This window comes from Carcharodon carcharias, chromosome 4 (genome assembly GCF_017639515.1).
Source record: "Carcharodon carcharias isolate sCarCar2 chromosome 4, sCarCar2.pri, whole genome shotgun sequence".
Classification (NCBI taxonomy): domain Eukaryota; kingdom Metazoa; phylum Chordata; class Chondrichthyes; order Lamniformes; family Lamnidae; genus Carcharodon; species Carcharodon carcharias.
The window spans coordinates 34,883,938-34,956,026 of NC_054470.1; the positions used below are offsets into that span (position 1 = coordinate 34,883,938).

At 44.5% G+C, this 72,089-nt stretch overlaps 1 long non-coding RNA gene across 2 annotated transcripts; it reads right to left on the reverse strand.

Moving 5' to 3' along the window:
* Window positions 1-24,207: 24,207 nt before the first annotated feature.
* LOC121277493 lies at window positions 24,208-59,769 on the reverse strand. Of its 2 annotated transcripts, none has more exons than XR_005942889.1 (3): window positions 59,683-59,769; window positions 54,190-54,252; window positions 24,208-24,414 (listed from the first exon to the last, which is right to left on the reverse strand). It is a non-coding gene; the product is annotated as an uncharacterized LOC121277493 (long non-coding RNA). The 2 variants fall into 2 exon arrangements; XR_005942890.1 differs by having other exon boundaries at window positions 59,698-59,751.
* Window positions 59,770-72,089: the final 12,320 nt, after the last annotated feature.

The window sequence follows — 72,089 nt, forward strand, 5'->3', positions numbered from 1 at the left end:
CAACCCTTCTTAGAGTGGCTGGATGCTGCCCTGTAATCCCAATGGCAAAACATGGCAGGCACCTTTTTTACATTGCTGTAGCATCAGGCACTCATCCTAATTATTCAAATGATTCCATCCCTAAGATTTAGGACTTTCTCTACGAACAGCGTGATGCCAATTAACAATTCCACTTCATTCCTGTGCGTTACTTATATATGATTGACTCTCTGACTAAGAAACAAACATCTGTCACACATCTGACTCTTCCCCCCCACCCCCAACCCCCAGTCCGCACAACTTACCACTCAAAAGGGGTGAAATTTTAATTTGTGTGAACATTGGGTTGGTGGTGGGTTGTCTGACTGTGTTGTCCACTCAATGTTCTTTGACAGGAGCTGTTTTGAAAATCAGGCATTAGTCTTTTATTTACCAACCGGGAAAGATGTGAATGCTATTGCGGTGCTCACTGGACTGCTTACTGGTTGAGAAGGGTACAAAATCTTGAGGGTTCTCCACTGAAACAAGCAGGAAGTAACAGGTGAAGGGCAGGGCAAGAGTCTTGGAGGGGGAGTGAGTCATTGGAAAGGCACAGGTGGACTTGCAGCTGATGGCAAGATTTTGTGAATGCTTCTCCTGATCCCATAAAAATCTGGTAAACATTGTCACTCACTTGTTCCTTTAAGGGATGATAGTCAGATAACTGAATGCTTGGTATCCATGGATGGAGCGCGCACAGTGCAGAATGGGGCAGCTAGTCTCAAACCAATATTTTTGGGGTTCATGCTGTTCTTGCTGACTGAGGCCCTCAAAGACACCCCAGTGCATGTTTAGAGAATTTTAGGATGCAGAAAACTAATGTAACCATTGAAGTATTATTTTGTAATTGTTGGTTTAAGGATTTAACGTTGACCTTTGAAGCCTCGAGAATTCCCTCCAAACATGGGGGTCAACTTACATGCCAAGTATAAAAAGTGAACTACTGGCCTAGGTGTTTGATGGTCGCCATCTTTGTTGTTCACCACTTGGGGTCTGCTCTTTTTGGGCATGTCTTAAATTCCTGTGCATCTTCGCAAAACAGCCCTTATTGCCTGCTTGATCCTTTGCACCCAGTTATAAGGTACTGGTAAGTAAAGCATCCACTGGGGTGAAAAATTGAGGCTGACTACTAATGCGTGTATTGCATGTTGTGGCTGAAAAGGGGACGCTTACTTCTGAGCATATGCAAAAACATGATTTTTGGAGCCAAAATAATGGGGCCATCTTATATGTCAATTTTGTAGCTTGCACAATTCTCACTTGCCATACTTTTCCACAACATAATATATTTTTATTGCTTTTCTTGTATTAACCTGGGTAAAAGTCAGGATCTTTTCTGCCCATACTAGTTTGCTCACAAAATCTTCCTTTTCCATAGCAGCCTTCATTAAGAAATCTAAAGTTCTTCTCCCATCATACCACAACTTAGTTTGTGTGTTTTGCAGGTCCCACTGCTGGAGGGGGAATGGATCATGGGAAAGACACAGGTGGGCTAGCAGCTGATGGCAAGGTTTTGTGAATGCCTCTCCTGATCCCAAAAAACCTGGTAAACATTGTCACTCACTTGTTCCTTTAAGGGATGATTGTCAGATAACTGACCAATGCTGCAATGTGTGGTAACAAGTTTTGGTTAAAAAGAGCAACACATAAATGTTCTGGTCATTCATCTCTAAGGATGCTCATTTTTAATAGTTATGGGTTGTGTTATTTTATTTTACAATTACAGACCCTATAAATTATTGCCATTGGATTAAATAATTAAAAACTAAACTGCACACCCGTGATTAGTATTTTCAAGAAATCTGTCAAGTAGAATTGATACAGCAAATTAGATTGGGCTTGAGACTGGTATAGGCAAGTCACTGTGGAGAACACTAAAAAAGTCCAATTACTGACCTCAGAGGGAGTCAGCATTCCAGAGATTACAGTCAGTGGGAATCTGCTTCAGAAACCCACTTCTCATAATTTAAACAAGCATTAATCTGCATTTAGTCAGTCAGCAAATAAGATATGACTAGAGGCAAAAGGGTTGTGCACAGGAATGGAGCTGAATTGTTAATTGGAATCATACAGTTGTGTCAAAAAAGAACTACCAGCAGCAGAATCTGTAAACACACAAGCTAAGCTGTGGTATGACGGGAGAGGAACTTTAGATTTCTTGATGAATACTGCCAAGGAAAAGGAAGGTTCTGTGAGCAAACCAGTATGGGCAGAAATGATCCTGGCTTTTACCCAGATTAATACAAGAAAAATGATAAAAGTTTATTAAGTTCTGGAAAAGTATGGCAAGCGAGAATTGTTACAAAATAGCATTTTAAACACACTGGTGTTTTTTAGAGAATCTTATTTGTCATTCCGATACCAACATATTGCCTGTAACAAAATATCATTGGTTTAATTTGCTATAAAAGAATCCTATAGAAGCTTGCGTATTTGGGGACAGGTAATATGGATCCTTATGAATGCAATGTCTACAGAGCTTGACTGCTCCATATCATCTGATGCAGTTTTCTGAAACAACTGTCATACTGGATTTTTTTTTTCATTTAGTAAATGTCTATCCCAAATCTGTAGTTTATAAAACTAAGAATGTGCAAAATACCAATCAGGATCATTTCTTGATTGATTGGGTAAATGTATTGCCCACTACAGTGTGAGCCATGCAGATGCTAGAACAGATCCCTGATTTTTGCTCTAACCTGAGCTCATCTAGAACTAAGGTCACTGTCAGTGGGATAATCTTTAGGTTTGTGACTGAAGCTTTTCTGGCAGCTGTGGAACTTCAGCACAAGTCAGCTCCTTCAGGAGAGGAGGAAAGAAAATTCTGCAATTTCTTTCTTATTGATTGCCAGGTATTGTTGAATGGTTGTACTTGGCAGATTGTAATAAATTAACTGCTACATCAGTGGTGAAAAGTTTTGCTGCAGAGACATTTTGCAAGTTGTGCCATTACAAATCAATCAAAATAAGCTGTTTTAACATGCCTGATCCCTTGTGTTTCTTGGCCCTGTAATTAGTCAGATTCTGCCTGTTTTCTTGCATGACAGAGAAGCGAAGGCGGCTGGCAGTAGCTTCTGCCTAGGTTTATAGTTTCACAGGAACAAAAGAGGTCTGCAAAACCTGAGCTGTCTCTGCAGGGTTTGGTGTTACATGTATTATAAATAAAATGATCTGGAAAAGAATCGATTCGATCAGACTTCTGTGGAGCATACATTATGGCTATCCAAGAAAGTAGTGTGTGTGAATCCTTTGTCATTTGCTAGACAGCAAGGTATTTGGTACTAGTCAAGCAGGACTTATGAAGAAGTCAGAAAAAAAGAGAGATTCAGGGAAGTTAAAAATGCTATGGCTGTTTTGGAGGGTTTTCCTCCATAAACAGATTTATGAAAAATATTCCCTTCCAACGTTTCAAACAAGTTTGTTCCCCTACAGTGAAGCAATGTTTAAGAGCTTCTTCGTTCAGGCTGCAGCAAACATTACTTGATGCAGTTTGTGGTTCATCAGTCCCTGATAAGGTCTGGCAATAGAATACATTTGAATTCATCTGAAAAAGATAGACATCGATGAGTTTTTGAAGTGAATAAATAAGACCCAAAGTTTCATCATATTGACATTTCCATGTAACTGCCAGTATTTTAGATACTGGTTTATTTTGAGCAGCCTTTCATTATTTCGCTCTTAAATGCTCTCAGATGTAGGCAGGGTGGTGTTAGCTATAGACTTTAGCAGGCTGAGCAACAACTGTGGGCTTAGTAATGTCTAAAGGTTAACATGTACATTACAGTTGTTATCTCAGGGCAACTTGAAACAAATTTAACTATGCTGTATGACCTATCTGACATTGCAGTTTCTGCTGTCTACAATAATCCTGAGGTAAGGTAATTCTGAGAGTGAAGTAAATATTAAGCAGGAGTGCAAATGGCTCATTATGTAGTGCTTTTCCATTTAATTCACCCTCCTATATTATTAGTAATACATTACCTAAGTTATCCTAATATCATTACATTGACTTTCTGGTGATAGACCGGCCAAGATGAAATCACGAAGAATGAAGTGAAAGCGTTTATCAACAACAAACCTCTCATAGTGAAGCCCCTATGGTAATTAGAACATCTGTGCTGAATCTAACATCATGGGCTGGATTTTCAAAGGGGGTCTGGAACCAGACACCAGGATGAATTCCAAGTATTGATCTTGTGCCTCAGCCACTTTGCTCTCGTGGTGCTATGTTCAAATGCTAATGCCCTAATTCGGCCGTGGGTGAGCTTGTCGTCCAGTTGGAGGCACTGAGCATCTCCACGAGGCAGGAGCTGCCTGTCTGGCACCAGCTGCAAAGGTAGGTGGCATCCATGTTTGGGGCTGCTGCCTTGCTGATTAGAGCAGACAGCTCAGCAGACGGGCATGGAGCTCATTACTGATGATTGAGAATGACCAGGCCAAACAGAGGTACAGCACATGTTCCAGTGCAGATTACCAGATTATCAATAACTCTGCTTTACAACAACAAGTTTCCTCTTGCCCCTTGGTGAACCTGGCTGCAACGCACAACAGATGTTCAAATTCACTGAAATAAAATTTGAAAATTCAATTCTACACAAGACAGGGCATTTAACAAGCATCTTAGTGAGCTTAAGGGGCCATTAATTGCTGGTAAGCGGGTTTCCCAATCCTTCCTTACCCCCGTCCCCCTTTCTGCTGGCCTTTTGAAAATTGCAAATTGTCTTGGAGCTGTTGGGATCCTGGGGTGGCCTCCAGGACTGTGATTTTCAAACCGCACTGGGGCCCGACTCCACTGCCTTTTAAACTCCAGCCCCAGCGATCTGTATGACAAACTCAGATCCAGACACTCCATTTCCAAGTTGCATAGTAAGCCAGAATCACTTCAGCAGAAATAAAATTGTTCCTGGTTAAAGCTTTCTGTCCAAAATGGAGTGAATGGCCTTTGATGTCTACCAAGCAATATTAATTCCATTGAGTGGTGTCAGTGACATCTCATGCCACATGATTAATAATAGTCTTTTATTGTGTAATGGACATGGATAGGTTTGTTGTGAGGCTGTGGTGCAAACATTATTAACTGTACCAACAGCTGGACGGAGCTATGGAACTATACGAGTTCTTACCATGAACAGCCACAAAAAGTAAATGCTCATCCCCATCTTCTGTTAAAGAAGGTCTAGAAGCTTAGAAACCTTTCTTATCCTTGATCTTTGATATTTGTTTTGACAATGACTGAGCTTATTTTAGTTCAAACACAGACAACTGGAGGAAATACCGATGATCATGTAGGCACTATATTATAATTAAATCTTACTGTCAACTGCAGAGCATCAACAAGACTGCTAGATTCATTAAAGGAGGGTATTCAAGAGAGGGTTTTGAATGCTGTATCTTGGATTCTAGTGGCTGTTGAACTGAAACTGCTCATAATATTAGCAATAAGAAGTAACACAGCTTTAACTAAAACGATCCATTTGCTAAAGAGAATCTTATTTGTTCACCTTGTGTTCAAACGAGATCAGGCATATTGTAACACAAGGAGCCAACTGAGCAGAGAAACTCATTACCACAGCAGAATCACCCAAAAAGTTCTGAAATCTCTATTTTCAGGCAATATTAAACTGCCAATATATATTTCTGACATATGTGCCATTATGCAGATTTTGTTGTATTCATTCTGGCTGGTCCCCTCGCTTGGAACCCACCCCACTCCCCAATCCTGAAAGGGATCCACACTTCCATCTAGAGGTGTATCTCTGTTATAATGGGCTTTGTAAGGGATGGGCAGAGGTTACCAGGTGATCCTGGAGTACAGTGGTGTAACCAGATCCCAGTTTTCCACGGGTGGGTTACACAAGGTAGAGGTATTATGGAGATCTCGTACAGCCCTGAAGTAAATTTGGAGCCAAAATCCTTTTTCTTTCATGAAATATGATCCTGTGTACTTTTCACATGTACCATCAAGAATTACAGCATACTACACTAATATGCTAAGGAAGTACTTTTAACTTGTACCCTTTTTAGTCGACTGAGTCAAGCCAGTGTGAGGAGTTGCTGAGGGTTATGCTAAGCCTTAATGTGATAATTTTAACTTTTGATGATAGTATACAATGGGCAATATCGCATCAACCCTATATGAGATGCCACGACTAATCCCACTTTTCATTGACATCAACTGTCAAAAGTGAAGATTACCCCCGCTTTGTATGTATTCGTTCTATTAGAAATGTTCAGCAGAAATGAACCACTCTGGTGCTATTTGTGCACAGTACCATTTTTTTCTATCAAATATTCAACACATGGAGTAATTGTGATTTCAATTTTATTTGCATCCAAAATTCAATATGCTGTAGATTTTCTGAGGCTCCGCCCTATCTGCCTTCATATGTAGCCACTATATACAGGCAAATTATGGCTGCACTGCTCTCAATTTGCATCCATTGATTTCCATAAATAGATAATCATGGGTTATGCATCTGTGATTTTTTTGATGCAAGCCTTTCTGTGTGCAAGGCCCCACCAGTGGCACAAGCAAGACTTCCCGATTAAAGTGCTACTATAAAATTCATGGAAGCATTCCAAATGTGGTGTTATTTTGTGAAGTAATATGTTTCAAACTTAGTTACTGGTTAAGTAATTGCTGACAGTTATTGAGTAAAATATAGTCCTAAAGTGCTACGTGTTGTCCCTTTCTCTGAGTTGGCTAAATGCAATCAGGGAGGGACTGATCTGGAGCAGCATGACGTAAGGGATCGTATGGTCTCTTTGCTAAGCAATTTTTAAGTGTGGTTTTCCTCTGCACAGATGATTCCCCATGGAAACAAATATTCCTGCCCGAATGAAGAACTCATATTAATTTTAGTATGAGTCATTGCCTTCAGAAGGATGAAGAAAACAAAAAAAACATTGATACACAACATGATATATTGGAAAAATTTTAAAATTCTTGGCAGGTCTTTACAGCAGTAATTGGACCTTCAGGGTGAGGTGAGGCTCTGGGAACATTCAAAACTACTCTCACAGTTTATGATGTCATGAGAAGCTCTTCAATTCAATTACTGCCTTGTATCTCGCTGCTAGTCATTTATCATCCTCTAGGAGCTGTCGGCTAAACACATCATGACTTTATTTGAGTTCTTTGTTTCCAGTGAGAGAGTGAATTTGCCATAGAATCAATTGTTGACTAAAGGTAATGTAAATGACATTTAAAGTAATAACTTCAGACCCAAACCAGCTTGGAAGGCCACCTTAGCAGTCAGTCATGGGTTTCAAGCTGGTTCCATTGGAGTAGAGCCAGTGTAAATGTCTCCTGAAGACTCTCCAGTCTGCTGACTGCCAGGATTTTCTGTTGCCTAGTGAGGCTAATACAAGCAGGCTGATATCAGCGATGCATGACATCAGACTCTTGGCACCAGGTTATTTTATAATTCGGTACAGGTGTGTAGTTCGATGTTGCTCTAATGCGAGTATAGCAACAGGACAGCTATGTTATATCTATAGAGCATTGTGTCAACTTTGGTGGAAATTAGTCCCTGTTACTTAAGGGAGAAACATATCTGGCTGTAGCTTTCATTTTTAAGAAATCACAATTGCTTCCACATAGCACAGATACATCAGTGTTCCAGAGTGCATATGGCAATGTGTTTGAAAGAAGCAGAAGAACAAAAGGCTAGGTTTTCAATAAGTGCAGATGAGTCATACATATTTGTGGAAGATCTCCCCAGTGTTATTATTTTTGACTAATTTGCATTGTCTTTGACTTGCCTGTGTTCTTGTGCAATAACTGTTCAATACTGTAAATTCAATGTGAATGAGCAGGCTTTCTTCTGAACATCCATATTCTTTTCTGGCAACTAATGCCAGCTGGCAAACCCGCATAGACATTTACACGGCCAGTTCGATCTCCTTGTATTGGTATCAGTGCGGGGAGTTGGCGGCTCAGAGTAATCATGGTGGAACTGTTTTAGGAAGACAACTCCAAGTAAATATAAATATGCACAAGCAATAAAGCACATTCCTGAGAGGGAATAAAATAACTATTAGCCACTTGGTACCAGTTTTATAGGTGATATATTATGTGTCTTTGGCGTTATAGGTAATGATCTGTAAGCATTAGCAGAAAATGCTGGAAATACTCAGCAGGCATGGCAGCCTGTGAAGAGAGAAACAGAGTCAATGGCTAGAACTTTCCAGCCCATTTGGCAATGGGCGTCATGGTGGGCAGGATGGGGGACAATATGGTGAGAAGGCCAAAAATCGGTTTTACGCCGTCCTGAAACCAGTTTGCAATTGTCCGCTCCACCCGTCAATGGTGGGCCATGTTTCCCGCTGCTGCACATTGAGAACATCATTTTAATACATTTGCAGCTAATTATAAGTCCTGCTCACCGGAATCATCCCCCACATCAAATTTACAGCTCACGGCAAGGCAGCACAGACAGACTGAAGGAAATACTCAAGCACATGCTGGGGGTTGGGGAGAGGGGGGTGGTGAGGGAAGTGGCCACGGGACTTGGAAAACCTTGTCAAAAATGAGCATTCTTCCGCAGCTGAGGCCTTCCAGCTGCAGCTCCATTGACATGCTTGGAGTTGGGCCTCTGAAGTTTTTCTGCCAACTCAAGCAATGCAAAAGCATGAAAGTGCCACCAAATTCTCCAGAACCTTTCACCCCTTAATGTGCATTTCAGAGGACAGAAGAGCAATTGGCTGACTGGGAAAGCAGTACAATATCCTTGCAAAAGTTGGTCATGGTGCAGTCAGTGGTGGAGGCACTCACAGCCCCTTGCAATGTATTTATTAAAGTGTGGAGCGGTGTCCATTATGGTTCAAGCTAACAGTGCAGCCTTGCAGTGTGGGTTAGGAGAATGCCTGCGCCTGAGCTGAGAGCACAGCATGCAGTCCAGTGGCTGAAGCTGCCATCAATTGGTCAAGTGGAGTGGGGCAGAGGTGAGTGAGGTTTTGGACAGCCAATGTGCACACTACACACTGGCAATCCAAGTGGTGGCCAGCACTCTCCTGCACGAGTGAAGGGGCCTTCAAACTTAACCAAGAGAGATTCTCAGTACACGATACTAGCTCACGCATCTCTCTCTTTGATCCTGCAGGAGAACATCAGGATCATGGAGCTTGGTGATTTAGCGGTATGCCTCATGGCTTACAGACACCAGAGAAGAAGAAGGAGGTGCCTGGCTCAGCAAAGGGAGAAGCACCTCCCTCAAGATGAAGGGGAGGCAGGGCCTGCTGCGCATGCAGCTGAGGATCCACAGAGAGCCATTGCTCGTAGGCACCTCGCTAGGCCCAGGGTCGTATTCCCTGTATTCCTGCAAATGACCGAGAACTAGTGCCACTGAAGACTGCGCATGTCTAGGGAACTGGTTGGTCACATATGCCACCTGCTGCAGGATTTGATACCATGGGGACATAGAGGGCATCCACTACTGTGAAAGTGATGTGGCGCTCAATTTCTATGCCAGTGGTTCCTTCCAGGGCTCCACAGGTAACCTGTGCAGGATCTTGCAACCTCCATGCACAAGGGTATCCAGGAGGTCACGGATGCCATCTTCAGAAAGGCACAAAACTTTGTGTATTTTGCCTGGGATCAGGAAAGCCAGGAAGCAAGAGCACTGGGATTTGTCCAGATCTCTGGTTTTCCACAGGTGTAGGGTGCAATCGACTGCACTGACCTGGCGTTTAGCATGGCGCTTACTATGGCAACAAGCAGTCAACTACGTCAACTTCAAGAGCTCCCACTCACTGAATGTTCAGCTGGTGTGCGACCACCACAAACACATCCTACAGGTCTGTGCACAATTCCCTGGGAGCATCCATGACTCCTACTTCCTTAGCAGATCCCAGATGTCTGACATCTTCCAGGGTCCACAAGGCTGCAGGGTTCGCTCCTCATGCACAAGAGCTACCCACAGAGGATGTGGCAGATGACGTTCATGCAGAGGCCTCAGACTGCAGCAGAGCGACGATACAATGAGGCTCATGCCGCGACCTGAACGTTGATGGAGCAAACGATAGGCATTTTGAAAATGAGGTTCTGGTGCTTTGACAGGTCTGATGGAGCATTGCAATACATTCCCCAGAGGGTGTCGCGTATCATCTTCGCTTGCTGTGTGCTCCACAGCTTGGCGCTGTTAAGTGAGGAGGACCTGGCTGAAGAGGAGATGGAGGAGCTGCACGTCTCCTCCAGTGAGGAGGACATTGAAGGGGATGATGACGATGAGGTCCTTGAAGGCGAGGATGAGGCCATTGCACTGGTCAGATGAGGCAGACATGTTCGGGAGGCCCTCATAGCTGCAAGGCTCGTGAAGGATGATGACGAATTACAGTAAGGACGATCCTGACATCCTCACCTTGCAGCTGTGAACGTTTGAGTCCTGTGTGGCTGATGGCAGCGTACAGACCCTCAGTGCTCAGGCTCTTGTCAGACGCGGTGAAGGCCCTAATAGCCACTAGATTCCAGGAGGATGATGATGATATGCTGTGAGGACACTCCATAGACCTTCATATTGTCTCTGTGAATGTCTGCCTCCTGTCTGGCCAAGGGCAGCTCGCTTGCGCTCTGTGATCTGTGTCATATCATGGAGATGCAGCCGTGAAACTTTAAATGCACTTGATCATTTGTCAGCCTTCAGCACCTGACTCCTTCAGGAGCACAGCATCACTGGTCACAAATGCTGAAGAGGTAGGGGGCCAGCCCCACCTCAAAGGTGCTGAGAGTACACAGAGAGAATGATGGAACTCTGTGTTGCTCGCCCATGACATTCTGGCAGCAACGATAAGAACCATTGAGGTGCAGGCATCGCTAACGTGTCCAGAGAGTCTGGAGCTGGACCACTACTTAGCTCTGAAGGTTACACACAGTACAGGGAAGAGACCTCTGGTAATCTGATGTGTAATATACCTTTAAGAAGAATGTTATAATGGAAGATCACATGATCTTAGTATCCAATAGCAGAGAAGCACAGGCTACCTTAGTAGTCAGTAGGAGTAGTCTAGCGTTAGAGTCAGTAATGTAGAGACAGAGTTTGAGTTTTAAACACACAAGTGTAACTGCTGAGTTCCTTTGTAAATAAATAGAATGTGCTCTACATAAGAACCGTCTGCTAATCTACTCTGTCTATGGTACCAACTCAGGCATCCCGAAACAAGCGTGCAACTTGGATCCATTAGTCCAACTAAATTAAGGACTGGCAATGAGATAAAAAGCAAGAAAATGCAAGGAAGGATGAGAAAAAAGCAAGAAAAAGCGAGGAAGGAAATCAAGTGAACCGAAATTGAGGCATACCTCGCACAATAGTTGTAAATTGAATTACTGTTCTAATCGCTGAAGCAGTCCCCTCAAAGCATGCTGCAGTTTGGAAGAGTTGATTCTTTCAACCCAGCTGCGGATGATTGGTCTCATTATTTGAATGCCTTGTGTTCTTTTTCCAAGCTAATGACATTGCGGGGGAGGAGAAGAGGCAAGCGATCCTCTTAGCCATATGTGGGAGTAAGACCTATGGATTGATTTGAAGTTTGACAGCACCCAGTGCCCTAGGTTTGAAAAGTTTTGCTGACTTAGTAAACCTTGTGAAGGAGCATTACCAGCCTTAGCCCTCAGTAATGATGCAACAGTTCAAATTTAATTCAAGAAATAGAGTCCCAGGGAGACAGATGCTTGTTCCGTGGCAAGTCCAAAACAGTTAACAGAATATTGCAAGTTTGGTACACCTATAAAAGATATGCTTAGAGATCGTTTGGTGTGTGGTATAAATTGTTAAGGGGAGGTCATGTCTGACCAATTTGATTGAATTTTTCGAAGAGGTGACCAGGTGTGTAGATGAGGGCAATGCATTTGACGTGGTCTACTTGGACATTCAGCAAGGCTTTTGATAAGGACCTGCATGGGAGACCGATAATGAAGGTAAGAGCCCAGGGATCTAAGGCAATTTGGCAAATTGGATCCAGAATTGGCTGGGTGGCAGGATGCAGAGGGTGATGGTTGAGAGGTGTTTTTGTGACTGGATGCCTGTGTCCAGTGGGATTCCACAGGAATCGGTGTTGGGTCCCTTGCTGTTTGTGGTATATATAAACGATTTAGACTTGAATGTAGGAGGGTTGATCAGTAAGCTCGCAGATGACATGAAAATTGGTGGGGTGGTATAGTGAGGAGATGGCCTTAGATTATAGGGGGATATAGACAGGCTGGTCAGATGGGCTGATCAGTGGCAAATGGAATTTAATCCGGATAAGTGTGAGGTGATGGGTAGGACAAACAAGGCACGGGAATACATGATGAATGGTAGGACCCTGGGAAGTACCGAGGATCAGAGGGACCTTGGTGTATATGTCCACTGGTCCCTTTAGGTAGCAGGACAGGTAGATAAGGTGTATGGCATAAATTGTTAAAGGGAGGTCATGTCTGACCAATTTGATTGAATTTTTTGAAGAGGTGACCAAGTGTGTAGATGAGAGCAATGCATTTGACGTAGTCTACTTGGACTTCTGCAAGGCTTTTGATAAGGTCCCGCATGGGAGACTGATAACGAAGGTAAGAGCCCATGGGATCCAAAGCAATTTGGCTAATTGGATCCAGAATTGGTTGGGTGGCATATGCAAGAAGGCATATGGGGTACTTGTCTTTATTAGCTGAGGCATAGAATACAAGAGCAGGGAGGTTATGCTGGAACTGTATAAAATGCTGATTAGGCCACAGCTAGAGTATTGCATGCAGTTCTGGAATTCGCATTATAGGAAGGATGTGATTGCACTAGAGAGAGTGCAGAGGAGATGTACCAGGATGTTGCCTGGGCTGGAGAGTTTAGTTACGAGGAGAGATTGGATAGACTGGGGTTATTTTCCCTGGAGCAGAGGAAATTGAGGGGGCACATGATTGAGGTGTATAAAATTATGAGGGGCATAGATAGGGTAGATAAAAAGGAACTTTTCCTCTTGGTGGAGGGATCAATAAACAGGGGGCTTAGATTTAAGGTAAGGGGCAGGAGGTTTAGAGGGGATGTGAGGAAGAATTTTTTCACCCAGAGGGTGATGGGAATCTGGAATTCACTGCCTGAAAGAGTGGTAGAGGCAGAAGCCCTCATAACATTTAAGAAGTATTTGGATGTGCACTTGCAATGCCATGGTATACAAGGCTATGAGCCTAGTGCTGGAAATTGGGATTAGAACAGTTAGATACTTGTTTGACCGGTGCAGATTTGATGGACCGAAGGGCCTTTTTCTGTGCTGTAGACCTCTGTAACTCTATGATTCTAAATGAAGATGCGATTCAGAAGAGATTACTGCCTGAAACAAATTTGGATTTTCAGAAGATGCTAGAAATAGCACTGGCCATGGAAAGTGCAGTGAGGAACTTGAAAGCCATACCGGGAGTGCAAAATGACGGCATCCTCCATTTTGGGAGGGGAGCCCCAGCCAAAAAGGACACAAAAATGCTGATGAGAAGTGGGAAGCAGCCACCGCTTTCAGACAAATAAAAAGAAATGACGTAGCAGCAACAACAAGGAATAATGGTGACAGAGGTGGAAGCAGACAACCTTGTAATGAATGGAAGTTTAAAAAATGAATGATTTTACTGTCATTGAAACGGACACCTCCTGAGACATTGCAAAGGTAGAATTGAGCAGATTTTGAATCAAAAGCAAAAAAACCCATGAGATCCATAACATAGAAGAGCCTGAAGTAACAGATTCTAATATTTATTATCCTTGATGGTTGTAGCAGGTGAGGGGCCAAGCCTCCTTGGAAATTAAATTGGATTGGACTGAGATCTTACAGCTGTAAGCCAGTGGCTTTCTGAGCTACTACAAAAACACGCCTCAGTTTTCCAAGATGAACTTGAGAAGATCCAGGGACTACCCCCCCACCGCCACCACCCACCACCCCGCACCACCAACTCCCCCCCCCCCACCCCCCCCCCCCCCCGCCGGTTTTCAAAGGCAAGACCAGTACCTTATGCAATGTGCGAAAAGGTAGATGCTGAATTGGATAGATTAGAGAAACTGGGAGTTATAAAACCTGTGCAGTTCTCAGAATGAGTAGCACCAATAGTCCCCATACCGAAACCTGACCAAAGTGCTCGAATTTGTGGAGACTACAAATTGACTGTTAATAAAGTGGCTAAGTTGGACAGACACCCTATACCAAAATTTGAAAACCTGTAAGCTAAGCTAGCAGGCGGAACCGCCTGCATGAAGCTTGATATGAGTCATGTTTATCAACAATTGGAGTTAGAGAAGGCCTCCCAGAAATTTGTAACAATTAATGCACACAAAGATTTGTACCAACTTACCTGTTTGCCTTTTGGTGTATCCTCAGCATACGCCATTTTCCAAAGAACAACGGAAAGCTTACTGCAAGGATTGCCTCACACTAGTTTATTTAGATGATGTTCTGGTAACAGGACTCACTGAAAAGGAGCACTTGGTAAACTTGGAAGAAGTTTTGAAACATTTTTCACAGATGGGAGTGTGTTTAAAAAAAGAAAAGTGCACGTTCCAAGCGAAAACAATAATTTATTTAGGTTGCAGGGTAGATTCACAGGGACTCCACCTGGTTGAGGAAAAAGTGAGGGCCATTAGAGAGGCAACAGCACCAAAGAACACCACCAAGCTCAAACCATTCTTGGTGATGATCATTTACTATGGGCTCTTCTTGCCTAATTTGTCGACAACTACCACATTTGTATTACCTGCTCAAGAAAAAACAGTGTTTGTCTTGGCAAACACCACAGAAAGAAGCTTTCACAAAGGTGAAATAACTGTTATACTCTTCCACCCTGTTGGTACATTTTGACCAAATTTTTGATATGTGATGCATCACCCTATGGAGTAGGAGCAGAGCTCTCCCATCAAATGGACGATGGTTCAGAATGGCCTATTGGATATGTATCAAGAACGCGCAACATAGCGGAAAGGGGATACTCACAGATAGAAAAAGAAAGCTTGTCGATCATCTTTGGTGTCAAGAAGTTTCACCGGTATGTACACCATTGTCATTTTACTATCATTTTGGACTACAAGCCTTTGCTAGGATTGTTCAGCGAGGACAAGACTAAATCACCCATAGCATCAGCAAAAATACAGAGATGGGCATTGATCCTGGCAGCATATGAGCATACTTTCATCCACAGGCCTGGAAATCAGATTGCAAATGCTGATGCACTTAATCGTTTGCCTTTGAAAGTAAATGATGAGGATGTTCCAGTTCCTCAAGAACTCATTTTATTATTGAACTTCTTAGATTCATCATCAGTATGTGCTAGACAGATTAGAGATTGGACAAGTCGAGACCCAGTCTTATCCAAAGTATGAGAACAAGTTCTTCACGGTTGGTCACAAGAACAGGAATCTGACAAATTGAAACCATATTTTCACAGAAGATATGAGATAACCAGCCAGGATGGTTTCTTATTGAGGGGAGCTTGAGTGATTGTTCCTCCAAAAGAACGAAAGCCATTGTTAATTGAACTATGTAGTGCACATCCAGGTATGCCTGTGGTACCAACTCAGTCACCCCAAAACAAGCGTGCAACCTGGATCCATTAGTTCAACTAAACTAAGGACCAGGATCCAACAAGGCCCTGGACTGAGGCACCTGCCTTTATCATTTGCAGGAACCAAAATTTCTCAACTGAGTGACACAAACACTACTCATTAGAACAAGTAGCCATAGGTAGGGAGGCACTCTTGGGAGTCTATTTACAATAGTGAACATTAAATACAAGCAATTAACACCCGTGCCCAGGCAGTGCAACTATATTTTCTTAACCTTCCTAACTCTGCTGCTACGTTTTGGTGTTCCCCCAATATCCACAGCTGAGGTGGAGGCAGCCTGCTGACTGCTACGCCCTGTTTGTGAAGACCTTGATGGCATCTTCTGGAGGGCCCCGGCCTGCATTCGGGGTTCTACTGCATGGCAATGGCATCCGACTTGGCCTGTGGAGCTGGAGCTGCTGGGGTCACAGGAAGAGGGGATACAGATGGGCCGGACACTCCTGGAATCACTTGGATGGATGGCCCTGGGGAGTGCACCTGCTGATCCTCATCCATAAGCGTGCATGAGGATCCCTGGCTGACTCCTTGAGGAGAAGGGGAAGGTTCAGTGAGATCGAGCTGTCCCACACCCCTCTCGCGTTGATACTGTTGGAGGCCAACTATGCTGTCAGCGATGGAGTTCAGCCCACCCATCAGTGCAGGATCGATGTCTTGGACCAAGGTCACCATGGTGACTGCCATCCTACCAGTGTTGACCTCAATGCATTGGCTTGCTGGCGCTATCATCTCCATTGTACCTTGTAATCTGAGGAGTGCAGCGGACATCCCTTCCTGATGTTTCCGAGCTTGCCTTTCCAGCTCCAGCAACTGAGGTATGACCGAGTCCAGAAGCTCGTCGTCCGACTCGGACTCAGCAGGTTTCTGGCCTCCAGCAGCTCTCTGAGTGCTGGAAACCTGGGAAGCCCCTGCATTCGCCTGCTGTGGATCAGACATTTCTCAACAGATTGTGACCCCCACCCCCCCCCCCCCCCCCCACCACCCCCACCCCTCCCACCCCCCTCCACCCCAAAGCCTACTCTAGAACTAGGTCCCACCGAGGTGTGTGTCTCCGTGCTGGTGGAGGGTCATCAGATTCGTCTTCTGAGGTATCTTCAGGGCTTGAGTCGAGGACCTGGCATGTGGACCCCCTCGGCTGCTTCCCAGATGTGCCTGTGAAAGCATGGAGAGATAATTAGTGCATGACAGGGGATCGTGGAACTGGAGAACTGACTCACAGCTTGGTTGCCTGACAGACGTTGCACTGCTGGATCCTCACTTGGTCGAGCACCACCGACCTCACCGTCAGCACACGAACGATCCGGATCCTGGCTATCTTCAAAACCTGTGAGGACCTTGATGTTGGGTATTCCTCCACCAGCCTGTGACCTTTCTCTTTTGTTGTATGCCAGCTTGTCCTGCATGAAAACAGATGGAGAGAGTGTAAGCATGACACCTGCCAGGCTAGATGTGCAGGATGCCTGGTACATTTCGGTGGTGAGTGGTGCCATGGACAGAATGAGGACATGATTCACAAGGCAGATGAAAGTGTGTGTGAGAGAGTGAATGGTGATGTCCCTTGAACTGACAGTGGATGTGGTTTGTGAGTGTGTGAGTTGAGAATGATGAGAAGAGTGACTTATCCTGGTGGAATGGAGGAGATCATTGATCCTCTTTCAGAATTGGGTGGCTGCCCTCTTTTTCAGGGCGCTGGCACTGACCACCACTGCCACCGCCTCCCATGCAGGATTGGTAACCTTGCTTGCTGGCCTTCGCCCAGATTGGGCATTGAGGACTTCACGGCAGGCCTGCACTGCGTCCAGTAGGCGCCTGAGAGAGGCGTCACTAAATTGGGGGGCAGCATGTTTCCTCACTTTGGCAGCCATGACTTTGCAGCAGCTTCCAATCCCTTAGAGAGTGCTAGCTCTGTGCAGGGGCACCCTTTAAATATAGCTCCAAGATTACAGAAGGCCTGAGGTGAAGGCGGGGTGGGCAGATCAACAGCTACCCTGTCAGCGAGCTGGTGTGTTTCTCAGGAATGCATTATGAATGAGGCACCAGGAATGGGATGATATGGTGCGAAAGCCCGCCATTGCGGCCAGCAGGCAAAACATCCTTTTTCCCGCACTTTGTGCAAATCTGGGACAATTTTTTCCAATGTTTCAAGTGGATAACCTTTTATAAGAACTAGAAAAAGCTTGAGATATAACAGGTTTTAACTAAATACAGAAGCAGAGAAATTTTGCGGGGCAAGGGTGGGTGAAGGAGAAAGAACAAAAGGTAAAGCCGATGATAGGTAAAAGCCTGGAGCAATAAAAAGACAAAACTAATGATGGTGCAAGGCAAAAAGAGATGGTAATATAAGCACTGTACTTTTCTAATGGGTCTTAATTTCTCTGTTTGCAGATCAACCTGGACGAGCAGATTTTAACGGAAGTAATTGCAATTTCTCAGCTCCAAGCACCAGCATAGCCAGCATAGCATCCACCATGACTTGCTTTTATGATATTCAGGAATCCAGCTTTGCAGGAATGAGCATATGGGGCATGACCTGCAATACATTCAGTTGTGATTGAACTAAGTAGTAGCTGTGTGTTGTTCTATGTGTTAAGTGAGCATACATGAGATCGTTCTTTAAATTGGTCTTGGACTGGTAGGTGGCTGCTTTAATGCTGTTCACGTCACTAAACAGCAACATTTTGCATTTATATGGTACCTTTAGTGTAGTATAATGTCCCAGGCATATCACAGGAGTGTTATCAAACAAAGCTTTGACACAGAGCCATGTAAAGATATATTAGAATAATTGGCCAAAAAGGTAGGTTTTAAGGAGTATCTTAAAGAGGAGGAGGGGCAGAAAGACGGTGGGGTGCATGGATGGAATTTTGGAAATTAGGGCCTTGGCAGCTGAAAGCATGGCCGCTAATGGTAGGATGACAGAAATCGGGCAAGTGGCCAGAACTAACTTGGTTAGACGAACTTGGAGGGCACAAGGGCTGGAGGAGATTATACAGAGATAGTGAGGGACAAGCTTGTGGAGAGATTTGAACTCAAGGATGAACATTTTTACTTAGAGGCATTAACTGACTGATACAAACCACCTGCGTATTTGTGGAGTTGAATGTTTAATTGTGTATGTAATTAAAGGCATTTTGATTTTGACGACTGTGTCTTGACGACTGATTACTATCAAGTGTAATTGATAGCACAAAGTACACTATCAGGGTTGCAGTCAGCAAATGTATAATCACTACTTTCAGATGTGTACCTCCTCCATGCCTACGGTGCTTTTTTAGGTAGCACAAGCTCCTATAAAATATTATTACAGTAAAAATGATACATTCTTGTAAATACTTTTTCACTCACTATATCTAAAATCTAAAAAACATAAAAGCAACATTTGTGATTATCTACATTTAGAAAACTAACCAGACTAACAAGTCCCAAAAGCTGCATACACAGTTACTTTACTCTTGCATATATAAAACTTCCACCTTCACAGAGGCCTTCTTTTCCTCTAATTCCCTCCTCCTAGTTCACATTGACACTTGCCCTTTAACATCCCTCACATTCGCAGAAACACACTTTGTCACCAAACTACTAACGCCTCAACTATCTTTCCCTGCAATCTACTCTCCTCTTCCAACCAATCCAAGTTCCCAGAGACATGGGTGAGGACACTGCCACGTTTCTGCCTCCACCCTGATTAGTCCGCAGCAGCACCCCACAGCTAATTGAGGCCCTTGACAATTAAAGCCCACTTAAGGACCTCAAGCTACTGCTGCTGGTGTTAATCCAATGTCAGGTGGGGGTGGGGGGTTCTCACCATGCGGGAAGCACGACCAGCAAACTCTGGTGTGTTTGTGTGTTCGCCCGATTGGACTGCTTGTTCAAAGGGACTCAGTGCCTGATCAAAGGACTTAGCATTGAGAAGGAGGGGCCCTGAGAGCCAACCCCTGGCCTTGCTGCCAACCCACCTCCACCTTCGCCTGATCCCTACCCCATGACCCCTTCCCACCATCACTTACCTATGCCTGGGTCCCTCCTCCATCCGAGGCCTTGGGTGGGTGTCACACAGGCAGCAGCCACCACCTCCTCAGCGGTGCTACTGAGTACAGAAGATCTGCTGGTCTCTGATTGGCCGGCTGCTCTTTGCATGTGAGACTTCTGCATCTGGGGAATGTCCGTCACTGGCCTTTAAGTGCTTGACTGGCACAAGATGCAGCGGGCATTCCTGAAAAGAGGCAATACAGAGTTTTTGTTGGCTCTCTAGCTAGCAGCTGAAACCCTTGTTGCCTCCATTGGGTGGAATCTCGCCACCTTAGCTTATATTTGGACATCAGGATCATTTACGGATCAGCAACCCACATGGGCAATTGGCAGAACTTCCAGTATAGTCTTCTGGGAGGTATCCAATTAACATCCTGTCTCCGGGATTGCTGTCCAATTAGTGATGGTGGGTGGGGCACTGAGTTGGCAGCAAGTCTGAGGGCACAAGGTTTAAAAGGCTGCGGGCAGCCTACATGGTGCTGCATTGAGAGAACTGAGGTGATGTTTTTCAGCAGAGACCTGTGCAGAATATGGATGGCAGGGAAGAACTGAAGCCTCCTTCATCAATGCTGCTCTGGGAGGTCAAGTTGCAGATGGTAAAGGTACACAGGCAGGTGGTATTTCTATAGAATTACATAGGAAGCAGCTGTGCCATTTGGCCCAACCAGTCCATGCCAGTGTTTATGCTCCACCTGAGTTTTCTCCCGTCTTTCCTCATCTAAATCTATCATTGTAACCATTTATTCCCTTCTCCCTCATATGCTTGTCTGGTTTTCCCTTAAATGCATCCATAATATTGACTTCAACCACTCCCTGTGGTTGCGAGTTTCACATTCTCACCACTCATTGGGTAAGGAAGGTTCTTTTGAAATCACTATTGAATTTCTTGGTGACTATCTCATATTGATGGCCTCCAGTTATGTTCGTCCCCACAAGAGAAAACATTATTTCTGTATCCACTCTGTCAAAATCTTTCATAATTAGAAACCTCTATTACACCACTCCTCATCACTGCCCACCCCCACCCCCGCCTCCTTTTTTCAAGAGAAAAGAAACCCAGCTTGTCAGTCCTTTCCTGGTATAAATACCTATGCAATCATCTCTGCTCCCTCTCCTCTGCCTCTGCATCACTTTTATAGGAGGGTTGATCAGTTAGTTTGCAAATGACACGAAAATTGGTAGGCTAGTAAATAGTGAGGAGGATAGCCTTAGATTACAGGAGGATATAGATGAGCTGGTCAGATGGGCTGATCAGTGGCAAATGGAATTTAATCCGGATAAGTGTGAGGTGATGCATTTGGGCAGGACAAACAAGGCATGGGAATACACGATGAATGGTAGGACCCTGGGAAGTACCAAGGATCAGGGAGACCTTGGTGTACATGTCCACTGGTCCCTTAAAGTAGTGGGGCAGGGGAATAAGGTGGTTAAGAAGGCATATAGGATATTTGCCTTTATTAGCTGAGGTATAGAATATAAGAGCAGGGAGATGATGCTGGAACTGTATAAAACGTCGATTAGGCCACAGCTAGAGTATTGCATGCAGTTCTGGAATCCGCATCATAGGAAGGATGTGATTGCACTACAGAGAGTGCAGAGGAGATTTACCAGGATGTTGCCTGTGCTGGAGAGTTTTAATTATGAGGAGAGATTGGATAGACTGGGGTTATTTTTCCTGGAGCAGAGGAGATTGAGGGGGGACATTATTGAGATGTATAAAATTATGAGGGGCATAGATAGAGTAAACAGGAAGGAACTTTTCCCCTTGGTGGAGGGATCAATAACCAGGGGGCATAGATTTAAGATAAGGGGCAGGAAGTTTAGAGGGGATGTGAGGAAGAATTTTTTCACCCAGAGGGTAGTGGGAATCTGGAACTCACTGCCTGAAAGAGTGGTAGAGGCAGATACCCTCATAATATTTAAGAAGTATTTGGATGTGCACTTGCAATGCCATAGCATACAAGGCTATGGGCCTAGTATGGACCCATCGGCTGGAAAATGGGGTTAGAATAGTTAGGTACTTGTTTGACCGGCGCAGACTCGATGGGCCGAAGGGCCTTTTTCTGTGCTGTAGACCTCTATGATCTATAATATGTTGACCAGAACTGTTTGCAGTAGTTTAAATATAGTTTAACCAAGATTCGATACAGGTTTAGCATAATTTCTCTACTTATCAATTCTATCCTCCTAGAAATGAAGCCTAGCTCTTAATTTGTTATGTTTAAGACCTAGCTAACCTTGGTGCAACTTTTAATAGTTGGTGTATTTGTACTCTAAGATACCAATGTTTTCTACATCACTCAGACTTGTTCCTTCCAAGTAATAAGTTGCTACGTATTCTTCAGACAAAAATGCACGGCCTCACATTATGTTGAACTTTAATTTGCCAGTTATTTGTCCATTCTGCAGGTTTATTAATCTGTAAAATGTTGCAGTCCCCCTCAGTATTGACTATTTTCCCCTCAATTTGGTGTCAAAATTGTTTTCTGTCATGAAGCCAGATAGCAATTCACCAGTTCCCTGGCTGCAGATTATTTTTTTCATTCTTTCACAGGATGTGGCCATCGCTGGCTAGACCAGCGTTTGTTGCCCATCCATTTTTGTTCTTGAGAAGATGGTGGTGAGCCACCTTCTTGAACTGCTGCAGTACATGTGGTGTAGGTGCACCCACAGTGCTGTTAGGGAGGGAGTTCCAGGATTTTGACCCAGCGACAGCGATATATTTCCAAGTCAGGATGCTGTGTGGCTTGGAGGGGACGTTGCAGGTGGTGGTGTTCCCATGTGTCTGCTGCCCTTGTCCTTCTAATTGGTAAAGGTTGTGGATTTGGTAGGTGCTGTTGAAGGACCCTTGGTAAGTTGCTGCAATGCATCTTGTAGATTATACACACTGATGTCACTGTGCATTGATGGTGGACGGAGTGAATGTTTAAGGTGGCGGATTGGCTATTAATCAAACAAGCTTCTTTGTCCTGGGTAGTGTCAAGTCTCTTGAGTGTTCTTAGAGTGACATTCATCCAAACAAGTGGAGAGTGTTCCATCACACTCCTGACGTGTGGCTTGTAGATGGTGGTCTGGCTTTGGGGACTCAGGAGGTGAGTTACTCTCTGCATAATTCCCAGCCTCTGACCTGCTCTTGTAGCCACAGTGTTTATCTGGCTAGTTCAGTTCAGTTTCTGGTCAATGGTAACCCTGAGGATGTTGCTAGTGGGGGATCAGTAACGGTAATCCCATTCTATGTCTCCTAATGCTGCTGACCCAATCAGAAGGCCTTTGTAGCCTCAGCAGCACAACCAGGAAATGTGGGTGCTGCTGAGGCAGATTGGTAAAATTGGAGGCACCCTCGTAGAAGTAAGTACAAATTAAAATTCAGGATGACTGAGGGGGAATGCCCCGTCAACTGCGGGGCAAGACTTTCTGGGGATGGTTAGGGCCTTGATGGGAAAGGGTTTTGTGCGTATGGCACCCCTCTTTGGGGCATGGAGCCCCTAGCTCTGATGACCCCCTGGAGTGCAGTGGGGGGGTCACCTTCATGAAGCTGCTGACTTCCCCGTGTGAGGGGGATGGGGATGGGCCCTGCCATCACCAAAATGCTGACACAACTTGGTAAGATGATCCTTAATAGGGTTTTTAATTTTGCAAACCGACTGTCCACTTCGGAGTGGCCAGCTATTCTGTCTTATTACAACCCCAGCACTGCTACTGTCAGGCAGCCATCTCAATGTGGCTCCCTGCTATTTTAATGCACCCCCCCCAATCTCTGTTCCCACCACTTTGAAGTCAATAAAATTCTGTTCTCCATCCCATTCCCTGGCCTATACTGTCGATCCCCCCTACCCCCCAGTTCACAGAAATGTGTTCCCCGCCACCCCTCCTCCAGTTCACACAGTGCAGCTTTGATTCTTGGTGGTCGTATAAAATGGACAACATTGGATCAGCCACCCATTGTGCACCTCTCCTAATTTCTGTTAACGTCAGTGGAAATTAAAATCAGGCAAACTGAGGCCAATCTGATATCATCCATTTTATACTGGGCTAAAATTATTCCCACTTTCTCCTTCTAAGCTATTCCACCCAAATTACAGATACAATGTTTTGTTTCTGCCCATTCTTCTAATTCATGAAGCCATCATCTCTGTCCAAACCCCCGTTCCTCCAACCCCCGGTTTAACCTTCTTTCCACAGGGTTTGCAGAAGCTTGTATCTGGGGTGCTGCTTCATTGTATGATTGGACCTTGGGCTGCAGGTAGGAATTCCTGATTCTTTCTGAGACCGGTATAGTTCCCGGTTGCATCACCAAGTCCAGTCTTGGAACAAAGCAGCAGCAGCAGGACCGGCAGCCAGAGGAACCTCATCACATGGAGTGGCAATACTTTGGACATATCCCATGGATCAGGCTATCAAACTCTCACCCCAGGAGATAGTTTGCTGCTCCAGAGGATTAAAAAAAGTGCATGTATTTGCCTATTTTTTTATGTCTTGCCACATTACTATACAACATATACCATTTTTGAGTGTTTACATGATGCTTTCTTAACCCTATGGAAATGAATGTACTGGGAAGCCTTCATTAGCAGTGCTTTAGTGTCTATAATGAGTGCAATGTAACAGTAAGAGCCCTGTACAACCAAACAGTGGCAGAGGTTGCAAGTACAGCAAATGAATTAGACATGCATGGTGGCAGTGTTGCTCATCATTGCTTTCACACAGAGTGGTAAATGTTCTTGTAGATGATGGAGGTTAAAACATCAAGGCTTGCCTGTCCTTCTTTAGATGTTTGGTGCTGCCTCATGTGATGTACCACGTGTTCCTGCAAGAGAGAAGCAGGTTTGTTAGTAAGCATTCTGAAATATATTTGGGTTATGTGGCTGTCATGGTTGAATAGCTGCCAATCTGTGTGAGCTATGTATAATGTCTGTGAGGCTTGCAACAGTGCTCAGTATATAAGGGTGAGGTAAAGCTTATAAACTGAGAGGGTTGAATACTGTTTGGTAGAGATTCTTGGTAGGTGGATGGTGAGGGTGGGGTGAAATCATCAGTGGATGAAATTAGTCTTGCAGCTGGTAGGATGGGACATTTGAAGACAAACTCACTTACCTTCACAATGCATGTGAGATTATTAAATCTCTTCCTGAAACCCATCCTTGTTCTTGCAGTTGCACAACTGGCACTGACTTGCACTGCTACTTCTTCCCATTGCCTCTTCAGCATCTATCTGGAGAGCTTCCTCACACCTTTCCACTTTTTCTACCAAGTGGAGTGAAAGCTTTGGTGCACACACTCTCACATGTTCAGTCATTGCTCAAAGTATCAGAGCAGAGGCTCCGTTTTCCAATGGCTAGCATCCACTTCTTGCAGCCGCAATGCAGCTCCCCTTTAAGTAGAACTGTCCACTTGCAAAATTAAGCCCCACACTGATAAGTGCAACCAGTGAACAGCGGCTGCAGCCAGCAATCATTTAAAGCAGCATGAATTTAATGTGCTGCGTACAATGCCATGAACAGGCACGGGTTAATTACAAACAAAAACAGAAAATGCTGGAAAAACTCAGCAGGTCTAACAGTATCTGTGGAGAGAGAAACAGTTAATGTTTCGAGTCCGTATGACTCTTCTTCAGAGCTGAAGAAGAAGAGTCATACGGACTTGAAACATTAAATCTTTTTTTCTCCACAGATACTGTCAGACCTGCTGAGTTCTTTCCAGCATTTTCTGTTTTTGTTTCAGATTCTCAGCATCCGCAGTATTTTGCTTTTAAACAGGTTAATTACATACTGGGATGCCTGTGCCTGTTTCAGGGTTTAGCCAATCCCTCCATCCTCTCCACCCCCCCCACCCCCCCACCGCCTCATATCTCTTTTGGGAATGAACACAGCACAGAAACTGTTGTTCTTTTCACATCGAATATTTGTTTTTAATTGTCAGTAAATTATTTTGTAAGGATAATGCTTCATCCTCCATATTCCTCTGCTCCTTCTTCTGTTCTCCCTCTGCTGCTGTGAGGTAGATACTACCAAGCATGCATTTCGCTAACTATGAAATGGCCAAAAGATTCACAGAATCACAGAAGGAGGACACGTGGCCTGTCGAGTCAGCATCAGCTCTCTGAATAAGTAATTCACCCAATGCCATTCCCCCACCATCTCCCCATAACCCTACACATTCTTCTTTTTCAGATAACAATCCAATTCCCTTGTGAATGCCTCGATTGAACCTGCCTCCACTAAACTCCCAGACAGCACATTCCAGATCTTAACCAGTTGCTGTGTGAAAATGTTTCTCCCCATGTCTCCATTGCTTCTTTTGCCAATTACTTTAAATCTGTGCTCTCCCATTCTCATCCATCCACCACTGGGAACCGTTATTCCCTATCTACTCTGTCCGAGCCCCTAATGATTTTGAATTCCTTTAGCAAATATTCACTTAACCTTCTCTTTTCTGAGGAAAACAGTCCCAATTTCTCCAAACTATCTACATAACTGAAGTTCCTCATCCCGGGAACCATTCTTCTGAATCTTTTCTGCACTCTCTCTAATGCCTTCACATTTTTCCTAAAGTGTGGCGCCCAGAACTGCATGGACACAATACAACAGTTGAGCTCAAACTACTATTTTATGCAAGTTTAATGTAATTTCCTAGCTCTTCTGCTCTATGCTCCTATTAATAAAGACTCTGAATGCTGTATGCTTTATTAACTGCCCTGTCAACCTGTCCTTCCACCCTCAATTATCCATGCCTAAATACAACTAAATTGCACTTTACCTTTATCTATGATTGTATATTTCATTAACTGGGCACTTGGCTTGTCATACTCAGGTCTATCTGTCCCCTAGTAATTGATTTATTAGTGTTTTTTTTGTGCAGCAGTGCTTTGAACTTATGATTGCCTAACTGAGGAAAATGCAAGTCAACAGCAATTGATGCCAGAAGTTGGGTTAAACTAAGGTAACAATTCCAGTACAAATGATGAATTGGTAGTGTTACAGCTCCAAATTATGATTTTTAATCAACTATTTGTCCATTCCCCTCCCCTGCCCTCAAAACAAAGGTGGACTAAGTATTTTCACAAAGATTTAATCAAAAGAATCCCTCAAAGCACAATTTTAAATGGCCTCTAGCAAATGCTTAGAGTTCAATGAACCTTCAGTTCTGTCGAGCACTGCCTGCAAATCACACATTAGAGTGCAGATGTTAGCCTACAATACTTGGGTGCTGGAAATACTGTATATGTGACTTATTGACATCATTGGCAGTACTTCTGAAAGTTTCAGACCTCAAGCATTCAACCCACATACTTCCTGAAATTAAACTAGTGCTCTGAAAAGTCTTACATGAGTAACCAGTTGTAGTTTGCATTTGTGATAGTCCGATACAAATTCCAGAACAACACTGGGGTCACGCAGGGCAATTCTAAAAAAAAGCTATCAGTCAGTGGCTGAGGTCAAAAACAAGGAGGGCAAAATGTCTATAAATGTCATCTTGAGAAAACAAATATTCCAAAAGTGATGGATACACACTACAGTTCTGCCTTCTTCCAATTCTCACTCTATTGGAATCTTTCTGGAATAGCTCTTAATTCATGTACTAACATTTAGCTTTTAGTACACAGTACAGAGTCTCAAGCAGAGACTCACATTTGACTTAAATGTGATTGTAGACCATATGTAGCTAGGCATTTGACCCTATCATAAATACATATGGACCATTCAGCATGTGAAACATGTTAATAAGAACAAAACTGATTGCTGGAAAAATGAAGAAGGAACACAAAGGAGCCTAACAAAGGGTATTAATGCAATAGAGCTGCAGGGCAGATGTGGTGTTGCACTGCGATAATTTATTTTGCCTTTTAGTGTTCAGTCTTTTGAATACCACCAGCCACTTTAACCTTACATACATGAACGGGAGTTTGCCTCCCAAATTTAGACAAGTATCTTAGCTGTGCATAACACAGTATTATACATGAGTATATATAGCAGCTTGCATTTCCAATAAACCAGGTCAGTAGTTTCCGATGGTGTCCAACTTTTAATGGACCCAATTATTTCTTATGCTTACAATATTCAAATTCTACGTTTGGATATTGCAAACTGTTCTTTTGTTTCAATGCTTCAGTTTTAGAAAAAATAGATTACTTCCTGACTGTTACCTAATCATCTACAATTACAACCATTTCATGCATCCCCAATTCATTCAATCTTGTCTGAAAGATGTGGACCATCCATTAAGCCACATGTACACTGCTGCTGTTTTAGTTCTTGGTGGGGCGGGGAGGGCTTAGTCCCAGTGCAGAACAGAGAGCATGGGGAATGGGCAATGTAATGTCAAGTGAGGCAGACAGCATTCCCACAATGCAGTCCATCTGATTTTCTGTCCATTAAGTTTAGTGAGCAAACATGCCTCATAATATATGTGCTGAAGACAGAAAATGTTAGAAATATACAGCAAACCAGTTGGCATTTGCAATGGGAAAATACAGTTTCAGCCTTTATCAAGCCATGATGGGTGACACACTGGAAACTTCATAACCTGTCTTTTCTTTGATGCTGATTAACCTGCTGGACATTTCCAAATTTTTTGGCAGCGTTTGCAGGTCTTTCTTTTTATCTTGTGATTTGTGTTTCTGGTATGTGCTGCTCTACCCTGTTACTCAGCGTGCAAAGGTGAAAAAAGAATTCCTATTTTACTGAATCCAGCTCCCTTATTCTGGCAGCGGATTCATAGACCCATTTTATTTAACTGGAAGGTGAACTTAAACAATCACAGCATAAATGTGACTTTATACTCATCAGCTTTGCTTTTATTTTGTGTAGATTAAAGCTGCCTTCTCTCTTGCCAGCCGTTGACTCAATTTGTCAAATCAACCCAGATGGCAGGCCACACATTGAAATGAATGAAGTTACAGCTGACAAGCCAACTTAGTTCCTTTCTGTGTGTGTCATTTATAAATTCATGTCATTCATATATTTCTGTAACTAATACTCATATACCAAACTTACAGCTATCCATCTTAAGTATGAATGACCTGTTCATGAACTGACAGCTGAGGAGTCAGTTATTCTTATGTGGACTGAATAATAGTAAATGAGGGCAAATGTTAACTTTAACAATATGTGGATGTCAGATTCCTACAAATGACTCCTAGAAAAGTATTGGATTACAGTTAACTTGAGATTTCATTCGTTTCCTCCAACCTGTTGAGGGTAATTGTGACTTTGTGCAATAGTGTAAGATTGACGGTAGTGAAATGGCAGCTTGTTTTCATTAATCGAATTAAAAATCATGAGATGTTAAATGGCCTTCAATTTGCCATCACCCATTTTACATTGATGCACAAAGTCATGATCTATTTCATTGCCTAAATGACAACAATAACTTGCATTTGTATGGAGCCATAGAGCCTTTAAACATAGTAAAACTTTCCAAGCTACTTATAAAGGTTAATGATGCTAGACCTGCCTGAGTGCTGAGATGTTAATAGGCTTGCATGTCCTGAGTCATTTGCATCACCATTACAGATCCAGTTGCTAAGCCAGCGGAAGATCAGTCCAGCATAATGATGAGCCTGGCCTTCGCATGTACCTACCTTGGTATTTAGAGGTTGTTACAAAAAGAAAATACTGCAGATGCTGGAAATCTGAAATAACAAAAAAGGCCGGAAAAGCTCAGCAGGTCAGGCAGTGTCTGTGAAGAGACCTGAAACCCTCTGTTTCTCTCCACACATGCTGCCTGACCTGCTGAGTTTTTCAAGCTTCTTTTTTTGTTCTAATTAGCATTTAGAGGTTCTACCTGCTGCAAACATCTGTTAAAGTGAGTCATGCCATTTTCTGCAGTTATGGGCATAATCATGACCAGTGGTCGCAGAGCACTTCTTGTGTATCTTAAAACTTTCTTTTCTTTGAACCAATGCTGATTAACCTGCTGGAATTTCCAACTTTTTTGCCAGTGTTTGCAGGTCTTTCTTGTTATGTCATGATTTGTGTTTCTGGCACACGCTGCTCTATTCTTTTGCTGTGAGTGCAAAGATGAGAAAATAATTCTTTTTTTACTGAATCTAACTCCATTATTCTAGCAGCAGATTCATAAACCCATTTATTCTTTTGGAATATTCCTCTTCTTTACTGTACCTCTTACCTGTGCCTGTTTTTACTATAGTTCCTTCAAATCTAGTGCAGTGAAATAAAGAAAATTGGCCTCGAAACGTCCTGAGGAAAGCAGCACAGCTTGTTCAGAATTTCTTTTGAACAAGACCATATGGTCTAGAAATTGGTCTGAATACTGCCTTTCTGGGGGACACTGGTTAAAAGGCCCCAATATGCTGGGCATGATGTGCGCACACATTTGCTTTTGGAAATGTGCCACCTACCAAAGTGAATAAGAACAAAAAAGAGAGACAGGCCCTTTATCTTGAGCCCCACAATCCCCAAAACTGACCACTTGATCCCCGACCCAACCCCAACTCAGTCCCCAATGCCCAACACTTGAGCCAGGCCCAGCCCTCAACCCCAAACCCTGGTCATGACCCTCAACCTCCTGAACGAGGCTCTGACCCCCAACACTTCACCCAGTCTCTGATCCCTGCCCCCTGATCCAGGCCATGACCCCCAAACCAGCACCCAACCTCCAATACTTGACCCAGGCTCTGACCTCTGACATCTGAATCAGGCCCCAACTCCCAACCCAGGCCCTGCCTCCCAGCCCAGGCCCCGACACAGGCCCTGACCCAGGTCCAACTCCCAACAACCTTGATCCGTGTCCCAGGACCCAATCTCAGATAGTGCCTACGTGAAGACTTGCTGTGATGCTAGCAATGGCCCAAACCTGGACCCCTCTTCGTGGACGGGCTCATCAAGCTCTGCTGGCAACATTGAAATGAGACCCAAATTACAGGTCCTCCCCTCATCATTCATCCAAAACTGACTTTAACAAAATTTCTAAGCCAATTTTTACTTCCTTCCTTTTATTTGTGTTGAAGGAATCCTAGGAATAAAGCTGGCAACATATCTTCTACTTTACTGTCACAAACGTTTTTTTCTCCATAGCTGTTGACATGTATAAGTCCCTCCAATCAGGTTTCCATTCCTGTCAAAGCACTAAAATGCCTCTTATCAAAGTCACAAATGACATCCAGCATGACTGTGACAAACGTAACTTTCCTTCCTCATCCTTCTTGGCTTGTCTGCAGCATTTGGAATGGCTGACCATACAATCCACCTCCAACACCTCTCCACTGTTGCCCAGCTGGGTGGGACTGCACTAGCCTGATACCATTCCTATCTATCTAATCGTAGCCAGAGAATCACCTGAAAAGACTTCTCTTTACACACCTGCACTATTATCCCTGGCATCTCCCAAGGATCAATCCTTCCATTTTTCATCTACTTGCGGCCCCTGACGACATCATTGGAAAACACAGCATTAGTTTTACATGTACATTGATGACAATCAGCTTTACTTACAATTACCTCTCTCGATCTCTCCACCGTCTCTAAATTGTCTGACTTCTTGTATTAGATAAGTAGAAATTTCCTCGAGTTAAGTATTAGGAAGACTGAAGCAATTTCATTGGTCTTTGCTACAAATTCCATTACTCAGCCCCCAACGCTGTCCCTCTCCCTAGCAACTGTCTTAAGCTGAATGAGAGTCTTGGCAACCTTGGTGTCATATTTGACCCCGTGATGAGCTTCTGACCATATATCTATGCCATTGCTAAAACCTATCTCCACTCCTGTAACATCGCCCAAGTTGTCGCTTGCCTCAGCTCATCTGTTGCTGAAAACCTCATGTTTGTTACCTCTAGACTTGGCTTTCCGACACACTTTGGCTGGCCTACCTCATTCTACCTTCCTTAAACTTGAGGTCATCCAAAACTCTGCTATCCTTACTTGCCCCCTTTACCAATCACTCCTGTGCTCATGACCTACATTGCTGCTAGCTAAGCAATGCCTAAATCTCAAAATTCTCATCCCTGTTCCCAAATATCTCCATGGCCTCGGCCTTCTCTATTTCTGTCATCTCTTTCAGCCCTACAACCCCTCAAGATACCTGTGGTTGTATAATCTTGTTCTCCTGAACATCTGCAATTTTAATTGCTCCATGGTGGCCGTGCCTTCCCTAAACCCTGGATTTCCCTCCCTACATCTCTGTCTCTCTAGATGTTAGATCTAGAGATCTAACATCTCTAGATGTTTCTCTTCCCTTGTAGAGAAACATCTTCAATGAAAAAAGTGAAAATTCTCTTTATTTATTCCTGTTATTGTCTATGTATCCGCTTCATTTACTTTTCACTCTTTAATTTTTTTACCATATTATTTGCTTCTCTTTTTTCACTTTGTTTCTTTACTCATTATTTTCTTTTCCTATTTTTAAAAACTCTCTCTCCTTTCCTCGTAATGTTGCATTATTATGACGCTCCTTCAAACCTACCTCTCTAGCCAAGCTAATATCACCTTGTGTTGCTCGGTGTCAAATATTGCTTTATGATGCTGTATGAATTAGCACCTTGAGACATTAAAGGTGCTATATAAATACATGTCGTTGTTGTAGAAATATTTTCTTTAGTTTTAATGACAGAGTTTGCAATCTAAGTGTTTTTGAACAGGGGGATTTCTGATTTAAAACCTTGCTTGAATATTATCATTATAATTGTAGTTTTTAACTACTGCTTCAGATTGGGGAGAGGGAAAACAGATTTGTGTGTCAACGGCTGTACGGATTATCACCAAATCATAGGGGTAGGTATTTGTACCTCTGTCACCGAAATCTCAAAACATTCCACAGCATACCACATATGTACAACACTGAGAAAGTGTCCCCTCCCTCATATTTAGTGCATATTGTCTTTCACAAGCAATCTCGCTTGATTTATGGCATCGCAGAGTCACCTTTCATTGCCTGGTGTTGTAACAATGGACAGCTTTTTGTTTTGGAAGTCACAGAATTGTTTAAAATGTCACGCTAACAGCAATACAGGTACAGGAATACAGGTTATTAATCAGTAATAATGGCAGGGAAGAATTCAACAAAGTAGTTCTCACATTCTCATGTTACACATGAAACTCTCTGTGAGAAGCTTTTCTTTAACTGACAGGCAAACATACTTTACGTAACTTTTTAAAAAAGGTTACCTCATAATGCAGTGCTGGGCTGATGGCAGTTCAATTTAAGGCCTACGTGTGCCAGTAACATTCACTTCGCTTTATCTCACCTCCCATCTATCTGTCTTAGTCTCCTTTCCCTCCAGAATGAGAATCATTTTTCAATGTAGTAAGATTCCACCTTCCCCTTTCTGTCAATTTTCCTCCCCTGTTGTATCTTCTGTTCATTTGCCGATTTTTCCCTTGTAGAGAAATATCTTCAATGTAAAAAGTGAAAAATTCTCTTTATTTATTCCTGTTATTGTCTATGTATCCGCTTCATTTACTTTTTGCACTTTAATTTTTTATCATATTATTTGCTTCTCTTTTTTCAATTTGTTTCATTACTCATTATTTTCTTTTCCTATTTTTAAAAACTCTCCTTTCCTTGTAACGTTGCATTATTTCCTTTTGGATGCCATATGGCTTAATAATAGGTTAACTCTCCAGCACAAACTAATATATTAGCCTCCATTTTAACTCGGGCATAATTGGGATATACAGGAATCAAGGTGGACAACAAACTGCCTGACTCCCTGCAGCAAGAGACACAGGCGAATTTAATTCCTGGGGCTCATTTAAATGATTTGAAGAGAAATCCCACCCAGATGTAGGGGGAATCTTCTTCTGGTCCACAAGGAAACTTCCAAGACGTTAAAACAATGAAGTTTACCTGGGCTTCTTTTGACCATGGTGTTGCCAGCTGCCAGGTTTTATTGTTGGTTCAGGCTCTGAGCATCACTGTCACAGTCAGCAGTTCAGATCATGCTGGGGTCTGAATGACATGATCAGACTCTGAAATGTCAATCTTTATGACGTCCCCACGTGCCTGAGGCGGACAGCCCTGAGGCTGCCAGAAACTTGGCTGGTAAAATGGCAGCAGGAGTGAAAAACTTCTGGTCGCCAGTTTAACCACCCAATCCACACTGATGGAAGAGGCTCTGGGATGAACTCTCTTTTGGATCTTGTCTTTTATAATAAATGAGTGGGACAGAGATCTGGATGAAAGATTAAAATGAATTTAAAAATGGGGCAAGGGTGCCTTTTTAAAAAATTGTAGGGACTATTTACACTGACTGTATTGCATTCTGTGAGACCTCCTAACACTCATTAAAGACAGGCATTTGTAAAACTACAGCACTTTCTGCTACTTGAAATGAAATTTTGTTGGTTAATGAAAAAAGAAATAAATCCACATTAAATTTAATCAGAAGTGAAATGTGTCCAATTGGGGAATAAAGGTATAAAACATTGGCTTCTCACAGTATAAATATCCAAACTATAATGGACCCTGAAAAACATGGAGGATCCTAGGGACCAGTGTTCCCTTTTGAGGTTGGTAAGCTATGTTAAGAGGTTTTATTAAGTGTTCATTTAATATGTTAGCCTAGAAATGTGCATACATGGCCAAGACATTAGTATGAAATGTTTTTGTATAATCTTTTAACAGAGATGTTAACCCATTTCAGATTAATGCCTCCATTAAAACAGCAGACAAAGTCATTTTGTACAAATGCTTTAACCACATGTACACATTTCCAGGCTGTAAATTGAACACTTCATAAAAAACTTTTAAAGTAGCCTCCTAATCTCTGCAAAAACTTTGCATTTATATACTTTAGGTACAATATTAATGTGGACAAGGCAAGGTAACTCAGTTGGCTGAGTGGCAGTTGGGGCCAGAAGGTCTTGGGTTTGAATTCTCACACAATTCACCTAACGTGTCATCAAAATGAAAACCACGTCATAGGCTGTGGGGTCAGAGACAGGGCACTGCAGCAGCAAAGTCGTGCCTGCCATACTCTTGCAGTATCTCCTGGCAATAAATCAGTGCAACATTTAGTAGGCACTTCACACCAAATGGAAGCCAACCTCCCCAGGTAATCTTTCTCGCCATCAGTTTTGTACGTTAAGTATATCATTTACATCTATTATTTCCCACAGAAATACAAGACTAAGTTCAAAATGACAGGGCTTTTGTGTTTAACTGCCGTTATTATTAAAGGCTGTGCCGCTAAAAGCATCTGGTACTAATAAAAGCTGACTCTTCAGGTGACCAGCAGTGCAAGGATTACAGCTTACTCTAATTAATCATGATTTATAGCCAATTATGGGTCAATACATTAATAGTTTGTTCTTTGCCCTTTTTTTATGGGCATTTGCTTCCTCAGTTCGCAAAAGAAACATGCTGGGTATTGTGGAAAAATCAAAAAAATTATATGTTGTCCCTTAATTTGACTTGAGTTGTGGCGGAAAGGAACAAAAGGTCTGAGTGAAAGTTCAGGTAATGATTTCGACACATGACCACTGTCTCCTGGTAACTTTCAGACTTCAAAGGCTGAGACAGGCAGTTGTTCAAGATTCCAAAAAGTGGTCTTCATTAGACAAAGCAGGGAAAATGTGAAACAGATGATTGATTATTACAGTGCTGCCCTTGAAATGCCTACTACACTGAATGTAAGGAATTCCATATGTTCAGGAGCTTTACAACCAGCAAAGCAGGGGTGCAATCTTCTCTCCAGCTCCCGGCATAAAATACATTGCCAACAGATTCATAAAAACGAAGTCCAAATTATTCATTGCTGTTATGCTTGGTGTGGAGTGGGCCACCATTTCCCCTTTCTCTTCTCTGTCCATTTAACCCTTGCAATGGCAAGATCCCCAGATCCCATTCAAATTTCTGAGTGCTCAAGAAAACATTGGTTCTGCAAATTCGCAAGCTCTCCATTGCGGGCAATGGGCTGAGCATGAAGGATGGTGTTTTTTTTAAGGAGATCACTGCAAACCATAACTAGTTGTGAAACAGAGTGTATTTACGATGAACAATACTGCATCAGATTTGCAGCATTATACCTTTGAGGCTGCGTTTGCTTTTTGACAGTGCACAAAAAATATCACATAGGAAGATGTTTTCATCTCCTCAAGAGCAAACAGAAAGCAAACAGGAACATCCTGGAGTTCATCACAGATTCTAGGCAATTAGCAAAAGCCAGTGAGGCTGGGTTGAATTTTGTGTTTATGAGTAAAGTTAAAAATAAGTAGATGGTAATGGAGAAAGATTTTGCTGCCAACAGTGAAATAATCTTCCCTAAGGATGTCTGAGAATGTGGCATGCGGCAAACATTTCATTCAGCAATTCTGACTGGGATGACATGGTGAATTAGGGTTGGAAAACCTTCTGTCTTTCCCGAGCACTCCTGCTGCATATCTGGTAGAACCTGATGGTGGACCTAGACCATAGTCTAGGTCCTTGCCTTGCATGGGATGTCCCCATGTACCCAACTATTACAAGACAATTGGCGCAGCTGGAAATGAGGGCTTCCAATGTCAGGCACTTCCAGCTCTCAGAGGTGCGTGACTTATGATTTACGCTGGGCATGTCTGTGGAGATCAGGTGTGCCAGGAAGTCATAGAACAGAGGTGGGCCAAACATGGAGTTAAGGATGTGCATTTTTTTAAAATGTATTTATTTTTCATCATCCCCATACTGGCAAGTTGTGATGGACCTTCTGACCTATGCAGCAAAGTGATGTGCTCCTGATGATGTGTTGTCCCACGGGGCCCATTCAAATAACCCCACAAACAGGGGCAGGTCTAGTGCCAGAGGTCACTAGTGGACCTAGTCCCTGCTTAATGGGCAGGACCATTTGTTTTTTATTCATTCATGGGATATGGGTGTCATTGGCTAGGCCAGCATTTATTGCCCATTCCTAATTGCCCTTGAGAAGGAGGTGGTGAGCTGTCATCTTGAACTGCTGCAGTCCATTTGGGGTAGTTACACCCATGGTACTGTTAGGGAGGGAGTTTGAGGATTTTGACCCAGCGACGGTAAACTAATGCTGGTATACTTCCAAGTCAGGATTCTGAGTGGCTTGGAGGGAAACTTCCAGGTGGTGGCATTCCCATTTGTCTGCAGCCCTTGTCCTTCTAGATGGTAGTGGTCGTGGGTTTGGACGGTGCTGTCTAAGGAGCCTTGGTGAGTTCCTGCAGCGCATCTTGTAGATTGTACACACTGCTGCCACTGTGCGTCAGTGGTGGAGGGAGTGAATGTTTGTGGATGGGGTGACAATCAAGTGGGCTGGTTTGTCCTGGATGGTGTCAAGTTTCTTGAGTTTTGTGGGAGATGCACTCATCCAGGAAATGGAGAGTATTCCATCACACTCCTGATTTGTGCCTTGTAGATGATGGACAGGCTTTGAGGAGTGAGGAAGTGAGTTACTTGCTGCAGGATTCCAAGCCTCTGACCTGCTCTTGTAACCACAGTATTTATGGGGCTAGTCCATTTCAGTTTCTGATCAATGGTAATCCCCAGGATGTTCATCGTAGGGTATTGAGCAATGGTAATGCTATTGAATGTTCAGGAGCAATGGTTGGATTCTCTCTTGATGGAGATGGTCATTGCCTGGCACTTGTGTGGCACAAATGTTACTTGCCACTTGTCAGCCCAAGCCCGGATATTGTCCATGTCTTACTGCATTTGGACATGGACTGCTTCAGTATCTGAGGAGTTGCAAATGGTGCTGAACATTGTGCAGCCATCAGTGAACATCTCCACTTCCGACCATATGATGGAAAGAAGGTCATTAATGAAGCAACTGAAGATAGTTGGGCCGAGGGCACTACCCTGAGGAACCCCTGCAGTGATGTCCTGGAACTGACATGATTGACCTCCAGCAATCAAAACCATCTTCCTTTGTGCTAGATATGACTCCAACCAGTGGAGAGTTTTCCCCCTGATTCCCATTGACTCCAGTTTTGCTAGGGCTCCTTGATGCCACACTCGGTCAAATATTGCCTTGATGTCAAGGGCAGTCACTCTCACCTTACCTCGGGAGTTCAGTTCTTTTGTCCATGTTTGAACCAAGGCTGTAATGAGGTCAGGAGCTGAGTGAACCTGGCGGAATCCAAACTGGGCATCAGTGAGCAGGTTATTGCTCAGCAAGTGCCACTTGATAGCACTGTTGATGACCTCTTCCGCCACTTTACTGAAGATCGAGAGTTGACTGATTGAGCAGTAATTGGCTGGTTGGAATTGTCCTGCTTTTTGTGTACAGGACATACCTGGGCAATTTTCCAAATTGCCGGGTAGATGCCAGTGTTGTAGCTGTACTGGAACAGCTTGGCTAGGGGTGCGGCAAGTTCTGGAGCACAAGTCTTTAGTGCTATTGCCAGAATATTGTCAGGGCCCATAGCCTTTGCAGTATCCAGTGCCTTCAGCCATTTCTTGATATCACTTGGAGTGAATCGAATTGGCTGAAGACTGGCATCTGTGACACTGGGGACCTCTGGAGGAGGCTGAGTTGGATCATCCACTCGGCACATCTAGTTGAAGATTGTTGCAGATGCTTCAGCCTTATCTTCTACACTGATGTGCTGGGCTCCCCCATCGTTGAGGATGGGGATATCTGCGGAATCTTCTCCTTAAGTGAATTGTTTATTTGTCCGTCACCATTCATGACTGGATGTGGCAGGACTGCAAAGCTTAGATCTGATCTGTTGGCTCTGGAATCACTTATTTCTATCTATTGCTTGCTGCTTATGCTGTTTGGCATGCAAGTATACCTGTGTTGTAGCTTTACCAGGTTGACACCTCATATTTAGGTATGCCTGGTGCTGCTCCGGGCATGCCCTCCTGCACTCTTCATTGAACCAGGGTTGATCCCCTGGCTTGGTTGTGATGGTAGAGTGGGGGATATGCTGAGCCATGAGCTTACAGGTTGTGGTCGAGTACAATTCTGCTGCTACTGATGGCCCACAATGCCTCATGGTTGCCCAGTCTTGAGCTGCTAGATCTGTTTGAAATCCATCCCATTCAGCACAGTGTAATGCCACACAACATGATGAAGAGTATCCTCAATGTGGAGACAAAAGTTTGTCTCCACAGGAATGGTGTGGCCATGACTCCTATCAATACTGTCAGGACAGATGCATCTGCGGCAGGTAGATTGCTAAGGATGAGGTAAATTATATTTTTCCCTCTAGTTGGTTCCCTCATCACCTGCCGCAGACCCAGTCTAGCAGCTATGTCCTTTAGGACTTGGCCAGCTTGGTGATGGACATTCTGTGCCCTTGCCACCTTCAGCGCTTCCTCCAAGTGGTGTTCAACATGGGGGAGCACTGATTCATCAGCTGAGGTGTGGGCAGTGTGTGATAATCAGCAGGAAGTTTCTTTGCCCATGTTTGACCTGGGCTTCATGGGGTCTGGAATTGATGTTGAGGACTCCCAGGGCAACTCCCTCTGGAGTGTACACCACTGTGCTGTCACCTCTGCTGGGACAGGACATAGCCAGGGATGGTGATGGTGGTGTCTGAGATATTATTCGTAAGGTATGATTCCATGATATGACTATGTCAGGTTGTTGCTTGACTAGTCTGTAAGACAGCTCTCCAAATTTTGGCACAACCCCCCAGATTTTGGGAAGGATGACTTCACAGGGTTGACAGGGCCTGGGTCAATGCTGGGTGATCCGTCGAGTATCATTTCTGATTGACTTTCTAGCAGTTTGATACAATGGAATAGCTTGCTAGGCCATTTCAGAAGGCATTTAAGAGTCAACCATATTGTTGTGGATCCAGAGTCACAAGTAGCCCAGACGAGCTAAGGACAGCAGATTAGGGAAACAGATGGGTTTTTACAACAATCGACAATGGTTCCATGGTCATCATTAGAGTTTTAATTCCAGATTTTTATTGCTTGAATTCAAATTCCACCATTTGCTGTCGTGGGATTTGAACCCGGATCCACGGAGCATTACCTTGGGTTTCTGGATTACTTGTCCAGTGACAATACGACTACACCCATTCAGTTTCAGGGCCACAATGTTATGTCATGGCATGGTAGAATATGATTGTGCCTAAATTTCTTTGAATGGTCAGTTCCAGATCCCAGCTTATATGGGAAAGATCAAGTCGAAAGAAAGCATATCCCACAGCAGAGGAAGGAAAAATCAAAAGAGAGTTACTGCTGGCTGCTTTTCAGTGCCACTAATTACAGATTGGCACTGGCAAAGGCGTGAGCGCAGGCTGCCTGGCTGTTCTCTTGGCTGCTAAGTACGTTGCATTGGCAGAAGGCAGTAGTGGAAATGGAGGAAGAAAGAAGTAATACTTTACCAAGTGACAAAAGTTGTCCCTGCTTTAATCCATTTCTCAGGCACGCCTACACAACAGCATATTTCCAATTGTCCTCTCAGCTCAAATTCTTTGCTTTAATAGTATTGGCGTTGGTTGTTTTTGTGACATGCAATCAAGTATTTGAATCCTCTAGTGTGATTATATTGATGGCAGTTCTATACTTGTTATTGACAGGTGAGGAGCCGAGAATATTATTCACTGCTTGCCAACAATAAGTAACCACTCAGTTTACAGCCAAAAGTCTTCAGCTTTTGGCTAGGTTTTCATTTTATTTGGCAAACTGAATGAAGCAGAAAAACTTCCCAGAATAACATACTTCTTACAGTGAAACCATTGCACCGTCTTGTGTGGTGTCATATTATAGCAAAATTAATGCTGATTGGAATCTGTACACATGGCAATAGTCCAACATTCACAATAATTGTGTCTATTTTTCTGCACTTTACACTAAATATTGAACACACCTCAACTGAAACATGAAATATTGAATACTTATTAGAACACCAATTAAAGCCCATTATTGGGTGGAGGAAAATCTCATTTGAATGAGTTGGACTGGGATTGTCTGATCTTTCTTAGAGAATAAAGTTATGCCAGTTAAATTGAATTGGGAGATTGGGAGCTTTACTACTTTTCATTTGCTCACAGGTCATGATAATTAGGGGTGAGAAATAAGGGGGTGGCATTAGACGGGATAAATGGGACATTGCAGGGGGTGATTGGAGCATCTTTAAAAATTTGTTTTATGGGATGTGAGCATCACTGGCAAGGCCAGCATTTGTTGCCCATCCCTAATTACGCTTGAGAAGGCTTGCTCGGCCATTTCAGGGGGCAACTAAGAGCTAAGAGTCAAATACATTGCTGTAGATCTGGAGTCACACATAGGCGAGACAGGATAAGGATGGTAGATTTCTTTCCCTGAAGGACATTAGCTTTTTATGACAAGCTGGTAGTTTTGCAGTCATCATTACTAAGACTAGCTTTTTATTCCATATTTGAATTGAATTAATTGAATTTAGTCAATTGAATTGAATTGAATTGAGATTCGTTGAATTGAATTTAGATTCCACTGGAGCATTAATCCAGGCCTCTGGTTTATGAGCCAAGTAACTTTACCACTATGCCACTTTTTTCCTTGTTTTATTTTTAAGCATCCACCCAACTCCTTCCTCATCCATCCAGGAGTGGTTAAAATGATGCCTCCTTGTGTTTTTCATAAATTTGAATCTGTTATGAGTTACATAATAATATCTTTCGCTTTGATGCCTCACTTTAGGTACTTCAACAAAGGTGTGATTGTTTTGAAAACTGACCAAGTGTTTATAGTGAAAGGTATCATTAGTCATTAATAATTATAATTTAGAAACTTAGAGATAGAAGTTGGACCACCAAATAAGGGCGCAACATGAGGCCCAATGTTAGGCCCAATGTACTGTGCCCAAAAGACGCCTGAAAACCTCCAAATTTGGCAAGGCTATTCTTCGTGCATCCCTGGTGGTGCATGAGTGTGCGCTTTATAATTTCCCTGAGGTACAGAGTTAACTCAGAGAGATGAAGCATTTTCAAAAATATATAAGGAAATAAATAATGTAATAAAACATGTCCCCTCATGTGACTCAGTCACAAAGCAGGGACATATTAATTAAATTTTAAATTTTTTGGTTTATGCCCTTTACATGTGAGAGACCCAGCAGCTTTTCTTAAAAGGCTGCACTTGCTCCAACGCAATGCATGCGCAGTTGTACTGTGTTACTCCGTGATGTCATTGCAAGCAAAGGAGATCAGAATTCATATCAATTATGCTTTTTCAGTTCTTTGGATACTCATGGGCCCAAGGTTTTTATTTGTGATCAAAAATAAATGAACGTGGAATGTTTTTAAATTAAAATTATAGTGGTCATCCAACTGATAAAGTAGCAAATTTCTATGGGCAGAATCTTGCCCTTGTTGGGCGGGCTCAGTGGGGGTGGGCGGGGGTGGTCAGGAAGCTGACCACCGCCTGCGATCGAGGCTGTAAGGCGCATTCACGCTGGCGGGCCAATTAAGACCCACCCAGCGTGAAATGCAAGCAGCAGTGCTCAGCGCTGCCTGTGCGAGCGGGAGGTGGAGTACGAGTTGGGCGAGCGCGACATTTGTGCATGCGCATGAGTGCGCGCTTCATAATTTCCCTGAGGCACAGAGTTGCCTCAGAGAGATGAAGCATTTTCAAAAATATATTAGGAAATAAATAATGTAATAAAACATGTTCCCTCATGTGACTCAGTCACAGGGCAAGGACATGTTATTAATTACATTTTAAATTTTTTATTTTATTTTTAATTGCTTTAGGAAACCTCATCCCAACCTGGGAGCAGGAGGGTCAGTGACCAGGTTCAGCGACCAAGACGTGTTGATCCTGGTGGATAAGGTACAGAGGCAGCATTTCATTTAATCCCTCCTTGGCTGGCACAACCCACCCACTAAGACTAAGAGGGTATGGCAGAAGATAGTCACCACAGCAGTTGCAGCAGGGGACCGTGGAAGTTCATGGATACAGTGTAGGGAGAAGGTCTATCACTTGCTGCACTCCAGTAAGGTGAGTTGTTTGGCACAATCAGACAGAGGACCAAGTGATGGTTTACATCTGAATGCTGCACCTATTATGGGACACGTGGCACATTCCTCTCCTATAGCATGGAAGCTTGGCCAAGCAGCTTCAGTCAGTGCACACAGTGGAGATGTGAATGGATACCATGCTGCATTGCTAGAATCAAGATGTTTGTCCCTGGTAGCACTCTATATTAGGCTAACTGCACTCTTTATGTTGTGTCTGCAGAACAAGAGGGCACACAATGCCAGGGAGATGGCACAGACTGGGGGTGGATCTGCGAGGCTATGGGCGATCCATAATGTGGAGGAGACTGCAATGGAGGTTGCCAGAGTGCCACCTGGCTGGTTGTCGGGGATGGTGAATTGCCCTCAGCAGGTGCTAAATGTGGTGGTAGAGGCACTTTGGAACATGGTGGTAATGGTGGATGTGATCCTGTTGCTTCACTGAACACAAGGGGATGATGGTATGAGAGTGTGTGCAAAAGTTGAGTTGCATGATAAGGACACGGCAATTATGATTAAAGGCAATGGCGTGTATCAGAGTGTGCTCTCACAATGAAAAGGGCCAAAATCTCATTACCTTCTTTTGTGTCACACACAGATCCCAGCAGCACTCACTCATCACCCTCCGAGCCACTACATCCCTCGTGTATCAGGAGGAGAAAGAGATGCCCAAGGAATCAGTGTCTCATCTGACTAGCCCATACTCTGTCAATACAGATACTAGCACATGAGAGGGATGTAGTGTGCGTGTAGAGTTGGTGGCACCGGGTGAAGGGCACTGCATCAGAGTGCAGGAGGAGATGTCAGAGTCAGAGATATTCATGCACAATCCCCCTCAAAGGAGGGAGGAAAATCACAATGATGCTCCAGTGGGCAAGGTTATAGGGCCCCAGAATTCACCTTTTGGGGCACAGTACTTGGACAATCAGTAGCAGATGTGTGGACATCTGGAAATGTTCCCTGAGACAATGTGAGCTCACTCATTGCAAGTGGTGGATTCCATCACGGAGATGAGTTCCACCTTGTCCCAGGGTCTCAACTGCATGAGCTCCAGCCACGAGATTGGTCAATGTCATGGAGAGACACATGCAGCATCACTCAGAATGGATGCAAGAGCAGTGTCACTGCCTGCAAAGGGTACAATAGTCATTCATTAATCTGGATCAGTCCACTCACAGTAAGAATGCTGACATCCACGGAATACATGAGGAGCTGTGTTCCCTGAACAGGATAGTTGCACTAGTGGCAGAGCGATTATTGGAATGGACAACTGCTGCACCCCAGCAGCCAGCCCCACCTAACCCACCTGAAGGCCAAATTAGGGCTGTGGAGGTTTAGTGAGGGAGGTAAAGGTACTGATGGCATCTCAGCACTTAATCTTCTTCCAACTCCCCAGCACCTCTGCAAGAGTTCTCATCTGCCTTACCTGTGCCAGTGACAGTGGCTGCCTCTGCAGAAATGCAGTGGCCGCAGTCTGAAGTAAGTCCCCAACGGATACCTGCATGATGAGACTGGCTACCATGCTCCTCAATGCCATATAGAACAAGAGTTGAGCAGTCTGCCTCCACCTCCTCCGAGGCAGCATGGAGGGCATTCGTAGGAACGTTTGCAAGTGCAGGCCGCAATATCGCCATGATCACTATATGGGTTCACCATGGTGACACTATAACTTTGTACATATCACAAATGAGCACTTTTGTAATACATTTCACAGAGTCAAATATGTCTCGGTCTGCTTTTGTACACCAATACCCTCAATGAGGATGTTAACAGAATGAAGTAAGGCCTTACCAGTGGTACTGAAGACTGCATGCTGAAGTCTATCTCTTATTGATGCCATTAAGAGCAAGAGTGTGCCCATGCATGTCCGGCAGTGGAAGTCTGTTTCCTTTTCCAGGCCTTCAGATAAGGCAGTAGTACACAAAGGCTTGCAGATTGAAATGGTCCTAGTAGCATTTCTTGTCCATATATGATTGACTTTAAGGGAGGATCAAGGAACAGTGATCAGGCTCAAAGATCAGATGGAGTTTATCAGGCACTTCAAGCATGACTGCTGTTTTGAAGGCAGTCACCGGCAAGTAAGTGTCACACTGTCACTTAAGTGGATGTCCTACATTTCAAGATGCCACCTATGCTCCAGGGAACCATGCTTGTGTCGTCTCCATGCCACATTGGAAGCCTTTGACTTCCAGGTGGTAAGGTAGTGGATTCTAAGCGGCCGGGGTTTCCTGCAGCATTTAATGTTGTAGATGTCACATACTGATGAAACTGGTGCGAGTGGTGGCTGGATATTGTGGGAGGTAATTAAAGGAGTTGTTCTGACAAAGTTGTGGCCTCACCTTGTGCAATGTGCATTAACTGCAGTACTGTTAGCACATACAATCATATCTGTAGATCTTGGTTATAAAGCCCTGCTTCCTACTGGCACTCTCAGCAGTGTGGTTTCAGTAGGCACAGTGCGACTCCTTGGTTGGTCGTTGGCAAGCCCTAACAGATATGTGAAGGGTCCAGGTTGTGAAGGACTTCTCAAGGTATATTTGTACACTGTGTTGAGGCCAAAAGCTACAATGGTCATGGTTTCAGCCATGTTTATGGTACTGACTTTCAGTATGTGCTTTTAGTTTTTTCTCTTGTTGGGGATGGGCAGTTCTCTGAAGAGGTGTAGCTTTCATGTGAAAGGTTAATTATGTGGAAGCTGCTCACCAGAGATTGGCTGATATAAATTGTGAGTTTTCAAGAGCCTAGGTGAATCTACTCTGGATTAGCAGATGTCTGGCAGTGACTCCTTCCTGCAAAGAATCAGCCATGGCTACAATGGGCCTGCCCCTCAGCTGGTCTGCCATTCCCACCCTCTTCCTCATCCTCTGTGTCAGATCCAGGACCAAGGGAGTCCTCCTCCTCCTTGTGCTCCTCATCTTCCTCATTGTCTTCAGTGAAGATGTAGCTATGGGCCTGGCTTCTAACCCCTCTAGTTGTTGGCCCCTCCTCTGTGCCATATTGTTAAGCACGCAGCACACCATTACTATTCGGGAAACCTTTGCAGGCAAATACTGTCCAGCTTTTCCTGAACAGTCAAGGCACTTGAAGCACGTTCTGAGAATGCCAATAGCCTGCATTATTGTACTGCAAATCACCATATGGCTGTTTGTATAGTGCAGTTCAAGCTCCATTTGCAGCTGCCTAGCGAGGGTCTTCAGCCACCTCCATAATCCACCTTCCTCATCCCCAGAAGCCAACCATGGATCTGTGTAGATGTTTGTAAAAGCTGAGACAGTTGGGAATTCCTCAGGGTAAATGAGTTGTGGCAGCTCCCAGGGCACCGTATACAGACTACAGGAGCACCTTCGTGTGGATACAAACCACTCGCACATTCAGGGAGTAGAAGGTTTTCCTGTTCACTAAGGTATCAGTTTGATGCATTGGTGCCCTGTGGTGATGTGAGTGCTGTCGATAGCCCCTTGCACCTGAGGGAAGCCTGCTAATTCTGCCACTCCTTGGCTCTCTGTGTCTAAGACGCCACATCCAATGGAAAGTTTATGTGCTTCCCTACCCAAGAAAAGAGGGCTTAAGTGACAGTGTGTGGCTGACTGTGAGATGCCGTAGTAGTCTCTTGCTGAGCCTTGGAAAGAGCCAGCTGCATAAAAATGCACTGCCATGGTGACCTTGAAAGCCACTGGCAGGACATAAGGATCGACTGGCTGTGTTTTGAGATCTTGTTGGACTATGATACATATGTAGGTGACCAATTCCTGGGTTAACCTCAGCCACTTTCCGCATTGCTTTTCAGTCATATGGACATATGACTGCCACAGTCAGTAGACCCTTACCTCAGGGTGAAACCTGGTTGTCTTCTTCCTCTTCCCAGATGCAGATGGCACTGCATCTAACTTCTGGCTTGGTCCCCTCCCTCTGGCTTCATGATGCTCACACGCATGTTCCCCAAGGCGCAAAGGTGTAAACTTGCCATCCCCATTTTGCAGCTTCTTTGCCATGATGCATACTGTTCCCTTCTCTCGCACACTCTCCACTCACCAGGATGCCTGAGTCGCAAGGGGCAAAAACATCTGCCCTTCCAAGGCCACTGGCCCCACCTTCCAACTCCCTTGGGTGTCAGCTGCATACCTGTAATTGAATTTGTGGAGGTTCATTGGCACTTGGTAACACAATTTAATGCTATCAAAAAGGGTACCTGACCTCTCCAAAGGACTCTGGTAAGTCTAGACTTTCTCCTTGAATGCGTAAAGCCCCAAGTTGTGTTTCAGAAACCTGGGTGACAAAAATCACATCAAACTGAAGGCAGCTGAATTTTTAAATGTGCAGCTGCCTCTGTGAATCACACATGTGCAAAGTTCAACCTGCCCCTGGGTCCCCCCACCGACTAGTGAAAATTGTGGTTCGGAGGCAGGACCTTAGCACCATTTTGGTTGAGGGGCGGAGCCCTTCAGGCTTTACAGAAATTCAGGCCACAGTATAGTGCAGAAATGAGAGAGTGCTGCATTATGGGGTGCTCCTTCAAGAGAGCAAAACAATTGTTCAGACTGTAATCTCTGCTCCCATTTTATTCCCCTTTTATTTGCAGGTTTTAATTTTACTTGTTTTTCTCTTTTTTTTCGGACAGCAGCTGTTCATCTTTCTGCTATTCACATCTCCGCCAGACCTGTTTTGTCCTATCACCGCTCCCTTTGCCCTTGCTCCACCAACTCTTTTGTCACTTAATCTCTCCTGTCTTCTACCATAACACAGACCTTCCCTTTTGTTCTTTTTCCCACATTCCCCCCTTTCACTTGCTTAAAACCTATTACATTTCTAACTTTTCCCAATTCTGATGAAAGGTCACTGACCTGAAATGTTAACTCTGTTTTTCTCTCTCCACAGATGCTGTTTAACCTGCTGAGTATTTCCAGCATTTTCTGTTTTCATTTCAGATTTCCAGCATCTGCAGTATTTTGCTTGTGTTCATTAACTGGTGATTTATCTCACAGCTGGAAACTTAGCATGTGTCAGCTGACTTCTGTGTTTACTGTGACTACATTTCAAAAGTATTTCCTTTGGGATATGCTGAAGACATGAACTGTGTTAAATAAATGCAAATAATGTTTTTAATCGGTGTGTGTCTATGGTTCTTTTTTTTTCTCTTTCTACCTGTATCTATGGCTCGTCTGTGCATGTCTATCACTGTGGCTGAAAGTCCCTCTAATCTCCCATCATCCTTTCTTGAGCAAGGATCTTGATTATTGGACAACTGATGGGCGGTGAAGATGAACCACAATTTTGAGGCCTTGACCCCATTTGATTTTGACAGGCAGACTGCGGATGCCACACAGGTCTCCTGAAGCATATTGTTGTTCCTCGGTCACAGGACTGGCAGGTGGCTGGGATAGCGGAAGAGGCCTGCGGGCACGTGCTCAGAGTGGAGGGGAGAGACAGCAGTGTGAGCAGGGGAAGTGCCAGCTGGACTGACAGTGGCCCTCAGTAGTTTTGTTCAGCAGGTGAAGCACACCTGCTTCCAGCTGGGCAAAAAAATGAACAATTTCTGTAGTTTTTCTGGCCATTTCCTGATGCCTACGGGTGGATGGTTTGCATTACAAGTTCACTTGCAAATCTCTTAGAATTGCAATTGGGGTCCTAACAACAACATTAGGATCCCAATTTGCATGGGAAACCAGAGTATTGTCTGATTCAGGCAAGAGCTTTGGCCACCCAGCAGTAGGCCCTTGTGGAAGTTAAAGCAGGCGACTCATCAGAGTTAAAAGCAAAATACAACTTCAGACCATGAACTCTCCTCCATCCTTACCCCCTTTTCCTAATACCCCTTTTTCTACATTCACTTTTATTTTTTATCCACTTATTTTTATTATCCGAGGATTATCCCCCTTTTCATACCCTTTCTATCCCATTTTCTATCCTTTTTCTTGTTAACTCTGTTTCTCTCTCCACAAATGCTGCCAGACCTGCTGAGTTTTTCCAGCATTTTCTGTTTTTGACTCATCAGAGTTAATGGGGGCAGTAAGACCAAGTTATCTCTGTCTCCTTTTCCTGCTTTCCCTATTTCTGGGGTGAATTGCTTCAGGGATTCTCTGCATATCAGCATAAACTCTCTAGGATAGTGTTAAGCTTCATGAGTGTTGTTGAGGCATGCCATAGCTCCCAGAGCATGATCTCTGCTCAGGTTTCACACCAGATGCAATGTAGAAGATCATTGCGATGCTGCTCAGGTTATCAGCTTTTGTTTAAAATGTCTCATGGTTCTCTTTTCCAAGGAATAGGTTGCCTACAATGATCAGCAGAGAACCCACACTAGTAGCTCTGTCCTGGATAATGTTAAGCCCATGCTGCTAAGAAAGCCCTGAGGCCTTACCATCCAATGATTCCTTGCAAAAATAATGTCATATATCATTATGGACCTGCTTGGCTCTCTCAGTGCCTGAAAAATGAAAGTTCCTCAGGTGCTATATCAAACAATATTAGGACCGTGACTTGAGGTGTCTGCAGCTACCCTGTCTAGGTGTGAGGGTGGGTGGGGAAAAGAATGTATCAGGCCTGCTTCTGCCTTTGTCAGTACTTCATTCCTTGTGTCATCACTCACTGTCTCAGCCTAGCACTAGCCCAGAGAATCCACCTCTAGGTAGGCTCTCCAAAACAATCAAAATGATCAATAATGCCTCACAAATCTCCTCCTTCATCTCTCTTAAACTCTGAGATAGATGCCATCCATTTTGAGTATTTATACGTTTTGAACCTCTTGGCCAGACTAAGACTTCGATTCCATTTAGTTTTACTTGGAGTATTCCTGTTTAAGGAGTGTGTGTTGCTTATGTCTTCCATGATGAATTCTCAGAGAAAGTAATAATTTAGCATATTAACTATATCACATGCTATTCATTGGTTTCGGCATCATTGGCATCTTTGAGCATGTTCGCATGCTATCTAACTATCCTTCTACTGTTACAGTACTGAAAGAATATTTTACTGTTGTGGAATGATCTTTTATGCGTGGGGCTGTGGAGAGACTGGCAAGGGTGGGAATATTTATGGCCTCATGAAAGTATTCATGCAAAAGATTTTTTGGAAACATGTTTGTACTGGCCTGCAGTAGCCTCTGGACCATGCATTTTCAGCATTCTATATTCAAGCCCATTGGTCAATAAGGTTGAACTAAATTTAAATCAGATTCACTCCCTCCACCACCAATGGCAGCAGTGTGTACCATCTACAAGATGGACTGCAGAAACGCACCAAGGCTTCTTAGACAGCACCTTCCAAACACATGACCGCTACCATCTAGAAGGACAAGGGCAGCAGACAGATGGGAGCACCACCACCTGGAAGTTCCCCTCCAAGCCACTCACTTGGAAATATTTCACCGTTTCTTCACTGTTGCTGGATACAAATCCTGGAACTCTCTCCCTAACAGCACTGTGGGTGTACGCTCACCACAAGGAACGCAGTGGTTCAAGAAGGCAGCTCACCACGACCTTCTCAAGGGCAATAAGGGATGGGCAATAAATGCTGGCCTAGCCAGCGATGCCCGCATCCCATAAATGCTGATTTCAAACCAATGTTTGTAAGTCGTGTCTACATGAACTAGAGCCTATAAGCGTCCTCCGATTCTAATAGCCAGACTGGAATGCACAGTAAATACAATTCTCTTCCTCTAGAGACATAGCTTGTCTTCCTGCTCTCTATTTAAATTGACACTTGTTTAATATTGTTCCAGGAAGTCTCCTGCTGCATGTTTCTTGCAAATATTGATTTATCCATTATTTCTAGGTATTTCAGGAGAGGGAGATTGTCTATTGAAATGCACTTGGATCCTTTTATGTTTCTGCATCAATTCAACAGAATAGGAAAGTCGCATAATCCATTCCATCTGGTTTTACACTAACTGAAGGAGCTCAGTAAACAAACACTCTTTGAAATGGGTAATGTGTTAAAGCCTGCTGCTTTAAGGGATTGATTACAAAGAATATGACTTTCAATTTACTGTGGCCAGTAACACTGTGCACACACATGTAATCACTCTTAATTACCATGAAAAGAATACCTGACCTAAATCAGATTCTGGCAAAACACCAACAATTCCTCAGGAGGGAAGTTCAATTTTCATCTGTTGTTAAGCATAGACGATGCACATTTTTCCATCTGTTCACCAGGTTTAGAATTTTTTTTCTATTTCTTATCTGGCCCCAATATTTGTTACTTTTCTTTTTTTAAACATGTAGTGGGGGAGGGGGGGAGTCTTGTGTAGCACCAGAAATCAGTGCAAAATGGGTGTTATCCATGGAACAGATACCGAAACACTCTGGAAACTGGTCCTCGGGCGTCATCTGCATCAAACCAGCAAACTTGAGACTCCATCTGTGTCTCTTGATACCATTCGCTGGTCACAGCTGAACATGGAGCTGGATCCACCCCAGCTGGAAATTCGAGGGCAAGCCCATCTCCACTGACCCAGGAAGCCATGACACAATTTTGCACCTCTAAGGCTGTTAATTGTCAGAGGTTGTAGTTTCTACCCCCGTAAGGGAGGATGGCCCCCCTTCACAAGCTGCCAACCAATCAGATGGCCAGCAGCTTTCCAGTCTCAGCAGTGCCACAGGGAGTGCGCTGATCGGCGGGGTTGGTGTAAAATTGGTATTTTACCAGCGGTGGGGTAGGTGTTGTTGCCTGCCCACTCTTGGGCCAATTCCCTCAAGTGGAGGATTAATGGTCACTTAAGGCCGCCTCCTGCCTCTGCAGGTACTTTAGCAGCAGTGAGGGTACCCATGTCATCTGGTGAGGCCGCCAGGTATATTGTAGTAGCTTGACTGTTGGGTCATGGGGAATCCCTCCTGTTCAACCACCCTGTTCCCAACGGAGTGCTCTTCCCAACAGAAAGGGCCATTCCTGGTTGAACGCCCGCACCCCCCACCATGATGTCCTGGTCGTCGCATACTCTGCTCTCGTTGAAGTCTGCCTGGCTTGCCTTGTGAGACTGCCCCACTTCCTTGACCTCAGGCCTCCAGCAGCACTGTTGCTTGAGGACTGACTTCCCAGCAGTGGTCAGTGGTGGTTTGCTGGGACTGGAGAGCTGTCAGCCATCTGATTGGCTGCAGCAGCTCTTGCAGACGAGACATCCTCCCTCTTGGGGACGGAAGCCATGACCTCAGGCAATCAACTGCCTGATGACTGTACAATGACTTCAGGCAAGTGGAGGTGGGCTCACTCCACCCTCTTTGCAGCCGGTGTGTCAGGCCGCTGTCTCTAGTTAAATTTCAACCAAAGGTTAAGATTGGGAGTAAGAACAGAAATCTCCACGGCTTTACTGGTGAAATATTGACAAACAGTTGCAGAAAGATATTGTTCATTCTGCTAACACTCATGTTGTCTCTAAATTTAATGCAGAAGATGTCAGTAGAAAATATTCACAGCTACTTGAATGCGAAAATGTATGGACACAAGTGTGTCAGCCCAACATGTAGGTGTACATATGAAGAATGACGGCAGGCCTGTCATCTGTAAAACTACACCCAACATTAGTCCAAACTTTTCAAAGAAAACATGGCTACAAATTAGCAAGAACATTTTCAAATAGGTATGTAGGTTTACTATTGCGTGTGCACATAAGCAATAATCATCAAATGGGAATTTTTCACATTAATCAATGTTAAGCAGAGGAGATGCTGCCAGTTAGTTAAACCAAGAAGAAGCTGTTGGGCCGCAGTGGTGCAGGAGCTGTGGGTAAGGGGCGAAGCAGTAATCGGTGAGAAAGGAAATGTGGTGAAAAGAGGTATTTACTTTGGTTCTGTTGTTTCCCAATATTTTTTTCAAAATTGATGGAATTCACCACAGTAAAGCAAATGAAGTTTGTACTGAAATTTGCTGAGCCAAAAATAAAAAAAGCCTCCCTTTTTATTCCTGTGGTGCTTTCACTTCAACTTGTCAATCAAATTCATGTGCCAAACTTTCAGAAAATTGTAATCTTCCAATTCTTTTTTCAAAATTCGGCACAATTGATATTTTGACTAATCATAAACTTTTGACTTCGCCATAATCCCTGTAGCTAGGGATATTATAAGTGAATGTGAGAAAAGTCAGAAAAAAAATATTTCTGTGGGTGGGTGGAGCTCCTACCACTCTAAAGATACAGTGAATTCCTCACAAGGAAAAGAAATCCTGCCCCTCTTCTTGTAGGCTGTAATTTAGAATATACACGGCTCTGAGACACATGCAATTACATGGGGAGCAGCAATATATTCCTGCATATTACAGGAATTTGTTTACCACATGGATCAAAGCCCATTAAGCCAAATGCTCTTTGTATTAGGCAGATTTATGTTTTCATTGTTTGTATTGATTGGTGAATGATGGAAAGAAGGAAGTATTCTTCATCAGGAGGAAGAAAGGACAATGTTCAAAAGCTAAGTGCATCAGGATAGTTGCCAGCACTGTTGGAGTCTTGTGGTGCTGTAGGTATAGTATCTCTGCCTTTGAACCAGAAGTTCTGGGTTCAAGTCCCATTCCAGAACTTGATGGTCAAAGAAGGTGCATTCATAACAGGGCTGAGCAGGTTGAATATTAACTTGTAAATCCTTCTAACACATGCCAATTGCAGATAGAAAGCATGGGAGAGATTCCTGGTCAGCCATGTGATGGAAAGAAACTTGGAGCCTCTATCATCACTATTCATAGCTTAGGCCTACAACATGCATGTAAATATGTATGTTTCCACAGCTGCTTGGGGGATCAGCTGGCTGGGTGACTGGTGTGGATCAGATTGGTGTCAATAGCATGGTGCTTAATTCCTGTCCTGGCTGGGGTGGATTTGGAACTTGCCTCCTTCCCTTACATGCTGTGAACTGCACCTGCTTTTGGGCAAAGAATAGAGGAAGGCAATCCTGTTACATTTGAATTTAACTTTTAGGAATTCTTATAATATTTCTTCAGAGAGCTTTAATTCAATGAAGGTAGGCCCTGAATTGTCATGGATTGTCAGTGCACTCCTGCCATAATCCAGGGGAATGCAGCAGAAGGCCCAATAATTACATGGGGTTCAAGCCTTTGCTGCCAGCTTCTGTTTGAAATGGAAGCTCCATTTTTCTCAAGCAAGATCACACACACCAGAGGACCAGTAGCTGAGGAGGAGGAGGTACCCAGGCCAGCAGCTCTGACATCTTCTGGCTGGAATCAGCTGGGCAGCCAACACGCCAGGTGAGACTGAAGTGCACTGGCCATCTAGCTGGTAGGAGAGGCCCATCAAAGATCCGGACCTGGGTGTCAGCCCAGACCCTCAAAGAGAAAATAAAGATAGTGACAGAAATGGCCTTGGCCAAAAGTTGTTGGGTGTGCGCATTTCCTAATGCTGGGTCTCTATTGCTATAGCTTCTCCACTTCTGTGGTAGGTGTACAAGATGTGCTCATAGTGGTGCTGGCAATCCCACCATAATCCAAGTGGGAATGTAGTGGAAAGGCCCAGGAATTAGGCTGGAACCAAAAAATGCTGGGCCAATTTCCAAGGAACTTTGTTTGGTGTGGAACCTGCATCTGTACCAAACAAGATCATGTACAAAGTATATTAACAGAAAGTGTTTATTTCGTTCTTCATATCGTGGTGGGGTCAGCAGTGGACGGTCCTTGTGTGCATATCTGATTATTTACACCAGCTTGTCTAGCCTGCATGACCCCTATGCATTGGAAAGCATGTTGCATTTTATACCTGCAATTTCAGAGTGCAATGAATGGCTGCTTACCAATCAGGTGCTGAAGTCGCAGATGCACTTCTCAAACTTCCAGTCAAAATTCTCATCTGCTCCCTTTGGATATAATGATAGTTTGTTACAATATCATTTGGGACCTTTAGGTGATAACTGTCTTTACAATATTAAGACATTTTACAGTCAAAATTCGAACATAATGAATAGACACTGACTCAATCCCTAAATATCTCTGCTTCATGCTGCAGGCAGCATCACTGCAGTACACTGCCTTCTCTATGAAAGATTGGCACCAGATTGGCATTATGGGCAATAGTTCACATACTTTTCTTCACATCTGCAGTAATATTTTCCTGCCACATACCATTTATTAAAAGAAAATACATTTCACAAGTGAAATGAGTTGTGTATGTCTGGATTCTATTTTTTTTTAGATGGATTTGAGCCCTGACTCGAACCTGGCACTCTGCTTCAAACTGTGTATCCAGACAGTCAGGAAGGCTTCCAGCAGTTATGAAGAGAGTAAATTGAACTTACATTTTCAGGTGATTTTATTTTAAATATTCCTAAAATATAGCTATAAAAACAATTTCATGGAAAAGGGTAAAGTCTAATTATGTTGTACTATAGATTTGTTATATTACATTTTTATAATGATGCACAATAATTCCACTTCCACATCACACAAACAGTGCATTGTAGTTTGATTGTGAAGCTACCCAAATTATATTGAAAACAAATGGTGTGAGACCACCTTCAGTCTCAGGCTAACTTCCCTTTATATCAGCCAGTATAATTGCAAACATTGTGGCCTGAATTTTTGGCTCAGTGAGCGGGGGAGGGGCCTGCTCGTCGAGGCGTAAAATGATGCGGGATGACGTTGGGCGGGCATCCCGATGTCACCACGCATCATTTAGATTTTCAGTTCGGCGGGTGCGCAGCCGACTCGGTTGCATGCCTGCCAAACTGTCAAAGGCCTATTAAGGCCATTTAAACATCAATTAAACTACTAAACTGAGCTGCCCGTCCAACCTTAAGGTTGGTGGGCAGGCGAAGAGCCCAAGCTGCCTTTCCATTTTTCATGGAACCTCATGCATGTGCGGGATGAGGTTTCATGAAGGGTTTATAAATTGAATAAATGTTTTCATTGATGTTCCTTGACATGTCCCAGCTCATGTGACACTGTCACATGAGGAAACAGGTCTTAAAATATTTTCGTTTCTTTATTTAAATTTTTAAACCTTAAACTAATCTCCCTGAAGCACCTCACACTGGGCGGTCCTTAATTGGCCCGCCCATGTAAAATGGCAGCGCGGACCCGATTGGGGGTGCTGATCGGGTTCACACTCGCTCCTGCCCATCCCCGCACAACACCCTCCCCCTGATGGGGGGAAAATTCTCCCCCATGATGCAAATTTTATCATAATACCTCTTTCATTAAGAACAACTATATGGATAGAAAATAGACTTTTAAAATTTTGTCAAATTTCTATATGTAAAGATTTCAATGTTAAAATGATGTAATGGTATATCAGGCCAGCTAGAGTACACTCAGTGAATTAAATAACAAATAGATGGGATGTGGTGTGTTTGGTCTCTAGACTCAAAGATTTGCCCACCTGGTGCCCACCTTGTGAATTTGAGCTCACACTCCAAAGACTATTTTGTTTATCATTACCAGGAGTGCCAACTGATAAAATTATCCCTTATTTTTATATGACTATTCAGTGATCCTGGAAAAAATTGCCAAGATTGGTTAATTCGTTCACATAATTGGAGAGAAAAGTTAAACTTGACAAATTCAACTGGATCAATTGATTATAATACTGGCCCAGGTCTTCCAGTCTCCAGATAGTTGGCAACCGGTTGTATGACCCAAGATGTGCTTCAGGACCCCACAGAAGTCCTGTGCACTGACAGTGGGAATTGCCGGGGAAGGTTGAGCTTCCAAAGGGCAATTTCCCTGCTCCCCAGAACCCTCCGAAAAAGTCTCAGACTCTGAGTTAGAATTGGAGACTTCAGACAGTTCCGACTTACTTAACTGAATAGTTACCCAGGAAATGTTACTGAAAAAAATCCTAGTCTAACTCCTGGGTAATTATACAACTGACCCCCCCCAATCACTCACGCTGACCAGCCTGATTCCCTCCTCAACCCCCTGATAACCCCAACCCACCGACTATACCCCCTGACCACCCAATCCCCCAGCTGCCACCCCGCACAAAATGGCACCTTACCTTGCTGCTTCCCTCCTCACCTACCACCTAACCCAGCTGCCACCCTACCCACCTAACACCCTACCCAGCTGCCACCCTACCTCTCTACCCATCTACCATCATACCCACCTACCACCTAACCCACCAGCCATATTACCCACCTAACACCCCACCCACCTGCCACCCTACATACCTAACACCCTACCCAACTGCCAATCTATCTGCCTTCCACCCTACCCACCTAACCCCCTATCCACCTGCCACCCTACCCACCTAACACCCTACCCAGCTGCCACCCTACCCACCTAATACCCTACCCAGCTGCCACCCTACCCACCTAGCACCCTACCCACCTAACACCCTATCCACCTGCCACCCTACCCACCTAGCACCCTACCCACCTAACACCCTACCCACCTAGCACCCTACCCACCTAACACCCTACCCACCTAACACCCTATCCACCTGCCACCCTACCCACCTAGCACCCTACCCACCTAACACCCTACCCACCTAGCACCCTACCCACCTAACACCCTACCCACCTAGCACCCTACCCACCTAACACCCTACCCACCTAACACCCTACCCACCTAACACCCTATCCACCTGCCACCCTACCCACCTAGCACCCTACCCACCTAACACCCTACCCACCTAGCACCCTACCCACCTAACACCCTATCCACCTGCCACCCTACCCACCTAGCAGCCAAATCACCTAACACCCTACCCACCTAGCACCCTACCCACCTAACACCCTACCCACCTAGCACCCTACCCACCTAACACCCTACCCACCTAGCACCCTACCCACCTAACACCCTATCCACCTGCCACCCTACCCACCTAGCAGCCAAACCACCTAACACCCTACCCAGCTGCCACCCTACCCGCCTAACACCCTACCCACCTAACACCTTACCCACCTAACACCCTATCTGCCTGCCACCCTACCCACCTAACACCCTAACCACCTAACCCCCTAACCACCTAACACCCTATCCACCTGCCACCCTACCCGCCTAACACCCTACCCACCTAACCCCCTAACCACCTAACACCCTAACCACCTAACACCCTACCCAGCTGCCACCCTACCCACCTAGCACTCTAACCACCTAACACCCTATTCAGCTGCCACCCTACCCACCTAACACCCTACCCACCTAACACCCTACCCAGCTGCCACCCTACCTGCCTAACACCCTACCCACCTTACAACCTACCTGGTTGCCAACCTACACGCCTTCCACCCTTTCCAGCTGCCACTCTACCCACCCACCAGCGTGCCACCCTATCCACCTGCCACCATAGCCACTTACCTCACCCACCTACCTACACACCTACACGCTCACCCATTCACTTATCCATTTACTAACCTTTTCACTTACCCATTCACAAACACACTGAGAAGCTGGAGGACCTTTAAATGTTTACCAGAATACATCAGCTTGTGCCATAAAATTTCTTTGCCACTCTCTGCAAGGATTCCTGTGCTGAGCGAGTTCTTCTGCATCATGGATCTGATGTTGGAGACAGGTAAGTGGGTACTTTTCTGTCTGATCAACGTCAGGGGACGGAATCTTTTGCTTTCACTGGCGGTGGGCTTGGAGTCCCTTTACATACTCTTTGTCCTGAATTTTCCCTGAGTCTTGGAGACTCCACAACTTATTCAAAATGGCACTGGGGCCCTGGATCCAGAAGTCCTGCCCTCATATCCGGTACAAACTATTTTTCCCAGAGGGGAGGGGAGGAATGTACTTTTCATGGAACTGGCAGCACATTTAAAATTGCGGCTGACCACAAGCAGAAGTGATTTTCATTATTGGCATTTCTAGAATCAGCTCATGTGCCTTTGTTCAAAAGTCATGAAGCTAGGGGAAAGACTTTGGAGATGACTAATATTTTTGGAGAAGGTAACAAGTTAAAAGAAGTGCGACAGAAGGTCCACCAGCAAAAATAAAGAGTAGGGCCGACACCCAAGGGAGCTGGAGGGGCATATCTCTACAGTGCTCCTCCCAAACAGGCTTGTAACTTTAACTTCAGGCACAGAGCACGAGACTAATCAGTGCTGAAGCCCAGGGAGAGAGTATGGGTACAAGATCGGCAGAAAGAAGACATAATAATTGAAAGAGCTCCACAACTAAGATCATGCAGGGTTGGGATAGACCAGGGGACTATAAGGAGAAACCACAGTGCCTTAATAGCCTTGGAAAGAAGGCTAATAGAAACTTGGGCTTACTACTCCAATCCTGATGGATATAAATAAGAAGAAAGATGACAAAGCTCTACAGCCAACCAGGAGAAGAACACTCATATGGCAGAAGGGAGAGTGCGTAAAGAGATCATGATAAGATTAGGGAGATTGATCAAGGCACCTCAGAGACTAACCCCGTGAAGCCTGAGACTTTGTGGAGAGACATAGGAGGATGCGTATAATTGAGATGAAGACTTGGAGGGAATTGTAGAGTAAAGGATTAACATCAGAAGCACATGATGCTGATGTAGTGATGATGTAATAACCACAGGATTGAGTAACAGAGACCTGGAGAAAGGAGAAGTCCAACCTTGTGCAGAGTTCCCAATATTTATATCGTACCTGTAAATAAATAGTAATGGTTTTAACAAAGTTTTGTCTTGAACAGCTTACTTTGGGAGAATAGAAAAACCCCAAAGAACTCCATTTAGACCCTGAACACACGATGAAACACCAAACAGGTTGAGTATCAACTTGTAAATCCTTACAACATATGCCAATGGCAGGCAATTAAAGCGGGAGAGGTCCCTGATCAGCATTGTGATGGAAACAACATTGGAGCCTCTATCATCACTATCTATAGCGCCAGGCTACAACATGCATGTACAGAAACTCAGACACCTTGGAGGGCCAGCTAGCTCAGTTCAGTGTGGGTCAGGTTGGTACCAACTGCGGTGGGGGGGGGGGTGGAGTTTGTCTCCAATCTGGCTGGATGGATTCGGGACCTGCATCTTCACCCTACCCATGGTGGAGGTCACAGTGCTGTGGATCGGAACTGTCTTTAGGTCTTTCCTGTAACTTAGTCCTAATTTAAGCCTATTTGTTCATATTAAATTTTTACATATCAGGCAGCACCTATTACTCCAAGAACACTTGCCAAATTCTCTTGCACTCTGGTGAAACCTGCACTCAAGTGAAGCTGCTGTATGCTAATACTCATTATTATTTCACTTACTGTTTTTGCTTACCCCAATGGAAACTTTTAATTTCACAGTTCCAAGTTTAAACCAATGCCTTACTTGAGAGAGAAAAAGAGGTGAAAAAAATACTCACCGACGAATCAATTACCTGCTTTGCTATGATATAACATTTTGATTTTTTTTTCCCTGTTTTATCGAATGCATGGTCTGTCCACTCCTGCCGCTGCTCCCAACTAGATTGAAAGGGCCAAAGCTGAGGGGCAGGCAAATGTGCAGAAGCATATGGCTGGAATGTAACCAACTGAAACCACAGTTTACTGAAGCTGCTTCCTGTTGCTTGTCCAGCAAGGACCACCCTACCCATTGGGACTTCAGCTTTCAGGGTGATCTGGAGCCAAATGGAAAGAATCCCAGGCCCTAATTACTCCAGTCTACTCCTCCAGCTTCCATTGGCAAGCCAGATCAACTGAATAATCATCATTCAGATAGAAAGGAAAATACAAAGGAAGAAGTTGGAAATCTGAAATGAAAGCAGAAAAAGTATAGGGCAGGATTTTCCGGCCCTGCCAGCGACGGTCATTGTCGTGGGTGGGACGGGACTTTTGGCCACTCTCCAAATTTTCCCATGCTACCCGCAATGATACCCATTGTTGGCGGGTTCAGAAAACCCCGCCCATATACTGGAGGTACATAGCTGGTATCAATAATGAGAAAGATGAGCTATGGAAATCATTTGTGGACACTTATCTGTTTGTTAAATGACACAGCATGCTCAAATCGTCAATAGCCACCTTTTCCCTGGTAGATGCTGACTGATTTGATGTGTATTTCTAGCATTTACGCCTATGTATTACATTGGGGTGACATGGTTCCAAGCTTCTGAACCTTTTCTTAAGTTTTTTTTTGCTCGTAGATGTGTCAAGGGATATAGGGGAAAGGTGAGTAAATGGAATTGAGGTTTGGATCAGCCATGATCTAATTGAATGGCAGCAATGCAAGCTAGGGAGGCTGAGTAGTACACTCCTGTTTCTATAGTCCTATGATATCACAGTTAGGGGAAGGTGCTAATATAGTGGTCTTTTCACTAGACAAGTAATCCAGAGGACCAGGTTAATGCTCTGCAGACACAGGTTCAAATTCCAACATGGCAGCTGGTGGCATTTAAATTCAATTAATAAATCTGGAATTAAAAGCTAGTTTCACTAATTGTGACTATGAAACCATTGTCCATTTTCATAAAGACCCTTCTGGTTCCCTAATGTCCTTTAGGGAAGGAAATTTGGCCACATTACCTGGTCTGGCCTACATGTGACTCCAGACCCACAGCAATGTGGTTGACACTTAACTCCTATCTAAATGGGTTTAGCAAGCCATTCAGTTGTATCAAAATCACTACAAAGTCAAAAAGGAATAAAATGGACAGGTCACAGGGCATCAGCCAAGGCATGCTCAGCCCTATCAACCCTGCAAATTCCTCATTACTAACTTCTGGGGGCTTGTGCCAAAATTGGGAGGGCTGTCAAGCTGACAGACTAGTCAAGCAACAGCCAAGCACATCACCTACCAAATACTTCAGAAGACTGAAACATTGGTAACCACCTTCAGCCAGAAGTGCAGAGTGGATGATCCATCTTGGCCTCATCCTGAGGTCCTCAGCAACACAGATGCCAGTTTTCAGCCAACTCAATTCATTATACGTGATATCAAGATATGGCTGAAGACACGGGATGCTACAAAGGCTATGGGCCCTGTCAACATTCCAGCAGCAGTCTTGTGCTCCAGAACAAGCCACGCCCCTAGCCAAGCTGTTCAAGTATAGCTACAACACTGGCATCTAACCGACAGTGTGGAAACTTGTCCAGGAATGTCCTGTCCACAAAAATCAGGACAAATCTAATTTGGTCAATCACTGGCCCAAAAGTCTCCTCTTGATCATCAGTAAAGTGATGGAAGGGGTCATCAGCAAGGCTATCAAGTGGCACTTACTCAGCATTAACCTACTCACTGATGCTCAGTTTGGGTTCTGCTGGATCGCTTGGCTCCAGATCTCATTACAGCCATCGTCCAAACATGGACAAAAGCTGAACTCAAGTGATGAGGTGAGAGTGAGTGCCCTTGATATCAAGGCAGCATTTGACCGAGTGTGGCATCAAGGAGCCCTAGCAAAACTGGAGTCAATGGTTATCAGGGGGTAAACTCTCTGCTGGTGGGAGTCATACCCAGCACAAAGGAAGATGATGGTTGTTGGAGGTCAGTCATCTCAGTTCCAGGACATCACTGCAGGAGTTCCTCAGGGTAGATGGTGTCGAGCTTCTTGAGTGTTGTTGGAGCTACACCCATTCAGGCAAGTGGAGAGTATTCCATCACACTCCTGACTTGTGCCTTGTAGATGGTGGACAGGCTTTGGGGAGTCGGGAGGTGAGTTACTCTCCACTGGATTCCTAGCCTCTGACCTGCTCTTGTAGCCACAATACTTATATGGCTAGTCCAGTTCAGAGTCTAGTCAATGGTAACTCCCAGGATGTTGATAGTGGGAGAATCAGCGATGGTAATGCCATTGAATGTCAAGGTTAGATTCTCTCTTGTTGGAGATGGTCATTGCCTGACACTTGTGTGGCACGAATGTTAATTGCCACTTGTCAGCCCAACTGTGGTTATTGTCCAGGTCTTGCTGCATTTGGACATGGTCTGCTTCAGTATCTGAGGAGTTGCGAATGGTGCTGAACATTGTGCAATCATCAGCGAACATCCCCACTTCTGATCTTATGATGGATGAATGTTCATTGATGAAGCAGCTGAAGATGGTTGGTGGAGGACACTACCCTGAGGAACTCCTGCTGTGATGTCCTGGAACTGAGATGGTTGACCTCCAACAACCATCATCTTCCTTTGTGCTAGTTATGACTCCAAGCAGCAGAGAGTTTTCCCCCTGATAACCATTGACTCCAGTTTTGCTGGGGCTCCTTGATGCCACACTCAGTCAAATGCTGCCTTGATATCAAGGGCAGTCACTCTCACCTCACCTCTGCAGTTCAGCTCTTTTGTCTATGTTTGAACCAAGGCTGCAATGAGGTCAGGGGCTGAGTGGCCCTGGTAGAACCCAAGCTGAGCGTCAGTGAACAGGTTATTGCTAAGCAAGTGCCACTTGATAGCACTGTTGATGACCTCTTGCATCACTTTACTGATGATTGAGAGTAGACTGAGGGGGCAGTAATTGGTTGGGGTGGATTTGTCCTGCTTTTTGTGTACAGGACATACCTGGGCAATTTTCCACATTGCTGGGTAGATGCCAGTGTTGTAGCTGTACTCAATCAGCTTTGCTAGGGTTGAGGCAAGTTCTGGAGCACAATTCTTCAATACTATTGTCGGACTATTGTCAGGGCCCATAGCCTTTGCAGTATCCAGTGCCTTCAGCCATCTCTTAATATCAATTGGAGTGAATCAAATTGGCTGAGGACTGGCATCTGTGTTGCTGGGGACCTCTGGAGGAGGTGGAGATGGATCATCCATTCGGCACTTCTGGCTGAAGATTGTTGCGAATGCTTCAACCTTATCTAGTTCATCTACTGCTGTATCTTTGTCACCATGATATTTTTTGACAAGAATTTTTGTCATAGAGTACTCCTTCTCGTGACTGAACAGTCATACTGATTCCCTTCATGGAGATGACAGTGTACCAGGTATCCATCCTACTCGGGCTCTCTCATCTCAGCAGTACTTCATCACCCAGCATCAGATCAGATTGTCTAGCTCCCTTTCTGTGGTCTGCATAAAATGTTACTGCACCCTTTTTCCCTGCATCATGATCTCGAACCTCCTGGTAAACACTGATGTCCCTCAGTTGTGGCATCTTGGTGCATATTTTGCATAAAAATAGCAGCTTAGCTGGTCTATTTCCATTGTAATGTGTGGAGTTGCTCTATACATTGTCACACATGATAGCAACACCTCCTTCAAATAGTTGCTCTCAGCCTGACTAATCCTCATCCACTTCTCTAAGGACTGGCTTTGTTGTTCCACTTGCCCATTTTCCTGTGGCCATTTAGGGGTCACTCTGTTGGTGAATTCCTGTGACTTACATGTAATCTGAAAAAGGTCTGTGAAATGATTATCTGAGTACAGAGTGACTTGCAAATATTTGCAATGCAAACACTTTTTACGTTGCTGTTTAGACTTCATCACACTCATAGTAACAGCTGCAGTAGTCAGTCACCATGAGGATGGACTCTCCTGATGGAAATGAACCTAAGAAATCAATTGCTACATCCTCCCATGGTCCAGTCAGAACTGTGTGCTGTATACTAGTTCTAGTGGATGGGGTGTGCCATGAGACATCTTTCTCCATCCCTGGTCACTATACCTTGGTTTGTAAGTTTTTCTAAGTACCAACCACTCCTGAGTGACCCTCATGAGCTAGCATCACCAGTCGAGGCCGAGGCTTTTGTGGCACTACAAATCTGCTGTCCCTGAGAACACATTGTGGACAGTTCACCTTGTATAGCAATGTATGCCTTGACTTGGCAATTCTCCGAGTATAGCTTGGATTCTTTGTCTGATGTTATCCAATTCTGGATCTTTGACTCTCTTTCAATCTATCCAGTTGCCATTTCTCTGGGTGTAGCATGAACTGTTACAAACCACACACACAGTTCTGCTTCCTTCTCTAGTAAGGATCTGTGTGTTTGATCCAGTGATGTGAACCACCTTGTACTTGCACTGCTGGAGTTCAAAACCTATCTTTCAATTCAGGCACATAGTTTGGATCTGGGAGAATAAGTCATCTCCAATGGCTTGTGATCCATCAGTAGTTCAAACTCAATGCTGAACAAGTATGCATGGAACCTTTCACATGTCCACACCAATCATAGGGCCTCTTTCTCCATCTGAGAATATCTCCTCTCCACATCTATCAGAGACCTGTCCACATAGGTAATGATTCTCAGGCCTTTAGCATGCATTTGCACCAGCATTCCTCCTAATCCTGCAGGACTAGCATCTTCTATGACTTTCATTGGTGCATTTGGGTCATTGTATCCCAGGGTTCGAGCACTTGTCAAATTGTATTTCAATTCTTTCATTATTTCTGGTCAACTTCTCCAATGGATCAGCCAGGATATATCTCACACAATAATTCACAAGTCCCAGAAAACTTCTCACTTTGCCACCATTTTGTGGTTCATGTGCTTCTGCTATTGCTTCCATTTTGTCTTTGGCTGAATTGATTCTGCTGCTCGTGAATTTATGCCCCATGAACATTAGCTCTGTCATGCCCAGCAAGCACTTGTCTGCATTTACTGGAAGTCCTGCTGACTTCAATCTAGCCAATGCTAATCTCAGCCTCTCATTATATTCCTTCCTGTTGGCTCCATGAATAATGATATCATCTGAGATATTGGCTGTTCCTGGGGGTCCCTTGTTTTACCTTATGGCTTTCGTATTGGTAAGTCTCTGGTGCGGTATTGATGCCCAATGGCAATCTTGTATCAGTAAAATCCACAGTGAGTGACAAAAGTTGTCACCTTCTTGGAATCAGGGTGAAGCTCCAGCTGGTCGTATCCCCAGTTAAAGTCTAAATTGGAAAATACCCTGCTTGTTGACAACTCTTGAAAGACATCATCTAGAATGGGAATTAGATGACATTCTCTCACTACCACTTCATTCACCTGTCACATATCAACACAGAGTCTGTTGTCACCATTTGGTTTAGGCACAACCACAACATGGCCCACCCACAGTGTTGGTCCTTCAACTGGCTCTATGACGCTTTGGTCGATCAGTTCCTTGGTCATTGTCTCAACTTTCCCTCTCAGGCCAAAAGCTGTTCTGTGTACAGACTGAGCTACACCCTTCACATTCTTGATAATGGTTAATCTCACTTGGCAGTTGTGAAACTTCCCAATTCCTTGAAACACTGGTGCAAACTCCACTCGAAGCTTCGCACAGGATTTCACAGAATTCACTTTCAATCTTATGTGTAGCAACCACAAGGTTTGGGAAGTTTCTCTGCTCAGAAGAGGCTCACCATCCTCCTCAATCACTACAAACTCTGCCTCTACATTCCGATCCCCAGCTCTCGACCTGCAATGAAGCATCCAACAGTTTGAGGTGGGGTTTTAGATGTGGAAGGATAGAGTTTTTTGACATATTTTTGAGATGTGCCCTTGATTCTCTTTGTCTTCAGTTCCTCCCACAGTGTTATGTCGATGACATTACTGTCACTTCCTGAATCTATAATAATATTCACTCCAACACACCCAACAATCACTGGAACTTTCTTGTGGTTGCTCCAGTTGACAGAAAATTGCTATTTGTGTCCTCACTGTCCTGTTTCAATGCCAGTTCTTCAACTCATCTCACAGATGTGCTACTTTTGTCTCGTTTTCCTTTACGCGGTTTGCCTGGCTTCCCACTCTGTTCAGCTTTGCTTCTGCACTTCCTGACAAAATGGTCTTTGCCCCCACATTTTCTGTATATCTTTCCCTTGGCAGGGCAGCAGGCATCTTTTCCATAATGCCCCAAATTGCCACATCTGAAACACACTCTCTCTCTGACTTTTGCTGTTTACATTTACACCTGGATTCTGTTGTGCCACTCAGTTAACCTCAGCTTTGGTCATGCCACTGGCAGAGGTGAGACCAAGTTTCATGCTGTGAAATTGTCCATCCACTGCTTCCAATGCAGCTGCTATTTTCAAAATGTCATTCCATGTTAAATCACCTCCTCTTTTCAGCAGTTTATGCCTCAATTTATCTGACTTGCAACTTTGGACCACCTGATCCATTATCTGATTATTCAGATCCGTCACAACATAATTGCATCCATCTGATGCCTGCCTCAGGTAGGTCACAAATTGGGTTACTATTTCCCCCTCTTTCTGTCTCATCTGACAGAAAATCTGCCTTTGGCATGTGACGTTCAGTGTGACCACATAATGATCCTTCAAAGCTTTCACTCCATGTTCATAATCCAACCTTTCTCTTGTGTCAGGAAATACCTTGAAAGTCTCCCTCACTGAAGCATCTGCTTTGAACAACAATAAGGCCTATTGCTGTGCTTTCTGTGCCAGCATTACCCTGTCCAAAAACAGACCACGACTGTCAGCCTACCCTTCAAACTCCTCCAACCGCACTTTCCATTTCATGCTGTTGGTATTGCCATCACTCGTTGGATCATACAACTCAATTCCCTGCAGGTCGCAGACAGCAAACATATCAGCTCCAGAAACTGCCATGACACAATCCTTCATGAATATCTCCATGATTATCCTCATTGCCCATGTCACATCTCGGGCTAAAAGAACAACACTCAAAGTCACAGATTTAACTGCAGGTGTCACATCATTTAATCTGCCTCGCTGGCTAACTTCTGAACATGTATATCTGACCTTCCACCCCAGAGCAGGTGGTCCCATATGTAGTGTAGAGTGTACCTTACAATATCTTATCCGAGTACCACATAGTTTCTAATATTCAAGTCCACACACAATCAGCTATCATCATGACAGCCATGAGATCAGAGATTTAAATCAGCAGCAAATATGGGAGAGAACAGCCTGGGATTGGAGGAGCAACAAACACCAGCAGCGGTGAGTTTGCTGGGGAAGAGAGGTTTGCTTCCAGGGGGCGGATCAGAGTGTTGGGGCCCGGCGGCAGACAAGGCTGCTGGGGGCCCCAGGGAAGGAGAGGCTGGCTGCTAGGCCTGGATGTGAGACGATGTGGAGCCCAGGGTCGGAGGAGGGGAGGATAGTGGGTGAGAGGTTGGGCGGCATGTGTGAGAGATTGAGTGAATGTGTGGGGGTGAGAGAGTGTGTGGGAGTGAGAGAGTGTGTGGGAGTGAGAGAGTGTGTGGGGGTGAGAGTGAATGGAAGTGAGAGAGTGTGTGGGGGTGAGAGAGTATGTGGGAGTGAGAGAGTGAATGGAAGTGAGAGAGTGTGTGGGAGTGAGAGAGTGTATGGCAGTGAGAGAGTGTGTGGGAGTGAGAGAGTGTATGGCAGTGAGAGAGTGTGTGGAAGTGAGAGAGTGTGTGGGAATGAGAGAGTGTGTGGGAGTGAGAGAGTGAATGGAAGTGAGTGTGTGGGAGTGAGAGAGTGTGTGGGAGTGAGAGAGTATGTGGGAGTGAGAGAGTGTGTGGAAGTGAGAGAGTGTGTGGGAGTGAGAGAGTGTATGGCAGTGAGAGAGTGTGTGGAAGTGAGAGAGTGTGGGAATGAGAGAGTGTGTGGGAGTGAGAGAGTGAATGAGTCAGTGAGAGATTGAATAAATCAGTGTGTGTGTGGTGGGGGAGTAAGTGTGTGTGTGGGGGGGAGTGAGTAAGTGAGTGTGTGGGGGATAGTGTATGTGTGTGTGTGTGTGTATGAGAGAATATGTGTGTGTGTGCACGTGGAAATGAGAGAGTGAGAGTTTGTGTGTGGGAGTGAGTGTGTGGGAGTGTGTGTGTGGGAGTGAGAAAGTGTGTGTGAGAGTGAGAGAGTGTGAGCCTGTGTGTGTCTGTGGGCGGGGGGGTGGGGAGTGAGGCATTGAGTGTATGTGTGGGGAGCGAGGGAGTGAGTGTGTGTTTGCCTTACTCCCAGTCTCAGGTTTCTCATTTATTCTCACCACTGCATACATACACCCACTCACAGTGGGTGAGGGTGAGTGAGTGAGCACCCTGAGACTGGGAGTGAGCCTGACACATACACTTTGACCCTCATACACTCTGGTCATTTTTATTAATTATTTTTTTAACTTAGCAATTTATTGCTGTTACATTGCTTTATTTTTGCTCAGCAATTGTTTCTTTTCTTCATACTTCAAATTTTTTTTGAAATTCAGTTTAATGTTGTGCCAAAACTGATCTTTCCGAAATTTGCTCATCAGACCCTTGAGAGAGAAAAAAATGGAAATGTGGTCCCCCCTAAGCGAAAAGATTGGACAATCTGAATTAGATGAAGCCTGACAGGCTTGACATGGGCTGCCAGTTTGAACGCACATTATGGATGCATTGCCATTCTGCGGCCGAAACCAGACATAAGTGAATTTCTAACCCAAGGAATTTGGATACAGATTCATACCTGGCCACATGGGGAGTGGAATTTGTCTAAACAGGCTTATAACACATCAACAGAATGCCTTACAACACACCGAGATTTTCTTTTCCGTAGAATTCATTATGAACATGTTTTGTGCTATCAATTTCACCCCTCATACTGCCTCCACATTTACACCAATGGAGCACTAAACAAAGCAAAGTGACTCAATTGCTTCTAATCTTAAACAAAGAAAATTTTGCAGATTTATTTTGTTAATATCAAAAATATTTCCTCTGGAAAACAAGCTGTTGCATAACCTTAGTTAATAGCTGGAACTAACTGTAAATGACAGGCAGAATCTGGACCCCAGATGTTTTTCATGATTGTATTCATACTGGATACCTGACATAACTGGACACAAACAGATTCAGAAAATATCCCCCATCCTTTGTGACTGAGGGAGCAGAGCCTAGAACACAGCAACCTACATTCAATAAAGTCAAAAGACTAAATGAACCTTAAAATTCCTTGAAATTCTTTTCCAACTTTATTTCCAAAGTTTGATTTTGCTATCTGGTTTACATTTGCTGTTACGTTCTATAGATATTTTTTATTTTAAAGTAATGATTGGATTTTAAAGGTGGGCTAGCAGCTCAAGTGGTTGAGTGCTTGTGTCCCAACCAGAAGATCACAGAGTTCAGATCTCAGGCTGCCTGCCAGGGCTGCCTATCATTCAGACTCACTTGCCCTGGCTAAGTGAGAGGTGACAGTTCTCAACTGGGGCCCCTGGGTGGAAAACTAGGTTATCGTGAGGGAAGGAAAAAAAGTAGGCAAAACACAACTAACCACTGCTAGGATTGCATGTTCTGTCAACAACAATCACACAAGATCAAAAAAAGAAATAGATGTGAGAATTTAGTCTCCCTGTTATTAACCCTCACTCTGCAATAATGTGGGGAAGTGAGGACGTGCATTTGGTAGTATAACAGAATCCGATACTGGTATCCGATATTGGTTTTGAATTAGGTTTCATTTTATCCTTCGGCTCATCCGACGCCTCAACAAGAAACTTTTTCTCTTTCTCTCAAGTGCTAAGGAACGCAAGCTCCAACAACTCATCGACACCAACACCCATCTAGGACCCTCCACCCCTGCCTGTCCCTCCGTCCCCACCCTTTCTTCCAGTCCCAACCCCAGCCGTGTATTCACTATACCCCCTGACCTTCCCCTCTCTGATGCTGAACGTTCAGTGCTCAGCAAAGGACTTAGTTTCATACCCTTACGCCCTCACCTCAATGAATTTCGGGCTCGGCATGATACTGAACTCTTCTTCCGCCGTCTTTGTCTCCGGGCTTACTTCTTTGGGCAGGAGTCCTCTCCCAGTTCAACGGATCCTTTTACCCATCTCCAATATTCTCCCTCCACCTGGACCCCTCCCTCTGGATTCTTACCTTCTCTCGATCTTTTCATTGAGAACTGTCGGCGCGACATTAGTCGTCTCAATTTCTCTGCTCCTCTCACCCATTCTAACCTGTCTCTCTCTGAACTTACTGCACTCCATTCTCTCAGGTCCAACCCTGACATTGTCATCAAACCCGCTGACAAGGGTGGTGCTGTTGTTGTCTGGCGCACTGACCTCTACCTCGCGGAGGCTGAGCATCAACTCGCAGACACTTCCTCCTACCTCTCCCTGGACCATGACCCCACCACTGAACATCAAGCCACTGTTTCCAGGACTGTCACTGACCTCATCTCCTCTGGGGATCTCCCTCCCACAGCTTCCAACCTGATAGTCGCCCAACCTCGGACAGCCCGTTTCTATCTCCTACCCAAAATCCACAAACAGAACTGCCCCGGTAGACCGATCGTCTCAGCTTGCTCCTGCCCCACAGAACTCATTTCTCGTTATCTTGACTCCCTTCTCTCTCCCCTTGTCCAGTCCCTTCCCACCTACATCCGTGATTCCTCTGACACCTTACGTCACATCAACAATTTCCAGTTCCCTGGCCCCTACCGCTTCCTCTTCACCATGGACGTCCAATCCCTCTACACCTCCAACCCCCACCAGGATGGTCTGAGGGCCCTTAGCTTCTTCCTCGAATAGAGGCCCGAACAATCCCCATCCACCACTACTCTCCTCCGTCTGGCTGAACTTGTTCTCACAATTTCTCCTTCAACTCCTCTCACTTCCTCCAAATAAAAGGTGTGGCTATGGGTACCCGCATGGGCCCCAGCTATGCCTGTCTCTTTATGGGGTATGTGGAACATTCCTTGTTGCAGTCCTACTCCGGCCCCCTTCCACAACTTTTTCTCCGGTACATCGATGATTACTTCGGTGCCGCTTCATGCTCTCGTCAGGACTTGGAAAAATTTATTAATTTTGCTTCCAATCTCCACCCCTCCATCATTTTCACGTGGTCCATCTCTGACACTTCCCTTCCCTTCCTTGACCTCTCTGTCTCCATCTCTGGTGATAGACTGTCCACCAATATCCATTACAAACCCACCGACTCCCACAGCTATCTCGACTACAGCTCCTCACACCCCGCTTCCTATAAGGACTCCATCCCATTCTCTCAGTTCCTTCGCCTCCGTCGCATCTGTTCCGATGATGCTACATTCAAAAACAGTTCCTCTGACATGTCCTCCTTCTTCCTTAACCGAGGTTTTCCACCCACGGTCGTTGACAGAGCCCTCAACCATGTCCGGCCCATCTCCCGCGCATCCGCCCTCACGCCTTCTCCTCCCTCCCAGAAACATGATAGGGTCCCCCTTGTCCTCACTTATCACCCCACCAGTCTCCGCATTCAAAGGATCATCCTCCGCCATTTCCGCCAACTCCAGCATGATGCCACCACCAAACACATCTTCCCTTCACCCCCCTTATCGGCATTCCGTAGGGATCGCTCCCTCCGGGACACCCTGGTCCACTCCTCCATCACCCCCTACTCCTCAACCCCCTCCTATGGCACAACCCCATGCCCACGCAAAAGATGCAACACCTGCCCCTTCACTTCCTTTCTCCTCACCGTCCAAGGACCCAAACACTCCTTTCAAGTGAAGCAGCATTTCACTTGCATTTCCCCCAACTTAGTCTACTGCATTCGTTGCAACCAATGTGGTCTCCTCTACATTGGAGAGAGCAAACGTAAACTGGGCGACCGCTTTGCAGAACACCTGCGGTCTGTCCGCAAGAATGACCCAAACCTCCCTGTCGCTTGCCATTTTAACACTCCACCCTGCTCTCTTGCCCACATGTCTGTCCTTGGCTTGCTGCATTGTTCCAGTGAAGCCCAACGCAAACTGGAGAAACAACACCTCATCTTCCGACTAGGGACTTTACAGCCTTCCGGACTAAATATTGAATTCAACAACTTTAGGTCGTGAGCTCCCTCCCCCATCCCCACCCCCTTTCTGTTTCCCCCTTCCTTTTTTTTTTCCAATAAATTACAAAGATTTTCCTTTTCCCACCTATTTCCATTATAAAAAAAACCCCACTAGAGCTATACCTTGAGTGCCCTACCATCCATTCTTAA